The sequence below is a fragment of the Schistocerca gregaria genome, chromosome 10 (assembly GCF_023897955.1).
Source record: "Schistocerca gregaria isolate iqSchGreg1 chromosome 10, iqSchGreg1.2, whole genome shotgun sequence".
In the NCBI taxonomy this organism is placed as follows: Eukaryota; Metazoa; Arthropoda; class Insecta; order Orthoptera; family Acrididae; genus Schistocerca; species Schistocerca gregaria.
This window is the reverse complement of record NC_064929.1, coordinates 109439081-109511169: the sequence shown is the minus strand read 5'-3', so window position 1 is coordinate 109511169 and position 72089 is coordinate 109439081.

Here is a 72089-nt window from a genome sequence, read left to right as displayed (position 1 = left end):
CGTTTCCTGGAAGACCAGTGGCAGTTTTCATTGCACATCTGGAGGCATTCTGTAATCTGTGGACTATCAGAGTGTTGATTAAACACAGAATTTGCATCGGGATTGAATACAACAGTCACCATGCGCACTTACCTCCATGGCAGTAATGTCCCAAACAGGCTACGCTTTCATCGTTCCCTGGACAACCAGTAGTAATTTCCGATGCACATCTTTAGGCATTCTGTAATCTGTGGATTATCTGAGTGTTGATGAAACACAGAAATTGCATCGGGATTGAATACAATAGTCACCATGCGCACTTCCCTGCATGGGAGTAATGTCTCAAGGAGTTTACGCTTTGATCGTTCAATGGAAGACAAGTAGTAGTTTCCGATGCTTATCTGGAGGCATTCTGTAATCTGTGGACTATCAGAGTTTTGATGAAACACAGAAATTGCATCGGGATTGAATTCAACAGTCACCATGCGCAGTTACCTCCATGGAGTAATGTCTCAAACACTCTACGCTTTGATCGGTTCTTGGTAGACCAATGGTAGTTTCCGATGCACATCTGGAGGCATTCTGTAATCTGTGGACTATCAGAGTGTTGATGAAACACCGAAATTGCATCGGGATTGAATACAACAGTCACCATGCGCACTTCCCTGCATGGGAGTAATGTCTCAAAGAGTTTACGCATTGATCGTTCCCTGGAAGACCAGTAGTAGTTTCCGATGCACATCTACAAGCATTCTGTAATCTGTGGACTATCAGAGTAGAGATGAAACCAAAATTGCATTGGAATTGAATACAAAAGTCACCATGCGCACTTCCCTCCATGGGAGTACTGTCTCAAAGAGTTTACGCTTTGATCGTTCCCTGGAAGACAAGTAGTAGTTTCCAATGCACATCTGGAGGAATTCTGTAGTCTGTGGACTATCAGAGTGTTGATGAAACACAGAAATCGAATGGGGATTGAATACAACAGTCAACATGCCCACATTAATCCATGGGAGTAATGTCGCAAACAGTCTACGCTTTGATCGTACCCTGGAAGACCTGTAGTGGTTTCCGATTCACATCTGGAGGCAGTCTGTAATCTGTGTACTATCAGAGTGTTGATTAAACACAGAATTTGCATTGGGATTGACTACAACTGTCACCATGCGCACTTATCTCCATGGAAGTAATGTCTCAAACAGTCTACGCTTTGATTGGTCCCTGGAAAGCCAGTAGTTGTTTCCGATGCCCATCTGGAGGCATTCTGTAATCTGTGGATTATCAGAGTGTTGATGAAACACAGAAATTGGATCGGGATTGAATACAACAGTCACCATGCGCACATACCTCCATGGGAGTAATGTTTCAAACAGTCTACGCTTTGATCGTTTCCTGGAAGACCAGTGTCAGTTTCCATTGCACATCTGGAGGCATTCTGTAATCTGTGGACTATCAGAGTGTTGATTAAACACAGAATTTGCATCGGGATTGAATACAACAGTCACCATGCGCACTTACCTCCATGGGAGTAATGTCCCAAACAGTCTACGCTTTCATAGTTCCCTTCACAACCAGTAGTAATTTCCGATGCACATCTTTAGGCATTCTGTAATCTGTGGATTATCAGAGTGTTGATGAAACACAGAATTTGCATCGGGATTGAATACAACAGTCACCATGCGCACTTCCCTCCATGGGAGTACTGTCTCAAAGAGTTTACGCTTTGATCGTTCCCTGGAAGACAAGTAGTAGTTTCCGATGCACATCTGGAGGAATTCTGTAATCTGTGGACTTTCAGAGTGTTGATGAAACACAGAAATCGAATGGGGATTGAATACAAAAGTCAACATGCCCACATTCCTCCATGGGAGTAATGTTGCAAACAGTCTACGCTTTGATCGTACCCTGGAAGACCAGTAGTGGTTTCCGATTCACATCTGGAGGCAGTCTGTAATCTGTGTACTATCAGAGTGTTGATTAAACACAGAATTTGCATTGGGATTGACTACAACTGTCACCATGCGCACTTACCTCCATGGAAGTAATGTATCAAACAGTCTACGCTTTGATTGGTCCCTGGAAGCCAGTAGTTGTTTCCGATGCACATCTGGAGGCATTCTGTAATCTGTGGATTATCAGAGTGTTGATGAAACACAGAAATTGTATCGGGATTGAATACAACAGTCACCATGCGCACATACCTCCATGGGAGTAATGTTTCAAACAGTCTACGCTTTGATCGCTTCCTGGAAGACCAGTAGTAGTTTCCGATGCACATCTGAAGGCATTCTGTAATCTGTGGACTATCAGAGTGTTGATGAAACCAAAATTGCATCGGGATTGAATACAACAGTCACCATGCGCCCTTACCTACGTGGGAGTAATGTCTCAAAGAGTATACGCTTTCATCGTTCCCTGGAAGACCAGTAGTACTTTCCGATGCACATCTGGAGTCATTCTGTAGTCTGTGGACTATCAGAGTGTTGATGAAACACAGAAATTGCATCGCGATTGAATACAAACGTCACCATGCGCACATTATTCCGTGGGAGTAATGTCTCAAACAGTCTTTGCTTTGATAGTTTCCTGGAAGACCAGTAGTAGTTTCCGATACACATCTGGATTCATTCTGTAATCTGTGGACTATCAGAGTGTTGATTAAACACAGAATTTGCATTGGGATTGACTACAACTGTCACCATGCGCACTTTCCTCCATGGGAGTAATGTCTCAAACAGTCTACGCTTTGATCGTTCCCTGGAAGACCACTAGCAGTTTTCGATGCACATCTGGTAGCATTCGGTAATTTGTGGACTATCAAAGTGTTGATGAAACACAGAAATTGCAACGGGATTGAATACAACAGTCACCATGCCCACTTTCCTCCATGGGAGTAATGTCGCAAACAGTCTACGCTTTGATCGTACCCTGGAAGACCAGTAGTAGTTTCCGATTCACATCTGGAGGCATTCTGTAATCTGTGGACTATCAGAGTGTTGATTAAACACAGAATTAGCATTGGGATTGACTACAACTGTCACCATGCGCACTTACCTCCATGGGAGTAATGTCTCAAACCGTCTACGCTTTGATCGTTTCCTGGAAGACCAGTAGTAGTTTCCAATGCACATCTGGAGGCATTCTGTAATCTGTGGACTATCAGAATGTTGATGAAACACAGAAATCGAATGGGGACTGAATACAACAGTCACCATGCACACTTTCCTCCATGGGATTAATGTCGCAAACAGTCTACGCTTTGATCGGACCCTGGAGGACCAGTAGTAGTTTCCGATTCACATCTGGAGGCAGTCCGTAATCTGTGGACTATCAGAGTGTTCATTAAACACAGAAATTGCATCTGGATTGAATACAACAGTCACCATGCGCACTTAACTCCATGGGAGTAATGTCCCAAACAGTCTACGCTTTCATCGTTCCCTGGACAACCAGTAGTAATTTCCGATGCACATCTTTAGGCATTCTGTAATCTGTGGATTATCTGAGTGTTGATGAAACACAGAAATTGCATCGGGATTGAATACAATAGTCACTATGCGCACTTCCCTGCATGGGAGTAATGTCTCAAAGAGTTTACGCTTTGATCGTTCCCTGGAAGACAAGTATTAGTTTCCGATGAACATCTGGAGGCATTCTGTAATCTGTGGACTATCAGTGTTTTGATGAAACACCGAAATTGCATCGGGATTGAATACAACAGTCACCATGCGCACTTCTCTGCATGGGAGTAATGTCTCAAAGAATTTAGGCATTGATCGTTCCCTGGAAGACCAGTAGTAGTTTCCGATTCACATCTACAGGCATTCTGTAATCTGTGGACTATCAGAGTGTAGATGAAACCAAAATTGCATTGGAATTAAATACAAAATTCACCATGCGCACTTCCCTCCATGGGAGTACTGTCTCAAAGAGTTTACGCTTTGATCGTTCCCTGGAAGACAAGTAGTAGTTTCCGATGCACATCTGGAGGAATTCTGTAAACTGTGGACTATCAGAGTGTTGATGAAACACAGAAATCGAATGGGGATTGAATACAACAGTCAACATGCCCACATTCCTCCATGGGAGTAATGTCGCAAACAGTCTACGCTTTGATCGTACCCTGGAAGACCAGTAGTGGTTTCCGATTCACATCTGGAGGCAGTCTGTAATCTGTGGACTATCAGAGTGTTGATTAAACACAGAATTTGCATTGGGATTGACTACAACTGTCACCATGCGCACTTACCTCCATGGGAGTAATGTCTCAAACAGTCTACGCTTTGATTGGTCCCTGGAAGGCCAGTAGTTGTTTCCGATGCACATCTGGAGGCATTCTGTAATCTGTGGATTATCTGAGTGTTGATGAAACACAGAAATTGGATCGGGATTGAATACAACAGTCACCATGCGCCCTTACCTCCGTGGGAGTAATGTCTCAAAGAGTATACGCTTTCATCGTTCCCTGGAAGACCAGTAGTAGTTTCCGATGCACATCTGGAGTCATTCTGTAGTCTGTGGACTATCAGAGTGTTGATGAAACACAGAAATTGCATCGCGATTGAATACAACCGTCACCATGCGCACATTATTCCGTGGGAGTAATGTCTCAAACAGTCTTTGCTTTGATAGTTTCCTGGAAGACCAGTAGTAGTTTCCGATACACATCTGGATTAATTCTGTAATCTGTGGACTATCAGAGTGTTGATTAAACACAGAATTTGCATTGGGATTGACTACAACTGTCACCATGCGCACTTTCCTCCATGGGAGTAATGTCTCAAACAGTCTACGCTCTGATCGTTTCCTGGAAGACCAGTCGCAGTTTCCGATGCACATCTGGAGGCATTCTGTAATCTGTTGACTATCAGAGTGTTGATGAAACACAGAAATTGCATCGCGATTGAATACAACAGTCAGAATGCGCACTTCCCTCCATGGGAGTAATGTCTCAAAGAGTTTACGCTTTGATCGTTCCCTGGAAGACAAGTAGTAGTTTCCGATGCACATCTGGAGGAATTCTGTAATCTGTGGTCTATCAGAGTGTTGATGAAACACAGAAATTGCTTCGGGATTGAATACAACAGTCACCATACGCACTTTCCTTCATGGGAGTAGTGTCTCAAACAGTTTACGCTTTGGTCGTTCCCTGGAAGACCAGTAGTAGTTTCAGATGCATATCTGGAGGAATTCTGTAATCTGTGGACTATCAGAGTGTTGATGAAACACAGAAATCGAATCGGGATTGAATACAACAGTCACCATGCGCACTTTCCTCCATGGGAGTAATGTCTCAAACAGTTTACGCTTTGGTCGTTTCCTGGAAGACCAGTAGTAGTTTCCGATGCACATCTGGAGTCATTCTGTAATCTGTGGACTATCAGAGTGTTGATGAAACCAAAATTGCATCGGGATTGAATACAACAGTCACCATGCGCCCTTACCTCCATGGGAGTAATGTCTCAAACAGTATACGCTTTCATCGTTCCCTGGAAGACCAGTAGTAGTTTCCGATGCACATCTGGAGCATTCTGTAGTCTGTGGACTGTCAGAGTGTTGACGAAACACAGAAATTGCTTCGGGATTGAATACAACAGTCACCATGCGCACTTTCCTCCATGGGAGTAATGTCTCAAACAGTTTACGCTTTGATCGTTCCCTGGAAGACCAGTAGTAGTTTCCGATGCACATCTGGAAGAATTCTGTAATCTGCGGACTATCAGAGTGTTGATGAAACACAGAAATCGAATCGGGATTGTATACAACAGTCACCATGCGCATTTTCCAACATGGGAGTAATGTCTCAAACAGTCTATGCTTTGATCGTTCCCTGGGGGACCTGTAGTAGTTTCCGATGCACATCTGGAGGCATTCTGTAATCTGCGGACTATCGGAGTGTTGATGAAACACAGAAATTGCATCGGGATTGAACACAACAATCATGCGCACTTTCCTCCATGGGATTAATGTCTCAAACAGTTTACGCTTTGATCGTTCCCTGGAAGACCAGTAGTATTTTTCCGTTGCACATCTGGAGGCATTCTGTAATCTGTGGATTATCTGAGTGTTGATGAAACACAGAAATTGCATCGGGATTGAATACAACAGTCACCATGCGCACTTACCTACATGGGAGTAATGTCTCAAACAGTCTACGCTTTGATCGTTTCCTGGAAGACCAGTAGTTGTTTCCGATGCACATCTGGAGGCATTCTGTAATCTGTGGACTATCAGAGTGTTGATGAAACCAAAATTGCATCGGATTGAATACAACAGTCACCATGCGCACTTTCCTCCAAGGGAGTAATGTCTCAAACAGTCTACACTTTGATCGTTTCCTGGAAGACCAGTAGCAGTTTCCGATGCAAATCTGGAGGCATTCTGTAATTTGTGGACTATCAGAGTGTTGATGAAACACCGAAATTGCATCGGGATTGAATACAACAGTCACCATGCGCACTTCCCTGCATGGGAGTAATGTCTCTAAGAGTTTACGCTTTGATCGTTCCCTGGAAGACCAGTAGTAGTTTCCGATGCACATCTGGTGGCATTCTGTATTCTGTGGACTATCAGAGTGTTGATGAAACACCGAAATTGTATCGGGATTGAATACAACAGTCACCATGCGCACTTTCCTCCATGGGAGTAATGTCTCAAACAGTTTACGCTTCGGTCGTTTCCTGGAAGACCAGTAGTAGTTTCCGATGCACATCTGGAGGCATTCTGTAATCTGTGGACTATCAGAGTGTTGAAGAAACCAAAATTGCATCGGGATTGAATACAACAGTCACCATGCGCCCTTACCTCCATGGGATTAATGTCTCAAACAGTATACGCTTTCATCGTTCCCTGGAAGACCAGTAGTAGTTTCCGATGCACATCTGGAGTCATTCTGTAGTCTGTGGACTATCAGAGTGTTGATGAAACACAGAAATTGCATCGCGATTGAATACAACAGTCACCATGCGCACATTCCTCCGTGGGAGTAATGTCTCATACAGTCTACGCTTTGATCTTTTCCTGGAAGACCAGTAGTAGTTTCCGATGCACATCTGGAGGCATTTTGTAATCTGTCGACTACCAGAGTGTTGATGAAACACAGAAATTGCATCGGGATTGAATACAACAGTCACCATGCGCACTTTCCTCCAAGGGAGTAATGTCTCAAACAGTCTACGCTCTGAACGTTTCCTGGAAGTCCAGTAGCAGTTTCCGATGCACATCTGGAGGCATTCTGTAACCTGTTGACTATCAGAGTGTTGATGAAACACAGAAATTGCATCGCGATTGAATACAAGAGTCAGAATGCGCACTTCCCTCCATGGGAGTAATGTCTCAAAGAGTTTACGCTTTGATCGTTCCCTGGAAGACAAGTAGTAGTTTCCGATGCACATCTGGAGGCACTCTGTAATCTGTGGACTATCAGAGTGTTGATGAAACACAGAAATTGCTTTGGGATTGAATACAACAGTCACCATACGCACTTTCCTTCATGGGAGTAATGTCTCAAACAGTCTACGCTTTGATCGATTCCTAGAAGACCAGTGGTATTTTCCATTGCACATCTGGAGGCATTCTGTAATCTGTGGACTATCAGAGTGTTGATTAAACAGAGAATTTGCATCGGGTTTGAATACAACAGTCACCATGCGCACTTACCTCCGTGGGAGTAATGTCTCAAACAGTCTACACTTTGATCTTTCCCTGGAAGACCAGTAGTAGATTCCGATGCACATCTGGAGGCATTCTGTAATCTGTGGATTATCAGAGTGTTGATGAAACACAGAAATTGCATCGGGATTGAATACAACAGTCACCATGCGCACTTTTCTCCATGGGATTTATGTCTCAAACAGTCTACGCTTTGATCGTTTTCTGGAAGACCAGTAGTAGTTTCCGATGCACATCTGGAGGCATTCTGTAATCTGTGGACTATCAGAGTGTTGATGAAACCAAAATTGCATCCTGATTGAATACAACAGTCACCATGCGCACTTTCCTCCATGGGAGTAATGTCTCAAACAGTCTACGCTTTGATCGTTTCCTGGAAGACCAGTAGCAGTTTCCGACGCAAATCTGGAGGCATTCTGTAATCTGTGGACTATCAGAGTGTTGATGAAACACCGAAATTGCATCGGGATTGAATACAACAGTCACCATGCGCACTTCCCAGCATGGGAGTAATGTCTCAAGGAGTTTACGCTTTGATCGTTTCCTGGCAGACCAGTAGTGGTTTCCGATGCACATCTGGAGTCATTCTGTAATCTGTGGACTATCAGAGTGTTGATGAAACACCGAAATTGCATCGGGATTGAATACAACAGTCACTATGCGCACTTCCCTGCATGGGAGTAATGTCTCAAAGAGTTTACGCTTTGATCGTTCCCTGGAAGACCAGTAGTAGTTTCCGATGCACATCTGGTGGCATTCTGCAATCTGTGGACTATCAGAGTGTTGATGAAACACTGAAATTGCATCGGGATTGAATACAACAGTCACCATGCGCACTTTCCTCCATGGGAGTAATGTCTCAAACAGTTTACGCTTTGGTCGTTTCCTGGAAGACCAGTAGTAGTTTCCGATGCACATCTGGAGTCATTCTGTAATCTGTGGACTATCAGAGTGTTGATGAAACCAAAATTGCATCGGGATTGAATACAACAGTCACCATGCGCCCTTACCTCCATGGGAGTAATGTCTCAAACAGTATACGATTCCATCGTTCCCTGGAAGACCAGTAGTAGTTTCCGACGCACATCTTTGGAGTCATTCTGTAGTCTGTGGACTATCAGAGTGTTGATGAAACACAGAAATTGCATCGCGAATGAATACAACAGTCACCATGCGCACATTCCTCCGTGGGAGTAATGTCTCATACAGTCTACGCTTTGATCGTTTCCTGGAAGAACAGTAGTAGTTTCCGATGCACATCTGGAGGCATTCTGTAATCTGTCGACTACCAGAGTGTTGATGAAACACAGAAATTGCATCGGGATTGAATACAACAGTCACCATGCGCACTTTCCTCCATGGGAGTAATGTCTCAAACAGTTTACGCTTCGGTCGTTTCCTGGAAGACCAGTAGTAGTTTCCGATGCACATCTGGAGGCATTCTGTAATCTGTGGACTATCAGAGTGTTGAAGAAACCAAAATTGCATCGGGATTGAATACAACAGTCACCATGCGCCCTTACCTCCATGGGATTAATGTCTCAAACAGTATACGCTTTCATCGTTCCCTGGAAGACCAGTAGTAGTTTCCGATGCACATCTGGAGTCATTCTGTAGTCTGTGGACTATCAGAGTGTTGATGAAACACAGAAATTGCATCGCGATTGAATACAACAGTCACCATGCGCACATTCCTCCGTGGGAGTAATGTCTCATACAGTCTACGCTTTGATCTTTTCCTGGAAGACCAGTAGTAGTTTCCGATGCACATCTGGAGGCATTTTGTAATCTGTCGACTACCAGAGTGTTGATGAAACACAGAAATTGCATCGGGATTGAATACAACAGTCACCATGCGCACTTTCCTCCAAGGGAGTAATGTCTCAAACAGTCTACGCTCTGAACGTTTCCTGGAAGTCCAGTAGCAGTTTCCGATGCACATCTGGAGGCATTCTGTAACCTGTTGACTATCAGAGTGTTGATGAAACACAGAAATTGCATCGCGATTGAATACAAGAGTCAGAATGCGCACTTCCCTCCATGGGAGTAATGTCTCAAAGAGTTTACGCTTTGATCGTTCCCTGGAAGACAAGTAGTAGTTTCCGATGCACATCTGGAGGCACTCTGTAATCTGTGGACTATCAGAGTGTTGATGAAACACAGAAATTGCTTTGGGATTGAATACAACAGTCACCATACGCACTTTCCTTCATGGGAGTAATGTCTCAAACAGTCTACGCTTTGATCGATTCCTAGAAGACCAGTGGTATTTTCCATTGCACATCTGGAGGCATTCTGTAATCTGTGGACTATCAGAGTGTTGATTAAACAGAGAATTTGCATCGGGTTTGAATACAACAGTCACCATGCGCACTTACCTCCGTGGGAGTAATGTCTCAAACAGTCTACACTTTGATCTTTCCCTGTAAGACCAGTAGTAGATTCCGATGCACATCTGGAGGCATTCTGTAATCTGTGGATTATCAGAGTGTTGATGAAACACAGAAATTGCATCGGGATTGAATACAACAGTCACCATGCGCACTTTTCTCCATGGGATTTATGTCTCAAACAGTCTACGCTTTGATCGTTTTCTGGAAGACCAGTAGTAGTTTCCGATGCACATCTGGAGGCATTCTGTAATCTGTGGACTATCAGAGTGTTGATGAAACCAAAATTGCATCCTGATTGAATACAACAGTCACCATGCGCACTTTCCTCCATGGGAGTAATGTCTCAAACAGTCTACGCTTTGATCGTTTCCTGGAAGACCAGTAGCAGTTTCCGACGCAAATCTGGAGGCATTCTGTAATCTGTGGACTATCAGAGTGTTGATGAAACACCGAAATTGCATCGGGATTGAATACAACAGTCACCATGCGCACTTCCCAGCATGGGAGTAATGTCTCAAGGAGTTTACGCTTTGATCGTTTCCTGGCAGACCAGTAGTGGTTTCCGATGCACATCTGGAGTCATTCTGTAATCTGTGGACTATCAGAGTGTTGATGAAACACCGAAATTGCATCGGGATTGAATACAACAGTCACTATGCGCACTTCCCTGCATGGGAGTAATGTCTCAAAGAGTTTACGCTTTGATCGTTCCCTGGAAGACCAGTAGTAGTTTCCGATGCACATCTGGTGGCATTCTGCAATCTGTGGACTATCAGAGTGTTGATGAAACACTACAATTGCATCGGGATTGAATACAACAGTCACCATGCGCACTTTCCTCCATGGGAGTAATGTCTCAAACAGTTTACGCTTTGGTCGTTTCCTGGAAGACCAGTAGTAGTTTCCGATGCACATCTGGAGTCATTCTGTAATCTGTGGACTATCAGAGTGTTGATGAAACCAAAATTGCATCGGGATTGAATACAACAGTCACCATGCGCCCTTACCTCCATGGGAGTAATGTCTCAAACAGTATACGATTCCATCGTTCCCTGGAAGACCAGTAGTAGTTTCCGACGCACATCTTTGGAGTCATTCTGTAGTCTGTGGACTATCAGAGTGTTGATGAAACACAGAAATTGCATCGCGAATGAATACAACAGTCACCATGCGCACATTCCTCCGTGGGAGTAATGTCTCATACAGTCTACGCTTTGATCGTTTCCTGGAAGACCAGTAGCAGTTTCCGATGCACATCTGGGGGCCTTCTGTAATCTGTTGACTATCAGAGTGTTGATGAAACACAGAAATTGCATCGGGATTGAATACAAAAGTCACCATGCGCACTTCCCTAAATGGGAGTAATGTCTCAAAGAGTTTACGCTTTGATCGTTTCCTGGAAGACCAGTAGTAGTTTCCGATGCACATCTGGAGTCATTCTGTAATCTGTGGACTATCAGAGTGTTGATGAAACCAAAATTGCATCGGGATTGAATTCAACAGTCACCATGCGACCTTACCTCCATGGGAGTAATGTCTCAAACTGTAAACGCTTTCATCGTTCCCTGGAAGACCAGTAGTAGTTTCCGATGCACATCTGGAGTCATTCTGTAGTCTGTGGACTATCAGAGTGTTGAAGAAACACAGAAATTGCATCGCGATTGAATACAACAGTCACCATGCGCACATTCGTCCGTGGGAGTAATGTCTCATACAGTCTACGCTTTGATCGTTTCCTGGAAGAACAGTAGTAGTTTCCGATGCACATCTGGAGACATTCTGTAATCTGTCGACTACCAGAGTGTTGATGAAACACAGAAATTGCATCGGGATTGAATACAACAGTCACCATGCGCACTTTCCTCCATGGGAGTAATGTCTCAAACAGTCTACGCTTTGATCGTTTCCTGGAAGACCAGTAGCAATTTCCGATGCACATCTGGGGGCCTTCTGTAATCTGTTGACTATCAGAGTGTTGATGAAACACAGAAATTGCATCGGGATTGAATACAAAAGTCACCATGCGCACTTCCCTAAATGGGAGTAATGTCTCAAAGAGTTTATGCTTTGATCGTTCCCTGGAAGACAAGTAGTAGTTTCCGATGCACATCTGAAGCAATTGTGTAATCTGTGGACTATCAGAGTGTTGATGAAACACAGAAATCGAATCGGGATTGAATACAACAGTCACCATGCGCACTTTCCTCCATGGGAGTAATGTCTCAAACAGTCTACGCTTTGATCGTTTCCTGGAAGACCAGTGGTAGTTTCCATTGCACATCTGGAGCCATTCTGTAATCTGTGGACTATCAGAGTATTGTTCAAAAACAGAATTTGCATCGGGATTGAATACAACAGTCACCATGCGCACTTTCCTCCAAGGGAGTAATGTCTCAAACAGTCTACGCTCTGATCGTTCCCTGGAAGACCAGTAGTAGTTTCCGATGCACATCTGGAGCATTCTGTAGTCTGTGGACTGTCAGAGTGTTGACGAAACACAGAAATTGCTTCGGGATTGAATACAACAGTCACCATGCGCACTTTCCTCCATGGGAGTAATGTCTCAAACAGTTTACGCTTTGATCGTTCCCTGGAAGACCAGTAGTAGTTTCCGATGCACATCTGGAAGAATTCTGTAATCTGCGGACTATCAGAGTGTTGATGAAACACAGAAATCGAATCGGGATTGTATACAACAGTCACCATGCGCATTTTCCAACATGGGAGTAATGTCTCAAACAGTCTATGCTTTGATCGTTCCCTGGGGGACCAGTAGTAGTTTCCGATGCACATCTGGAGGCATTCTGTAATCTGCGGACTATCGGAGTGTTGATGAAACACAGAAATTGCATCGGGATTGAACACAACAACCATGCGCACTTTCCTCTATGGGATTAATGTCTCAAACAGTTTACGCTTTGATCGTTCCCTGGAAGACCAGTAGTAGTTTCCGTTGCACATCTGGAGGAATTCTGTAATCTGTGGACTATCATAGTGTTGATGAAACACAGAAATCGAATCGGGAATGAATACAACAGTCACCATGCGCACTTTCCTCCATGGGAGTAATGTCTTAAACAGTCAACGCTTTGATCGTTTTTATGGAACACCAGTGGCAGTTTCCATTGCACATCTGATGGCATTCTGTAATCTGTGGACTATCAGAGTGTTGATTAAACACAGAATTTGCATCGGGATTTAATACAACAGTCACCATGCGCACTTACCTCCATGGCAGTAATGTCTTAAACAGTCTACGCTTTGATCGTTCCCTGGAAGACCAGTAGTATTTTTCCGTTGCACATCTGGAGGCATTCTGTAATCTGTGGATTATCTGAGTGTTGATGAAACACAGAAATTGCATCGGGATTGAATACAACAGTCACCATGCGCACTTACCTACATGGGAGTAATGTCTCAAACAGTCTACGCTTTGATCGTTTCCTGGAAGACCAGTAGTTGTTTCCGATGCACATCTGGAGGCATTCTGTAATCTGTGGACTATCAGAGTGTTGATGAAACCAAAATTGCATCGGGATTGAATACAACAGTCGCCATGCGCACTTTCCTCCAAGGGAGTAATGTCTCAAACAGTCTACACTTTGATCGTTTCCTGGAAGACCAGTAGCAGTTTCCGATGCAAATCTGGAGGCATTCTGTAATTTGTGGACTATCAGAGTGTTGATGAAACACCGAAATTGCATCGGGATTGAATACAACAGTCACCATGCGCACTTCCCTGCATGGGAGTAATGTCTCTAAGAGTTTACGCTTTGATCGTTCCCTGGAAGACCAGTAGTAGTTTCCGATGCACATCTGGTGGCATTCTGTAATCTGTGGACTATCAGAGTGTTGATGAAACACCGAAATTGTATCGGGATTGAATACAACAGTCACCATGCGCACTTTCCTCCATGGGAGTAATGTCTCAAACAGTTTACGCTTTGGTCGTTTCCTGGAAGACCAGTAGTAGTTTCCGATGCACATCTGGAGGCATTCTGTAATCTGTGGACTATCAGAGTGTTGATGAAACCAAAATTGCATCGGGATTGAATACAACAGTCACCATGCGCCCTTACCTCCATGGGATTAATGTCTCAAACAGTATACGCTTTCATCGTTCCCTGGAAGACCAGTAGTAGTTTCCGATGCACATCTGGAGTCATTCTGTAGTCTGTGGACTATCAGAGTGTTGATGAAACACAGAAATTGCATCGCGATTGAATACAACAGTCACCATGCGCACATTCCTCCGTGGGAGTAATGTCTCATACAGTCTACGCTTTGATCGTTTCCTGGAAGACCAGTAGTAGTTTCCGATGCACATCTGGAGGCATTTTGTATTCTGTCGACTACCAGAGTGTTGATGAAACACAGAAATTGCATCGGGATTGAATACAACAGTCACCATGCGCACTTTCCTCCAAGGGAGTAATGTCTCAAACAGTCTACGCTCTGATCGTTTCCTGGAAGACCAGTAGCAGTTTCCGATGCACATCTGGAGGCATTCTGTAACCTGTCGACTATCAGAGTGTTGATTAAACACAGAAATTGCATCGCGATTGAATACAAGAGTCAGAATGCGCACTTCCCTCCATGGGAGTAATGTCTCAAAGAGTTTACGCTTTGATCGTTCCCTGGAAGACAAGTAGTAGTTTCCGATGCACATCTGGAGGCATTCTGCAATCTGTGGACTATCAGAGTGTTGATGAAACACAGAAATTGCTTCGGGATTGAATACAACATTCACCATACGCACTTTCCTTCATGGGAGTAATGTCTCAACAGTCTCCGCTTTGATCGATTCCTAGAAGACCAGTGGTATTTTCCATTGCACATCTGGAGGCATTCTGTAATCTGTGGACTATCAGAGTGTTGATTAAACAGAGAATTTGCATCGGGTTTGAATACAACAGTCACCATGCGCACTTACCTCCGTGGGAGTAATGTCTCAAACAGTCTACACTTTGATCTTTCCCTGGAAGACCAGTAGTAGATTCCGATGCACATCTGGAGGCATTCTGTAATCTGTGGATTATCAGAGTGTTGATGAAACACAGAAATTGCATCGGGATTGAATACAACAGTCACCATGCGCACTTTTCTCCATGGGATCTATGTCTCAAACAGTCTACGCTTTGATCGTTTTCTGGAAGACCAGTAGTAGTTTCCGATGCACATCTGGAGGCATTCTGTAATCTGTGGACTATCAGAGTGTTGATGAAACCAAAATTGCATCCTGATTGAATACAACAGTCACCATGCGCACTTTCCTCCATGGGAGTAATGTCTCAAACAGTCTACGCTTTGATCGTTTCCTGGAAGACCAGTAGCAGTTTCCGACGCAAATCTGGAGGCATTCTGTAATCTGTGGACTATCAGAGTGTTGATGAAACACCGAAATTGCATCGGGATTGAATACAACAGTCACCATGCGCACTTCCCAGCATGGGAGTAATGTCTCAAGGAGTTTACGCTTTGATCGTTTCCTGGTAGACCAGTAGTGGTTTCCGATGCACATCTGGAGTCATTCTGTAATCTGTGGACTATCAGAGTGTTGATGAAACACCGAAATTGCATCGGGATTGAATACAACAGTCACTATGCGCACTTCCCTGCATGGGAGTAATGTCTCAAAGAGTTTACGCTTTGATCGTTCCCTGGAAGACCAGTAGTAGTTTCCGATGCACATCTGGTGGCATTCTGCAATCTGTGGACTATCAGAGTGTTGATGAAACACCGAAATTGCATCGGGATTGAATACAACAGTCACCATGCGCACTTTCCTCCATGGGAGTAATGTCTCAAACAGTTTACGCTTTGGTCGTTTCCTGGAAGACCAGTAGTAGTTTCCGATGCACATCTGGAGTCATTCTGTAATCTGTGGACTATCAGAGTGTTGATGAAACCAAAATTGCATCGGGATTGAATACAACAGTCACCATGCGCCCTTACCTCCATGGGAGTAATGTCTCAAACAGTATACGATTCCATCGTTCCCTGGAAGACCAGTAGTAGTTTCCGACGCACATCTGGAGTCATTCTGTAGTCTGTGGACTATCAGAGTGTTGATGAAACACAGAAATTGCATCGCGAATGAATACAACAGTCACCATGCGCACTTTCCTCCATGGGAGTAATGTCTCAAACAGTTTACGCTTTGGTCGTTTCCTGGAAGACCAGTAGTAGTTTCCGATGCACATCTGGAGGCATTCTGTAATCTGTCGACTACCAGAGTGTTGATGAAACACAGAAATTGCATCGGGATTGAATACAACAGTCACCATGCGCACTTTCCTCCATGGAAGTAATGTCTCAAACAGTCTACGCTTTGATCGTTTCCTGGAAGACCAGTAGCAGTTTCCGATGCACATCTGGGGGCCTTCTGTAATCTGTTGACTATCAGAGTGTTGATGAAACACAGAAATTGCATCGGGATTGAATACAAAAGTCACCATGCGCACTTCCCTAAATGGGAGTAATGTCTCGAAGAGTTTACGCTTTGATCGTTCCCTGGAAGACAAGTAGTAGTTTCCGATGCACATCTGAAGGAATTGTGTAATCTGTGGACTATCAGAGTGTTGATGAAACACAGAAATCGAATCGGGATTAAATACAACAGTCTCCATGCGCACTTTCCTCCATGGGAGTAATGTCTCAAACAGTCTACGGTTTGATCGTTTCCTGGAAGACCAGTGGTAGTTTCCATTGCACATCTGGAGCCATTCTGTAATCTGTGGACTATCAGAGTGTTGTTCAAAAACAGAATTTGCATCGGGATTGAATACAACAGTCACCATGCGCACTTTCCTCCAAGGGAGTAATGTCTCTAACAGTCTACGCTCTGATCTTTCTTTGGAAGACCAGTAGTAGTTTCCGATGCACATCTGGAGCATTCTGTAATCTGTGGACTATCAGAGTGTTGACGAAACACAGAAATTGCTTCGGGATTGAATACAACAGTCACCATGCGCACTTTCCTCCATGGGAGTAATGTCTCAAACAGTTTACGCTTTGGTCGTTTCCTGGAAGACCAGTAGTAGTTTCCGATGCACATCTGGAGGCATTCTGTAATCTGTGGACTATCAGAGTGTTGATGAAACCAAAATTGCATCGGGATTGAATACAACAGTCACCATGCGCACTTACCTCCATGGGAGTAATGTCTCAAACAGTATACGCTTTCATCGTACCCTGGAAGACCAGTAGTAGTTTCCGATGCACATCTGGAGTCATTCTGTAGTCTGTGGACTATCAGAGTGTTGAAGAAACACAGAAATTGCATCGCGATTGAATACAACAGTCACCATGCGCACATTCCTCCGTGGGAGTAATGTCTCATACAGTCTACGCTTTGATCGTTTCCTGGAAGACCAGTAGCAGTTTCCGATGCACATCTGGAGGCATTCTGTAATCTGTTGACTATCAGAGTGTTGATGAAACACAGAAATTGCATCGCGATTGAATACAACAGTCAGAATGCGCACTTCCCTCCATGGGAGTAATGTCTCAAAGAGTTTACGCTTTGATCGTTCCCTGGAAGACAAGCAGTAGTTTCCGATGCACATCTGGAGCAATTCTGTAATCTGTGGACTATCAGAGTGTTGATGAAACACAGAAATTGCTTCGGGATTGAATACAACAGTCACCATACGCACTTTCCTTCATGGGAGTAATGTCTCAAACAGTTTACGCTTTGATCGTTCCCTGGAAGACCAGTAGTAGTTTCAGATGCATATCTGGAGGAATTCTGTAATCTGTGGACTATCAGAGTGTTGATGAAACACAGAAATCGAATCGGGATTTAATACAACAGTCACCATGCGCACTTTCCTCCATGGGAGTAATGTCTCAAACAGTCTACGCTTTGATCGTTCCCTGGAAGACCAGTAGTAGTTTCCGATGCACATCTGGAGGCATTCTGTAATCTGTGGACTATCAGAGTGTTGATGAAACACAGAAATTGCATCGCGATTAAATACAACAGTCACCATGCGCACTTTCCTCCATGGGAGTAATGTCTCAAACAGTTTACGCTTTGATCGTTCCCTGGAAGACCAGTAGTAGTTTCCGATGCACATCTGGAAGAATTCTGTAATCTGTGGACTATCAGAGTGTTGATGAAACACAGAAATCGAATCGGGATTGAATACAACAATCACCATGCGCACTTACCTACATGGGAGTAATGTCTCAAACAGTCTTCGTTTTGATCGTTTCCTGGAAGACCAGTAGTTGTTTTCGATGCACATCTGGAGGCATTCTGTAATCTGTGGACTATCAGAGTTTTGATGAAAATAAAATTGCATCGGGATTGAATACAACAGTCACTATGCGCACTTCCCTGCATGGGAGTAATGTCTCAAAGAGTTTACGCTTTGATCGTTTCCTGGTAGACCAGTAGTGGCTTCCGATGCACATCTGGAGTCATTCTGTAATCTGTGGACTATCAGAGTGTTGATGAAACACCGAAATTGCATCGGGATGAATACAACAGTCACTATGCGCACTTCCCTGCATGGGAGTAATGTCTCAAAGAGTTTACGCTTTGATCGTTCAGTGGAAGACCAGTAGTAGTTTCCGATGCACATCTGGAGTCATTCTGTAATCTGTGGACTATCAGAGTGTTGATGAAACCAAAATTGCATCGGGATTGAATACAACAGTCACCATGCGCCCTTACCTCCATGGGAGTAATGTCTCAAACAGTATACGCTTTCATCGTTCCCTGGAAGACCAGTAGTAGTTTCCGATGCACATCTGGAGTCATTCTGTAGTCTGTGGACTATCAGAGTGTTGAAGAAACACAGAAATTGCATCGCGATTGAATACAACAGTCACCATGCGCACATTCCTCCGTGGGAGTAATGTCTCATACAGTCTACGCTTTGATCGTTTCCTGGAAGAACAGTAGTAGTTTCCGATGCACATCTGGAGACATTCTGTAATCTGTCGACTACCAGAGTGTTGATGAAACACAGAAATTGCATCGGGATTGAATACAACAGTCACCATGCGCACTTTCCTCCATGGGAGTAATGTCTCAAACAGTCTACGCTTTGATCGTTTCCTGGAAGACGAGTAGCAATTTCCGATGCACATCTGGGGGCCTTCTGTAATCTGTTGACTATCAGAGTGTTGATGAAACACAGAAATTGCATCGGGATTGAATACAAAAGTCACCATGCGCACTTCCCTAAATGGGAGTAATGTCTCAAAGAGTTTATGCTTTGATCGTTCCCTGGAAGACAAGTAGTAGTTTCCGATGCACATCTGAAGCAATTGTGTAATCTGTGGACTATCAGAGTGTTGATGAAACACAGAAATCGAATCGGGATTGAATACAACAGTCACCATGCGCACTTTCCTCCATGGGAGTAATGTCTCAAACAGTCTACGCTTTGATCGTTTCCTGGAAGACCAGTGGTAGTTTCCATTGCACATCTGGAGCCATTCTGTAATCTGTGGACTATCAGAGTATTGTTCAAAAACAGAATTTGCATCGGGATTGAATACAACAGTCACCATGCGCACTTTCCTCCAAGGGAGTAATGTCTCAAACAGTCTACGCTCTGATCGTTCCCTGGAAGACCAGTAGTAGTTTCCGATGCACATCTGGAGCATTCTGTAGTCTGTGGACTGTCAGAGTGTTGATGAAACACAGAAATTGCTTCGGGATTGAATACAACAGTCACCATGCGCACTTTCCTCCATGGGAGTAATGTCTCAAACAGTTTACGCTTTGATCGTTCCCTGGAAGACCAGTAGTAGTTTCCGATGCACATCTGGAAGAATTCTGTAATCTGCGGACCATCAGAGTGTTGATGAAACACAGAAATCGAATCGGGATTGTATACAACAGTCACCATGCGCATTTTCCAACATGGGAGTAATGTCTCAAACAGTCTATGCTTTGATCCTTCCCTGGGGGACCAGTAGTAGTTTCCGATGCACATCTGGAGGCATTCTGTAATCTGCGGACTATCAGAGTGTTGATGAAACACAGAAATTGCATCGGGATTGAATACAACAGTCACCATGCGCACTTTCCTCCATGGGAGTAATGTCTCAAAGAGTTTACGCTTTGATCGTTCCCTGGAAGACAAGTAGTAGTTTCCGATGCACATCTGAAGGAATTGTGTAATCTGTGGACTATCAGAGTGTTGATGAAACACAGAAATCGAATCGGGATTGAATACAACAGTCACCATGCGCACTTTCCTCCATGGGAGTAATGTCTCAAACAGTCTACGCTTTGATCGTTTCCTGGAAGACCAGTGGTAGTTTCCATTGCACATCTGGAGCCATTCTGTAATCTGTGGACTATCAGAGTGTTGTTCAAAAACAGAATTTGCATCGGGATTGAATACAACAGTCACCATGCGCCCTTTCCTCCAAGGGAGTAATGTCTCAAACAGTCTACGCTCTGATCGTTCCCTGGAAGACCAGTAGTAGTTTCCGATGCACATCTGGAGCATTCTGTAATCTGTGGACTATCAGAGTGTTGATGAAACACAGAAATTGCATCGCGATTGAATACAACAGTCACCATGCGCACATTCCTCCGTGGGAGTAATGTCTCATACAGTCTACGCTTTGATCGTTTCCTGGAAGACCAGTAGTAGTTTCCGATGCACATCTGGAGGCATTTTGTAATCTGTCGACTACCAGAGTGTTGATGAAACACAGAAATTGCATCGGGATTGAATACAACAGTCACCATGCGCACTTTCCTCCAAGGGAGTAATGTCTCAAACAGTCTACGCTCTGATCGTTTCCTGGAAGACCAGTAGCAGTTTCCGATGCACATCTGGAGGCATTCTGTAACCTGTTGACTATCAGAGTGTTGATGAAACACAGAAATTGCATCGCGATTGAATACAAGAGTCAGAATGCGCACTTCCCTCCATGGGAGTAATGTCTCAAAGAGTTTACGCTTTATCGTTCCCTGGAAGACAAGTAGTAGTTTCCGATGCATATCTGGAGGCATTCTGCAATCTGTGGACTATCAGAGTGTTGATGAAACACAGAAATTGCTTCGGGATTGAATACAACAGTCACCATACGCACTTTCCTTCATGGGAGTAATGTCTCAACAGTCTACGCTTTGATCGATTCCTAGAAGACACCAGTGGTATTTTCCATTGCACATCTGGAGGCATTCTGTAATCTGTGGACTATCAGAGTGTTGATTAAACAGAGAATTTGCATCGGGTTTGAATACAACAGTCACCATGCGCACTTACCTCCGTGGGAGTAATGTCTCAAACAGTCTACACTTTGATCTTTCCCTGGAAGACCAGTAGTAGATTCCGATGCACATCTGGAGGCATTCTGTAATCTGTGGATTATCAGAGTGTTGATGAAACACAGAAATTGCATCGGGATTGAATACAACAGTCACCATGCGCACTTTTCTCCATGGGATTTATGTCTCAAACAGTCTACGCTTTGATCGTTTTCTGGAAGACCAGTAGTAGTTTCCGATGCACATCTGGAGGCATTCTGTAATCTGTGGACTATCAGAGTGTTGATGAAACCAAAATTGCATCCTGATTGAATACAACAGTCACCATGCGCACTTTCCTCCATGGGAGTAATGTCTCAAACAGTCTACGCTTTGATCGTTTCCTGGAAGACCAGTAGCAGTTTCCGACGCAAATCTGGAGGCATTCTGTAATCTGTGGACTATCAGAGTGTTGATGAAACACCAAAATTGCATCGGGATTGAATACAACAGTCACCATGCGCACTTCCCAGCATGGGGGTAATGTCTCAAGGAGTTTACGCTTTGATCGTTTCCTGGTAGACCAGTAGTGGTTTCCGATGCACATCTGGAGTCATTCTGTAATCTGTGGACTATCAGAGTGTTGATGAAACACCGAAATTGCATCGGGATTGAATACAACAGTCACTATGCGCACTTCCCTGCATGGGAGTAATGTCTCAAAGAGTTTACGCTTTGATCGTTCCCTGGAAGACCAGTAGTAGTTTCCGATGCACATCTGGTGGCATTCTGCAATCTGTGGACTATCAGAGTGTTGATGAAACACCGATATTGCATCGGGATTGAATACAACAGTCACCATGCGCACTTTCCTCCATGGGAGTAATGTCTCAAACAGTTTACGCTTTGGTCGTTTCCTGGAAGACCAGTAGTAGTTTCCGATGCACATCTGGAGTCATTCTGTAATCTGTGGACTATCAGAGTTTTGATGAAACCAAAATTGCATCGGGATTGAATACAACAGTCACCATGCGCCCTTACCTCCATGGGAGTAATGTCTCAAACAGTATACGATTCCATCGTTCCCTGGAAGACCAGTAGTAGTTTCCGACGCACATCTGGAGTCATTCTGTAGTCTGTGGACTATCAGAGTGTTGATGAAACACAGAAATTGCATCGCGAATGAATACAACAGTCACCATGCGCACATTCCTCCGTGGGAGTAATGTCTCATACAGTCTACGCTTTGATCGTTTCCTGGAAGAACAGTAGTAGTTTCCGATGCACATCTGGAGGCATTCTGTAATCTGTCGACTACCAGAGTGTTGATGAAACACAGAAATTGCATCGGGATTGAATACAACAGTCACCATGCGCACTTTCCTCCATGGAAGTAATGTCTCAAACAGTCTACGCTTTGATCGTTTCCTGGAACACCAGTAGCAGTTTCCGATGCACATCTGGGGGCCTTCTGTAATCTGTTGACTATCAGAGTGTTGATGAAACACAGAAATTGCATCGGGATTGAATACAAAAGTCACCATGCGCACTTCCCTAAATGGGAGTAATGTCTCAAAGAGTTTACGCTTTGATCGTTCCCTGGAAGACAAGTAGTAGTTTCCGATGCACATCTGAAGGAATTGTGTAATCTGTGGACTAACAGAGTGTTGATGAAACACAGAAATCGAATCGGGATTGAATACAACAGTCACCATGCGCACTTTCCTCCATGGGAGTAATGTCTCAAACAGTCTACGGTTTGATCGTTTCCTGGAAGACCAGTGGTAGTTTCCATTGCACATCTGGAGCCATTCTGTAATCTGTGGACTATCAGAGTGTTGTTCAAAAACAGAATTTGCATCGGGATTGAATACAACAGTCACCATGCGCACTTTCCTCCAAGGGAGTAATGTCTCTAACAGTCTACGCTCTGATCTTTCTTTGGAAGACCAGTAGTAGTTTCCGATACACATCTGGAGCATTCTGTAATCTGTGGACTATCAGAGTGTTGACGAAACACAGAAATTGCTTCGGGATTGAATACAACAGTCACCATGCGCACTTTCCTCCATGGGAGTAATGTCTCAAACAGTTTACGCTTTGGTCGTTTCCTGGAAGACCAGTAGTAGTTTCCGATGCACATCTGGAGGCATTCTGTAATCTGTGGACTATCAGAGTGTTGATGAAACCAAAATTGCATCGGGATTGAATACAACAGTCACCATGCGCACTTACCTCCATGGGAGTAATGTCTCAAACAGTATACGCTTTCATCGTTCCCTGGAAGACCAGTAGTAGTTTCCGATGCACATCTGGAGTCTTTCTGTAGTCTGTGGACTATCTGAGTGTTGATGAAACACATTAATTGCATCGCGATTGAATACAACAGTCACCATGCGCACATTCCTCCGTGGGAGTAATGTCTCATACAGTCTACGCTTTGATCGTTTCCTGGAAGACCAGTAGCAGTTTCCGATGCACATCTGGAGGCATTCTGTAATCTGTTGACTATCAGAGTGTTGATGAAACACAGAAATTGCATCGCGATTGAATACAACAGTCAGAATGCGCACTTCCCTCCATGGGAGTAATGTCTCAAAGAGTTTACGCTTTGATCGTTCCCTGGAAGACAAGCAGTAGTTTCCGATGCACATCTGGAGCAATTCTGTAATCTGTGGACTATCAGAGTGTTGATGAAACACAGAAATTGCTTCGGGATTGAATACAACAGTCACCATGCGCACTTTCCTCCATGGGAGTAATGTCTCAAACAGTTTACGCTTTGATCGTTCCCTGGAAGACCAGTAGTAGTTTCCGATGCACATCTGGAAGAATTCTGTAATCTGTGGACTATCAGAGTGTTGATGAAACACAGAAATCGAATCGGGATTGAATACAACAGTCACCATGCGCACTTACCTCCATGGGAGTAATGTCTCAAACAGTCTTCGTTTTGATCGTTTCCTGGAAGACCAGTAGTTGTTTTCGATGCCCATCTGGAGGCATTCTGTAATCTGTGGACTATCAGAGTTTTGATGAAAATAAAATTGCATCGGGATTGAATACAACAGTCACTATGCGCACTTCCCTGCATGGGAGTAATGTCTCAAAGAGTTTACGCTTTGATCGTTCCCTGGAAGACCAGTAGTAGTTTCCGATGCACATCTGGTGGCATTCTGTAATCTGTGGACTATCAGAGTGTTGATGAAACACCGATATTGCATCGGGATAGAATACAACAGTCACCATGCGCACTTTCCTCCATGGGAGTAATGTCTCAAACAGTTTACGCTTTGGTCGTTTCCTGGAAGACCAGTAGTAGTTTCCGATGCACATCTGGAGTCATTCTGTAATCTGTGGACTATCAGAGTGTTGATGAAACCAAAATTGCATCGGGATTGAATACAACTGTCACCATGCGCCCTTACCTCCATGGGAGTAATGTCTCAAACAGTATACGCTTTCATCGTTCCCTGGAAGACCAGTAGTAGTTTCCGATGCACATCTGGAGTCATTCTGTAGTCTGTGGACTATCAGAGTGTTGAAGAAACACAGAAATTGCATCGCGATTGAATACAACAGTCACCATGCGCACATTCCTCCGTGGGAGTAATGTCTCATACAGTCTACGCTTTGATCGTTTCCTGGAAGAACAGTAGTAGTTTCCGATGCACATCTGGAGACATTCTGTAATCTGTCGACTACCAGAGTGTTGACGAAACACAGAAATTGCATCGGGATTGAATACAACAGTCACCATGCGCACTTTCCTCCATGGGAGTAATGTCTCAAACAGTCTACGCTTTGATCGTTTCCTGGAAGACCAGTAGCAATTTCCGATGCACATCTGGGGGCCTTCTGTAATCTGTTGACTATCAGAGTGTTGATGAAACACAGAAATTGCATCGGGATTGAATACAAAAGTCACCATGCGCACTTCCCTAAATGGGAGTAATGTCTCAAAGAGTTTATGCTTTGATCGTTCCCTGGAAGACAAGTAGTAGTTTCCGATGCACATCTGAAGCAATTGTGTAATCTGTGGACTATCAGAGTGTTGATGAAACACAGAAATCGAATCGGGATTGAATACAACAGTCACCATGCGCACTTTCCTCCATGGGAGTAATGTCTCAAACAGTCTACGCTTTGATCGTTTCCTGGAAGACCAGTGGTAGTTTCCATTGCACATCAGGAGCCATTCTGTAATCTGTGGACTATCAGAGTATTGTTCAAAAACAGAATTTGCATTGGGATTGAATACAACAGTCACCATGCGCACTTTCCTCCAAGGGAGTAATGTCTCAAACAGTCTACGCTCTGATCGTTCCCTGGAAGACCAGTAGTAGTTTCCGATGCACATCTGGAGCATTCTGTAGTCTGTGGACTGTCAGAGTGTTGACGAAACACAGAAATTGCTTCGGGATTGAATACAACAGTCACCATGCGCACTTTCCTCCATGGGAGTAATGTCTCAAACAGTTTACGCTTTGATCGTTCCCTGGAAGACCAGTAGTAGTTTCCGATGCACATCTGGAAGAATTCTGTAATCTGCGGACTATCAGAGTGCTGATGAAACACAGAAATCGAATCGGGATTGTATACAACAGTCACCATGCGCATTTTCCAACATGGGAGTAATGTCTCAAACAGTCAATGCTTTGATCCTTCCCTGGGGGACCAGTAGTAGTTTCCGATGCACATCTGGAGGCATTCTGTAATCTGCGGACTATCAGAGTGTTGATGAAACACAGAAATTGCATCGGGATTGAATACAACAGTCACCATGCGCACTTTCCTCCATGGGAGTAATGTCTCAAAGAGTTTACGCTTTGATCGTTCCCTGGAAGACAAGTAGTAGTTTCCGATGCACATCTGAAGGAATTGTGTAATCTGTGGACTATCAGAGTGTTGATGAAACACAGAAATCGAATCTGGAGGCATTCTGTAATCTGTGGACTATCAGAGTGTTGATGAAACCAAAATTGCATCGGGATTGAATACAACAGTCACCATGCGCACTTACCTCCATGGGAGTAATGTCTCAAACAGTATACGCTTTCAACGTTCCCTGGAAGACCAGTAGTAGTTTCCGATGCACATCTGGAGTCATTCTGTAGTCTGTGGACTATCAGAGTGTTGATAACACACATTGATTGCATCGCGATTGAATACAACAGTCACCATGCGCACATTCCTTCGTGCGAGTAATGTCTCATACAGTCTACGCTTTGATCGTTTCTTGGAAGACCAGTAGCAGTTTCCGATGCACATCTGGAGGCATTCTGTAATCTGTTGACTATCAGAGTGTTGATGAAACACAGAAATTGCATCGCGATTGAATACAACTGTCAGAATGCGCACTTCCCTCCATGGGAGTAATGTCTCAAAGAGTTTACGCTTTGATCGTTCCCTGGAAGACAAGTAGTAGTTTCCGATGCACATCTGGAGCAATTCTGTAATCTGTGGACTATCAGAGTGTTGATGAAACACAGAAATTGCTTCGGGATTGAATACAACAGTCACCATACGCACTTTCCTTCATGGGAGTAATGTCTCAAACAGTTTACGCTTTGATCGTTCCCTGGAAGACCAGTAGTAGTTTCAGATGCATATCTGGAGGAATTCTGTAATCTGTGGACTATCAGAGTGTTGATGAAACACAGAAATCGAATCGGGATTGAATACAACAGTCACCATGCGCACTTTCCTCCATGGGAGTAATGTCTCAAACAGTCTACGCTTTGATCGTTCCCTGGAAGACCAGTAGTAGTTTCCGATGCACATCTGGAGGCATTCTGTAATCTGTGGACTATCAGAGTGTTGATGAAACACAGAAATTGCATCGCGATTGAATACAACAGTCACCATGCGCACTTTCCTCCATGGGAGTAATGTCTCAAACAGTTTACGCTTTGATCGTTCCCTGGAAGACCAGTAGTAGTTTCCGATGCACATCTGGAGCAATTCTGTAATCTGTGGACTATCAGAGTGTTGATGAAACACAGAAATTGCTTCGGGATTGAATACAACAGTCACCATACGCACTTTCCTTCATGGGAGTAATGTCTCAAACAGTTTACGCTTTGATCGTTCCCTGGAAGACCAGTAGTAGTTTCAGATGCATATCTGGAGGAATTCTGTAATCTGTGGACTATCAGAGTGTTGATGAAACACAGAAATCGAATCGGGATTGAATACAACAGTCACCATGCGCACTTTCCTCCATGGGAGTAATGTCTCAAACAGTCTACGCTTTGATCGTTCCCTGGAAGACCAGTAGTAGTTTCCGATGCACATCTGGAGGCATTCTGTAATCTGTGGACTATCAGAGTGTTGATGAAACACAGAAATTGCATCGCGATTGAATACAACAGTCACCATGCGCACTTTCCTCCATGGGAGTAATGTCTCAAACAGTTTACGCTTTGATCGTTCCCTGGAAGACCAGTAGTAGTTTCCGATGCACATCTGGAAGAATTCTGTTATCTGTGGACTATCAGAGTGTTGATGAAACACAGAAATCGAATCGGGATTGAATACAACAGTCACCATGCGCACTTTCCTCCATGGGATTTATGTCTCAAACAGTCTACGCTTTGATCGTTTTCTGGAAGACCAGTAGTAGTTTCCGATGCACATCTGGAGGCATTCTGTAATCTGTGGACTATCAGAGTGTTGATTAAACAGAGAATTTGCATCGGGTTTGAATACAACAGTCACCATGCGCACTTACCTCCGTGGGAGTAATGTCTCAAACAGTCTACACTTTGATCTTTCCCTGGAAGACCAGTAGTAGTTTCCGATGCACATCTGGAGACATTCTGTAATCTGTGGATTATCAGAGTGTTGATGAAACACAGAAATTGCATCGGGATTGAATACAACAGTCACCATGCGCACTTCCCAGCATGGGAGTAATGTCTCAAAGAGTTTACGCTTTGATCGTTTCCTGGTAGACCAGTAGTGGCATCCGATGCACATCTGGAGTCATTCTGTAATCTGTGGACTATCAGAGTGTTGATGAAACACCGAAATTGCATCGGGATGAATACAACAGTCACTATGCGCACTTCCCTGCATGGGAGTAATGTCTCAAAGAGTTTACGCTTTGATCGTTCAGTGGAAGACCAGTAGTAGTTTCCGATGCACATCTGGTGGCATTCTGTAATCTGTGGACTATCAGAGTGTTGATGAAACACCGAAATTGCATCGGGATTGAATACAACAATCACCATGCGCACTTTCCTCCATGGGAGTAATGTCTCAAACAGTTTACGCTTTGGTCGTTTCCTGGAAGACCAGTAGTAGTTTCCGATGCACATCTGGAGTCATTCTGTAATCTGTGGACTATCAGAGTGTTGATGAAACCAAAATTGCATCGGGATTGAATACAACAGTCACCATGCGCCCTTACCTCCATGGGAGTAATGTCTCAAACAGTATACGCTTTCATCGTTCCCTGGAAGACCAGTAGTAGTTTCCGATGCACATCTGGAGTCATTCTGTAGTCTGTAAACTATCAGAGTGTTGATGAAACACAGAAATTGCATCGCGAATGAATACAACAGTCACCATGCGCACATTCCTCCGTGGGAGTAATGTCTCATACAGTCTACCCTTTGATCGTTTCCTGGAAGAACAGTAGTAGTTTCCGATGCACATCTGGAGGCATTCTGTAATCTGTCGACTACCAGAGTGTTGATGAAACACAGAAATTGCATCGGGATTGAATACAACAGTCACCATGCGCACTTTCCTCCATGGGAGTAATGTCTCAAACAGTCTACGCTTTGATCGTTTCCTGGAAGACCAGTAGCAGTTTCCAATGCACATCTGGGGGCCTTCTGTAATCTGTTGACTATCAGAGTGTTGATGAAACACAGAAATTGCATCGGGATTGAATACAAAAGTCACCATGCGCACTTCCCTAAATGGGAGTAATGTCTCAAAGAGTTTACGCTTTGATCGTTCCCTGGAAGACAAGTAGTAGTTTCCGATGCACATCTGAAGGAATTGTGTAATCTGTGGACTATCAGAGTGTTGATGAAACACAGAAATCGAATCGGGATTGAATACAACAGTCACCATGCGCACTTTCCTCCATGGGTGTAATGTCTCAAACAGTCTACGCTTTTATCGTTTCCTGGAAGACCAGTGGTAGTTTCCATTGCACATCTGGAGCCATTCTGTAATCTGTGGACTATCAGAGTGTTGTTCAAAAACAGAATTTGCATCGGGATTGAATACAACAGTCACCATGCGCACTTTCCTCCAAGGGAGTAATGTCTCAAACAGTCTACGCTCTGATCGTTCCCTGGAAGACCAGTAGTAGTTTCCGATGCACATCTGGAGCATTCTGTAATCTGTGGACTATCAGAGTGTTGACGAAACACAGAAATTGCTTCGGGATTGAATACAACAGTCACCATGCGCACTTTCCTCCTTGGGAGTAATGTCTCGAACAGTTTACGCTTTGATCGTTCCCTGGAAGACCAGTAGTAGTTTCCGATGCACATCTGGAAGCATTCTGTAATCTGCGGACTATCAGAGTGTTGATGAAACACAGAAATCGAATCGGGATTGTATACAACAGTCACCATGCGCATTTTCCAACATGGGAGTAATGTCTCAAACAGTCTATGCTTTGATCGTTCCCTGGGGCACCAGTAGTAGTTTCCGATGCACATCTGGAGGCATTCTGTAATCTGCGGACTATCAGAGTGTTGATGAAACACAGAAATTGCATCGGGATTGAACACAACAGTCACCATGCGCACTTTCCTCCATGGGATTAATGTCTCAAACAGTTTACGCTTTGATCGTTCCCTGGAAGACCAGTAGTAGTTTCCGATGCACATCTGGAGGAATTCTGTAATTTGTGGACTATCATAGGGTTGATGAAACACAGAAATCGAATCGGGAATGAATACAACATTCACCATGCGCGCTTTCCTCCATAGGAGTAATGTCTTAACCAGTCAACGCTTTGATCGTTTCCTGGAAGACCAGTGGCAGTTTCCATTGCACATCTGAAGGCATTCTGTAATCTGTGGACTATCAGAGTGTTGATTAAACACAGAATTTGCATCGGGATTTAATACAACAGTCACCATGCGCACTTACCTCAATGGGAGTAATGTCTCAAACAGTCTACGCTTTGATCGTTCCTGTAAGTCCAGTAGTAATTTCCGTTGCACATCTGGAGGCATTCTGTAATCTGTGGATTATCTGAGTGTTGATGAAACACAGAAATTGCATCGGGATTGAATACAACAGTCACCATACGCACTTACCTCCATGGGAGTAATGTCTCAAACAGTCTACGCTTTGATCGTTTCCTGGAAGACCAGTAGTTGTTTCCGATGCACATCTGGAGGCATTCTGTAATCTGTGGACTATCAGAGTGTTGATGAAACCAAAATTACATCGGGATTGAATACAACAGTCACCATGCGCACTTTCCTCCAAGGGAGTAATGTCTCAAACAGTCTACGCTTTGATCGTTTCCTGGAAGACCAGTAGCAGTTTCCGATGCACATCTGGGGGCCTTCTGTAATCTGTTGACTATCAGAGTGTTGATGAAACACAGAAATTGCATCGGGATTGAATACAAAAGTCACCATGCGCACTTCCCTAAATGGGAGTAATGTCTCAATGAGTTTACGCTTTGATCGTTCCCTGGAAGACAAGTAGTAGTTTCCGATGCACATCTGAAGGAATTGTGTAATCTGTGGACTATCAGAGTGTTGATGAAACACAGAAATCGAATCGGGATTGAATACAACAGTCACCATGCGCACTTTCCTCCATGGGAGTAATGTCTGAAACAGTCTACGCTTTGATCGTTTCCTGGAAGACCAGTGGTAGTTTCCATTGCACATCTGGAGCCATTCTGTAATCTGTGGACTATCAGAGTGTTGTTCAAAAACAGAATTTGCATCGGGATTGAATACAACAGTCACCATGCGCACTTTCCTCCAAGGGAGTAATGTCTCAAACAGTCTACGCTCTGATCGTTCCCTGGAAGACCAGTCTTAGTTTCCGATGCACATCTGGAGCATTCTGTAATCTGTGGACTATCAGAGTGTTGACGAAACACAGAAATTGCTTCGGGATTGAATACAACAGTCACCATGCGCACTTTCCTCCATGGGAGTAATGTCTCAAACAGTTTACGCTTTGGTCGTTTCCTGGAAGACCAGTAGTAGTTTCCGATGCACATCTGGAGGCATTCTGTAATCTATGGACTATCAGAGTGTTGATGAAACCAAAATTGCATCGGGATTGAATACAACAGTCACTATGCGCACTTCTCTGCATGGGAGTAATGTCTCAAAGAGTTTACGCTTTCATCGTTCCCTGGAAGACCAGTAGTAGTTTCCGATGCACATCTGGAGTCATTCTGTAGTCTGTGGACTATCAGAGTGTTGATAAAACACAGTAATTGCATCGCGATTGAATACAACAGTCACCATGCGCACATTCCTCCGTGCGAGTAATGTCTCATACAGTCTACGCTTTGATCGTTTCTTGGAAGACCAGTAGCAGTTTCCGATGCACATCTGGAGGCATTCTGTAATCTGTTGACTATCAGAGTGTTGATGAAACACAGAAATTGCATCGCGATTGAATACAACAGTCAGAATGCGCACTTCCCTCCATGGGAGTAATGTCTCAAAGAGTTTACGCTTTGATCGTTCCCTGGAAGACAAGTAGTAGTTTCCGATGCACATCTGGAGCAATTCTGTAATCTGTGGACTATCAGAGTGTTGATGAAACACAGAAATTGCTTCGGGATTGAATACAACAGTCACCATACGCACTTTCCTTCATGGGAGTAATGTCTCAAACAGTTTACGCTTTGATCGTTCCCTGGAAGACCAGTAGTAGTTTCAGATGCATATCTGGAGGAATTCTGTAATCTGTGGACTATCAGAGTGTTGATGAAACACAGAAATCGAATCGGGATTGAATACAACAGTCACCATGCGCACTTTCCTCCATGGGAGTAATGTCTCAAACAGTCTACGCTTTGATCGTTCCCTGGAAGACCAGTAGTAGTTTCCGATGCACATCTGGAGGCATTCTGTAATCTGTGGACTATCAGAGTGTTGATGAAACACAGAAATTGCATCGCGATTGAATACAACAGTCACCATGCGCACTTTCCTCCATGGGAGTAATGTCTCAAACAGTTTACGCTTAGATCGTTCCCTGGAAGACCAGTAGTAGTTTCCGATGTACATCTGGAAGAATTCTGTAATCTGTGGACTATCAGAGTGATGATGAAACACAGAAATCGAATCGGGATTGAATACAACAGTCACCATGCGCACTTTCCTCCATGGGATTTATGTCTCAAACAGTCTACGCTTTGATCGTTTTCTGGAAGACCAGTAGTAGTTTCCGATGCACATCTGGAGGCATTCTGTAATCTGTGGACTATCAGAGTGTAGGTGAAACCAAAATTGCATCCTGATTGAATACAACAGTCACCATGCGCACTTTCTTCCATGGGAGAAATGTCTCAAACAGTCTACGCTTTGATCGATTCCTGGAAGACCAGTGGTATTTTCCATTGCACATCTGGAGGCATTCTGTAATCTGTGGACTATCAGAGTGTTGATTAAACAGAGAATTTGCATCGGGTGTGAATACAACAATCACCATGCGCACTTACCTCCGTGGGAGTAATGTCTCAAACAGTCTACACTTTGATCTTTCCCTGGAAGACCAGTAGTAGTTTCCGATGCACATCTGGAGGCATTCTGTAATCTGTGGACTATCAGAGTGTTGATGAAACACCGAAATTGCATCGGGATTGAATACAACAGTCACTATGCGCACTTCTCTGCATGGGAGTAATGTCTCAAAGAGTTTACGCTTTGATCGTTCACTGGAAGACCAGTAGTAGTTTCCGATGCACATCTGGTGGCATTCTGTAATCTGTGGACTATCAGAGTGTTGATGAAACACCGAAATTGCATCGGGATTGAATACAACAGTCACCATGCGCACTTTCCTCCATTGGAGTAATGTCTCAAACAGTTTACGCTTTGGTCGTTTCCTGGAAGACCAGTAGTAGTTTCCGATGCACATCTGGAGTCATTCTGTAATCTGTGGACTATCAGAGTGTTGATGAAACCAAAATTGCATCGGGATTGAATACAACAGTCACCATGCGCCCTTACCTCCATGGGAGTAATGTCTCAAACAGTATACGCTTTCATCGTTCCCTGGAAGACCAGTAGTAGTTTCCGATGCACATCTGGAGTCATTCTGTAGTCTGTAAACTATCAGAGTGTTGATGAAACACAGAAATTGCATCGCGAATGAATACAACAGTCACCATGCGCACATTCCTCCGTGGGAGTAATGTCTCATACAGTCTACCCTTTGATCGTTTCCTGGAAGAACAGTAGTAGTTTCCGATGCTCATCTGGAGGCATTCTGTAATGTGTCGACTACCAGAGTGTTGATGAAACACAGAAATTGCATCGGGATTGAATACAACAGTCACCATGCGCACTTTCCTCCATGGGAGTAATGTCTCAAACAGTCTACGCTTTGATCGTTTCCTGGAAGACCAGTAGCAGTTTCCGATGCACATCTGGGGGCCTTCTGTAATCTGTTGACTATCAGAGTGTTGATGAAACACAGAAATTGCATCGGGATTGAATACAAAAGTCACCATGCGCACTTCCCTAAATGGGAGTAATGTCTCAAAGAGTTTACGCTTTGACCGTTCCCTCGAAGACAAGTAGTAGTTTCCGATGCACATCTGAAGGAATTGTGTAATCTGTGGACTATCAGAGTGTTGATGAAACACAGAAATCGAATCGGGATTGAATACAACAGTCACCATGCGCACTTTCCTCCATGGGAGTAATGTCTCAAACAGTCTACGCTTTTATCGTTTCCTGGAAGACCAGTGGTAGTTTCCATTGCACATCTGGAGCCATTCTGTAATCTGTGGACTATCAGAGTGTTGTTCAAAAACAGAATTTGCATCGGGATTGAATACAACAGTCACCATGCGCACTTTCCTCCAAGGGAGTAATGTCTCAAACAGTCTACGCTCTGATCGTTCCCTGGAAGACCAGTAGTAGTTTCCGATGCACATCTGGAGCATTCTGTAATCTGTGGACTATCAGAGTGTTGACGAAACACAGAAATTGCTTCGGGATTGAATACAACAGTCACAATGCGCACTTTCCTCCATGGGAGTAATGTCTCAAACAGTATACGCTTTGATCGTTCCCTGGAAGACCAGTAGTAGTTTCCGATGCACATCTGGAAGAATTCTGTAATCTGCGGACTATCAGAGTGTTGATGAAACACAGAAATCGAATCGGGATTGTATACAACAGTCACCATGCACATTTTCCAACATGGGAGTAATGTCTCAAACAGTCTATGCTTTGATCGTTCCCTGGGGGACCAGTAGTAGTTTCCGATGCACATCTGGAGGCATTCTGTAATCTGCGGACTATCAGAGTGTTGATGAAACACAGAAATTGCATCGGGATTGAGCACAACAGTCACCATGCGCACTTTCCTCCATGGGATTAATGTCTCAAACAGTTTACGCTTTGATCGTTCCCTGGAAGACCAGTAGTAGTTTCCGATGCACATCTGGAGGAATTCTGTAATTTGTGGACTATCATAGTGTTGATGAAACACAGAAATCGAATCGGGAATGAATACAACAGTCACCATGCGCGCTTTCCTCCATGAGAGTAATGTCTTAAACAGTCAACGCTTTGATCGTTTCCTGGAAGACCAGTGGCAGTTTCCATTGCACATCTGAAGGCATTCTGTAATCTGTGGACTATCAGAGTGTTGATTAATCACAGAATTTGCATCGGGATTTAATACAACAGTCACCATGCGCACTTACCTCAATGGGAGTAATGTCTCAAACAGTCTACGCTTTGATCGTTCCCTGGAAGACCAGTAGTAATTTCCGTTGCACATCTGGAGGCATTCTGTAATCTGTGGATTATCTGAGTGTTGATGAAACACAGAAATTGCACCGGGATTGAATACAACAGTCACCATGCGCACTTACCTCCATGGGAGTAATGTCTCAAACAGTCTACGCTTTGATCGTTTCCTGGAAGACCAGTAGTTGTTTCCGATGCACATCTGGAGGCATTCTGTAATCTGTGGACTATCAGAGTGTTGATGAAACCAAAAATGCATCGGGATTGAATACAACAGTCACCATGCGCACTTTCCTCCAAGGGAGTAATGTCTCAAACAGTCTACGCTTTGATCGTTTCCTGGAAGACCAGTAGCAGTTTCCGATGCAAATCTGGATGCATTCTGTAATCTGTGGACTATCAGAGTGTTGATGAAACACCGAAATTGCATCGGGATTGTATACAACAGTCACCATGCGCACTTCCCTGCATGGGAGTAATGTCTCAAAGAGTTTACGGTTTGATCGTTCCCTGGAGGACCAGTAGTAGTTTCCGATGCGCATCTGGTGGCATTCTGTAATCTGTGGACTATCAGAGTGTTGATGAAACACCGAAATTGCATCGGGATTGAATACAACAGTCACCATGCGCACTTTCCTCCATGGGAGTAATGTCTCAAACAGTTTACGCTTTGGTCGTTTCCTGGAAGACCAGTAGTAGTTTCCGATGCACATCTGGAGGCATTCTGTAATCTGTGGACTATCAGAGTGTTGATGAAACCAAAATTGCATCGGGATTGAATACAACAGTCACCATGCGCCCTTACCTCCATGGGAGTAATGTCTCAAACAGTATACGCTTTCATCGTTCCCTGGAAGACCAGTAGTAGTAGTTTCCGATGCACATCTGGAGTCATTCTGTAGTCTGTGGACTATCAGAGTGTTGATGAAACACAGAAATTGCATCGCGATTGAATACAACAGTCACCATGCGCAAATTCCTCCGTGGGAGTAATGTCTCATACAGTCTACGCTTTGATCGTTTCCTGGAAGACCAGTAGTAGTTTCCGATGCACATCTGGAGGCATTTTGTAATCTGTCGACTACCAGAGTGTTGATGAAACACAGAAATTGCATCGGGATTGAATACAACAGTCACCATGCGCACTTTCCTCCATGGGAGTAATGTCTCAAAGAGTTTACGCTTTGATCGTTCCCGGGAAGACAAGTAGTAGTTTCCGATGCACATCTGAAGGAATTGTGTAATCTGTGGACTATCAGAGTGTTGATGAAACACAGAAAACGAATCGGGATTGAATGCAACAGTCACCATGCGCACTTTCCTCCATGGGAGTAATGTCTCAAACAGTCTACGCTTTGACCTTTTCCTGGAAGACCAGTGGTAGTTTCCATTGCACATCTGGAGCCATTCAGTAATCTGTGGACTATCAGAGTGTTGTTCAAAAACAGAATTTGCATCGGGATTGAATAGAACAGTCACCATGCGCACTTTCCTCCATGGGAGTAATGTCTCAAACAGTCAACGCTTTGATCGTTCCCTGGAAGACCAGTAGTAGTTTCCGATGCACATCTGGAGCATTCTGTAATCTGTGGACTATCAGAGTGTTGACGAAACACAGAAATTGCTTCGGGATTGAATACAACAGTCACCATGCGCACTTTCCTCCATGGGAGTAATGTCTCAAACAGTTTACGCTTTGATCGTTCCCTGGAAGACCAGTAGTAGTTTCCGATGCACATCTGGAAGAATTCTGTAATCTGCGAACTATCCGAGTGTTGATGAAACACAGAAATCGAATCGGGATTGAATACAACAGTCACCATGCGCACTTTCCTCCATGGGAGTAATGTCTCAAACAGTATACGCTTTCATCGTTCCCTGGAAGATCAGTAGTAGTTTCCGATGCACATCTGGAGTCATTCTGTAGTCAGTGGACTATCAGAGTGTTGATGAAACACAGAAATTGCATCGCGAATGAATACAACAGTCACCATGCGCACATTCCTCCGTGGGAGTAATGTCTCATACAGTCTACCCTTTGATCGTTTCCTGGAAGAACAGTAGTAGTTTCCGATGCACATCTGGAGGCATTCTGTAATCTGCGGACTATCAGAGTGTTGATGAAACACAGAAATTGCATCGGGATTGAACACAACAGTCCCCATGCGCACTTTCCTCCATGGGATTAATGTCTCAAACAGTTTACGATTTGATCGTTCCCTGGAAGACCAGTAGTAGTTTCCGATGCACATCTGGAGGAATTCTGTAATTTGTGGACTATCATAGTGTTGATGAAACACAGAAATTGCATCGCGAATGAATACAACAGTCACCATGCGCACATTCCTCCGTGGGAGTAATGTCTCATACAGTCTACCCTTTGATCGTTTCCTGGAAGAACAGTAGTAGTTTCCGATGCACATCTGGGGGCATTCTGTAATCTGCGGACTATCAGAGTGTTGATGAAACACAGAAATTGCTTCGGGATTGAATACAACAGTCACCATGCGCACTTTCCTCCATGGGAGTAATGTCTCAAACAGTTTACGCTTTGATCGTTCCCTGGAAGACCAGTAGTAGTTTCCGATGCACATCTGGAAGAATTCTGTAATCTGCGGACTATCCGAGTGTTGATGAAACACAGAAATCGAATCGGGAATGAATACAACAGTCACCATGCGCGCTTTCCTCCATGGGAGTAATGTCTTAAACAGTCAACGCTTTGATCGTTTCCTGGAAGACCAGTGGCAGTTTCCATTTCACATCTGAAGGCATTCTGTAATCTGTGGACTATCAGAGTGATGATTAAACACAGAATTTGCATCGGGATTTAATACAACAGTCACCATGCGCACTTACCTCAATGGGAGTAATGTCTCAAACAGTCTACGCATTGATCGTTCCCTGGAAGACCAGTAGTAATTTCCGTTGCACATCTGGAGGCATTCTGTAATCTGTGGATTATCTGAGTGTTGATGAAACACAGAAATTGCATCGCGATTGAATACAACAGTCACCATGCGCACTTTCCTCCATGGGATTTATGTCTCAAACAGTCTACGATTTGATCGTTTTCTGGAAGACCAGTAGTAGTTTCCGATGCACATCTGGAGGCATTCTGTAATCTGTGGACTATCAGAGTGTTGATGAAACCAAAATTGCATCCTGATTGAATACAACAGTCACCATGCGCACTTTCCTCCTTGGGAGTAATGTCTCAAACAGTCTACGCTTTGATCGTTTCCTGGAAGACCAGTAGCAGTTTCCGATGCAAATCTGGAGGCATTCTGAAATCTGTGGACTATCAGAGAGTTGATGAAACACCGAAATTGCATCGGGATTGAATACAACAGTCACCATGCGCACTTCCCAGCATGGGAGTAATGTCTCAAAGGGTTTACGCTTTGATCGTTTCCTGGTAGACCAGTAGTGGTTTCCGATGCACATCTGGAGTCATTCTGTAATGTGTGGACTATCAGAGTGTTGATGAAACACCGAAATTGCATCGGGATTTAATACAACAGTCACTATGCGCACTTCCCTGCATGGGAGTAATGTCTCAAAGAGTTTACGCTTTGATCGTTCCCTGGAAGACCAGTAGTAGTTTAAGATGCACATCTGGTGGCATTCTGTAATCTGTGGACTATCAGAGTGTTCATGAAACACCGAAATTGCATCGGGAATGAATACAACAGTCACCATGCGCACTTTCCTCCATGGGAGTAATGTCTCAAACAGTTTACGCTTTGGTCGTTTCCTGGAAGACCAGTAGTAGTTTCTGATGCACATCTGGAGTCATTCTGTAATCTGTGGACTATCAGAGTGTTGTGAAACCAAAATTGCATCGGGATTGAATACAACAGTCACCATGCGCCCTTACCTCCATGGGAGTAATGTCTCAAACAGTATACGCATTCATCGTTCCCTGGAAGACCAGTAGTAGTTTCCGATGCACATCAGGAGTCATTCTGTAGTCTGTGGACTATCAGAGTGTTGATGAAACACAGAAATTGCATCGCGAATGAATACAACAGTCACCATGCGCACATTCCTCCGTGGGAGTTATGTCTCATACAGTCTACCCTTTGATCGTTTCCTGGAAGAACAGTAGTAGTTTGCGATGCACATCTGGAGGCATTCTGTAATCTGTCGACTACCAGAGTGTTGATGAAACACAGAAATTGCATCGGGATTGAATACAACAGTCACCATGCGCACTTTCCTCCATGGGAGTAATGTCTCAAACAGTCTACGCTTTGATCGTTTCCTGGAAGACCAGTAGCAGTTTCCGATGCACATCTGGGGGCCTTCTGTAATCTGTTGACTATCAGAGTGTTGATGAAACACAGAAATTGCATCGGGATTTAATACAAAAGTCACCATGCGCACTTCCCTAAATGGGAGTAATGTCTCAAAGAGTTTACGCTTTGATCGTTCCCTGGAAGACAAGTAGTAGTTTCCGATGCACATCTGGAAGAATTCTGAAATCTGCGGACTATCAGAGTGGTGTTCAAAAACAGAATTTGCATCGGGATTGAATACAACAGTCACCATGCGCACTTTCCTCCAAGGGAGTAATGTCTCAAACAGTCTACGCTCTGATCGTTCCCTGGAAGACCAGTAGTAGTTTCCGATGCACATCTGGAGCATTCTGTAATCTGTGGACTATCAGAGTGTTGACGAAACACAGAAATTGCTTCGGGATTGAATACAACAGTCACCATGCGTACTTTACTCCATGGGAGTAATGTCTCAAACAGTTTACGCTTTGATCGTTCCCTGGAAGATCAGTAGTAGTTTCCGATGCACATCTGGAAGAATTCTGTAATCTGCGGACTATCAGAGTGTTGATGAAACACAGAAATCGAATCGGGATTGTATACAACAGTCACCATGCGCATTTTCCAACATGGGAGTAATGTCTCAAACAGTCTATGCTTTGATCGTTCCCTGGGGGACCAGTAGTAGTTTCCGATGCACATCTGGAGGCATTCTGTAATCTGCGGACTATCAGAGTGTTGATGAAACACAGAAATTGCATCGGGATTGAACACAACAGTCACCATGCGCACTTTCCTCCATGGGATTAATGTCTCAAACAGTTTACGCTTTGATCGTTCCCTGGAAGACCAGTAGTAGTTTCCGATGCACATCTGGAGGAATTCTGTAATTTGTGGACTATCATAGTGTTGATGAAACACAGAAATCGAATCGGGAATGAATACAACAGTCACCATGCGCGCTTTCCTCCATGGGAGTAATGTCTTAAACAGTCTACGCTTTGATCGTTTCCTGGAAGACCAGTAGCAGTTTCCGATGCAAATCTGGATGCATTCTGCAATCTGTGGACTATGACATTGTTGATGAAACACCGAAATTGCATCGGGATTGAATACAACAGTCACCATGCGCACTTCCCTGCATGGGAGTAATGTCTCAAAGAGTTTACGCTTTGATCGTTCCCTGGAAGACCAGTAGTAGTTTCCGATGCACATCTGGTGGCATTCTGTATTCTGTGGACTATCAGAGTGTTGATGAAACACCGAAATTGCATCGGGATTGAATACAACAGTCACCATGCGCACTTTCCTCCATGGGAGTAATGTCTCAAACAGTTTACGCTTTGGTCGTTTCCTGGAAGACCAGTAGTAGTTTCCGATGCACATCTGGAGGCATTCTGTAATCTGTGGACTATCAGAGTGTTGATGAAACCAAAATTGCATCGGGATTGAATACAACAGTCACCATGCGCCCTTACCTCCATGGGAGTAATGTCTCAAACAGTATACGCTTTCATCGTTCCCTGGAAGACCAGTAGATGTTTCCGATGCACATCTGGAGTCATTCTGTAGTCTGTGGACTATCAGAGTGTTGATGAAACACAGAAATTGCATCGCGATTGAATACAACAGTCACCATGCGCACATTCCTCCGTGGGCTCCGTGGGAGTAATGTCTCATACAGTCTACGCTTTGATCGTTTCCTGGAAGACCAGTAGTAGTTTCCGATGCACATCTGGAGGCATTCTGTAATCTGTCGACCACCTGAGTGTTGATGAAACACAGAAATTGCATCGGGATTGAATACAACAGTCACCATGCGCACTTTCCTCCATGGGAGTAATGTCTCAAACAGTCTACGCTTTGATCGTTTCCTGGAAGACCAGTAGCAGTTTCCGATGCACATCTGGTGGCATTCTGTAATCTGTTGACTATCAGAGTGTTGATGAAACACAGAAATTGCATCAAGATTGAATACAAAAGTCACCATGCGCACTGCCCTCCATGGGAGTAATGTCTCAAAGAGTTTACGCTTTGATCGTTCCCTGGAAGACAAGTAGTAGTTTCCGATGCACATCTGAAGGAATTGTGTAATCTGTGGACTATCAGAGTGTTGATGAAACACAGATATCGAATCGGGATTGAATACAACAGTCACCATGCGCACTTTCCTCCATGGGAGTAATGTCTCAAACAGTCTACGCTTTGATCTTTTCCTGGAAGACCAGTGGTAGTTTCCATAGCACATCTGGAGCCATTCAGTAATCTGTGGACTATCAGAGTGTTGTTCAAAAACAGAATTTGCATCGGGATAGATAAGAACAGTAACCATGCGCACTTTCCCCCATGGGAGTAATGTCTCAAACAGTCAACGCTTTGATCGTTCCCTGGAAGACCAGTAGTAGTTTCCGATGCACATCTGGAGCATTCTGTAATCTGTGGACTATCAGAGTGTTGACGAAACACAGAAATTGCTTCGGGATTGAATACAACAGTCACCATGCGCACTTTCCTCCATGGGAGTAATGTCTCAAACAGTTTACGCTTTGATCGTTCCCTGGAAGACCAGTACTAGTTTCCGATGCACATCTGGAAGAATTCTGTAATCTGCGGACTATCCGAGTGTTGATGAAACACAGAAATCGAATCGGGATTGAATACAACAGTCACCATGCGCACTTTCCTCCATGGGAGTAATGTCTCAAACAGTATACGCTTTCATCGTTCCCTGGAAGACCAGTAGTAGATTCCGATGCACATCTGGAGTCATTCTGTAGTCTGTGGACTATCATAGTGTTGATGAAACACAGAAATCGAATCGGGAATGAATACAACTGTCACCATGCGCGCTTTCCTCCATGGGAGTAATGTCTCAAACAGTTTACGCTTTGATCGTTCCCTGGAAGACCAGTAGTAATTTCCGTTGCACATCTGGAGGCATTCTGTAATCTGTGGATTATCTGAGTGTTGATGAAATACAGAAATTGCATCGCGATTGAATACAACAGCCACCATGCGCACTTTCCTCCATGGGATTTATGTCTCAAACAGTCTACGCTTTGATCGTTCCCTGGAAGACCAGTAGTAGTTTCCGATGCACATCTGGAGCATTCTGTAATCTGTGGACTATCAGAGTGTTGACGAAACACAGAAATTGCTTCGGGATTGAATACAACAGTCACCATGCGCACTTTCCTCCATGGGAGTAATGTCTCAAACAGTTTACGCTTTGATCGTTCCCTGGAAGACCAGTACTAGTTTCCGATGCACATCTGGAAGAATTCTGTAATCTGCGGACTATCCGAGTGTTGATGAAACACAGAAATCGAATCGGGATTGAATACAACAGTCACCATGCGCACTTTCCTCCATGGGAGTAATGTCTCAAACAGTATACGCTTTCATCGTTCCCTGGAAGACCAGTAGTAGTTTCCGATGCACATCTGGAGGAATTCTGTAATTTGTGGACTATCATAGTGTTGATGAAACACAGAAATCGAATCGGGAATGAATACAACTGTCACCATGCGCGCTTTCCTCCATGGGAGTAATGTCTTAAACAGTCAACGCTTTGATCGTTTCCTGGAAGACCAGTGGCAGTTTCCATTGCACATCTGAAGGCATTCTGTAATCTGTGGACTATCAGAGTGATGATTAAACACAGAATTTGCATCGGGATTTAATACAAAAGTCACCATGCGCACTTACCTCAATGGGAGTAATGTCTCAAAGAGTCTACGCTTTGATCGTTCCCTGGAAGACCAGTAGTAATTTCCGTTGCACATCTGGAGGCATTCTGTAATCTGTGGATTATCTGAGTGTTGATGAAATACAGAAATTGCATCGCGATTGAATACAACAGCCACCATGCGCACTTTCCTCCATGGGATTTACGTCTCAAACAGTCTACGCTTTGATCGTTTTCTGGAAGACCAGTAGTAGTTTCCGATGCACATCTGGAGGCATTCTGTAATCTGTGGACTATCAGAGTGTTGATGAAATCAAAATTGCATCCTGATTGAATACAACAGTCACCATGCGCACTTTCCTCCTTGGGAGTAATGTCTCAAACAGTCTACGCTTTGATCGTTTCCTGGAAGACCAGTAGCAGTTTCCGATGCAAATCTGGAGGCATTCTGTAATCTGTGGACTATCAGAGAGTTGATGAAACACCGAAATTGCATCGGGATTGAATACAACAGTCACCATGCGCACTTCCCAGCATGGGAGTAATGTCTCAAAGGGTTTACGCTTTGATCGTTTCCTGGTAGACCAGTAGTGGTTTCCGATGCACATCTGGAGTCATTCTGTAATCTGTGGACTATCAGAGTGTTGATGAAACACCGAAATTTGCATCGTGATTGAATACAACAGTCACCATGCGCACTTTCCTCCATGGGAGTAATGTCTCAAACAGTTTACGCTTTGGTCGTTTCCTGGAAGACCAGTAGTAGTTTCTGATGCACATCTGGAGTCATTCTGTAATCTGTGGACTATCAGAGTGTTGTGAAACCAAAATTGCATCGGGATTGAATACAACAGTCACCATGCGCCCTTACCTCCATGGGAGTAATGTCTCAAACAGTATACGCATTCATCGTTCCCTGGAAGACCAGTAGTAGTTTCCGATGCACATCTGGAGTCATTCTGTAGTCTGTGGACTATCAGAGTGTTGATGAAACACAGAAATTGCATCGCGAATGAATACAACAGTCACCATGCGCACATTCCTCCGTGGGAGTAATGTCTCATACAGTCTACCCTTTGATCGTTTCCTGGAAGAACAGTAGTAGTTTCCGATGCACATCTGGAGGCATTCTGTAATCTGTCGACTACCAGAGTGTTGATGAAACACAGAAATTGCATCGGGATTGAATACAACAGTCACCATGCGCACTTTCCTCCATGGGAGTAATGTCTCAAACAGTCTACGCTTTGATCGTTTCCTGGAAGACCAGTAGCAGTTTCCGATGCACATCTGGGGGCCTTCTGTAATCTGTTGACTATCAGAGTGTTGATGAAACACAGAAATTGCATCGGGATTTAATACAAAAGTCACCATGCGCACTTCCCTAAATGGGAGTAATGTCTCAAAGAGTTTACGCTTTGATCGTTCCCTGGAAGACAAGTAGTAGTTTCCGATGCACATCTGGAAGAATTCTGAAATCTGCGGACTATCAGAGTGTTGTTCAAAAACAGAAATTGCTTCGGGATTGAATACAACAGTCACCATGCGCACTTTACTCCATGGGAGTAATGTCTCAAACAGTTTACGCTTTGATCGTTCCCTGGAAGACCAGTAGTAGTTTCCGATGCACATCTGGAAGAATTCTGTAATCTGCGGACTATCAGAGTGTTGATGAAACACAGAAATCGAATCGGGATTGTATACAACAGTCACCATGCGCATTTTCCAACATGGGAGTAATGTCTCAAACAGTCTATGCTTTGATCGTTCCCTGGGGGACCAGTAGTAGTTTCCGATGCACATCTGGAGGCATTCTGTAATCTGCGGACTATCAGAGTGTTGATGAAACACAGAAATTGCATCGGGATTGAACACAACAGTCACCATGCGCACTTTCCTCCATGGGATTAATGTCTCAAACAGTTTACGCTTTGATCGTTCCCTGGAAGACCAGTAGTAGTTTCCGATGCACATCTGGAGGAATTCTGTAATTTGTGGACTATCATAGTGTTGATGAAACACAGAAATCGAATCGGGAATGAATACAACAGTCACCATGCGCGCTTTCCTCCATGGGAGTAATGTCTTAAACAGTCAACGCTTTGATCGTTTCCTGGAAGACCAGTGGCAGTTTCCATTGCACATCTGAAGGCATTCTGTAATCTGTGGACTATCAGGGTGTTGATTAAACACAGAATTTGCATCGGGATTTAATACAGCAGTCACCATGCGCACTTACCTCAATGGGAGTAATGTCTCAAACAGTCTACGCTTTGATCGTTCCCTGGAAGACCAGTAGTAATTTCCGTTGCACATCTGGAGGCATTCTGTAATTTGTGGATTATCTGACTGTTGATGAAACACAGAAATTGCATCGGGATTGAATACAACAGTCACCATGCGCACTTACCTCCATGGGAGTAATGTCTCAAACAGTCTACGCTTTGATCGTTTCCTGGAAGACCAGTAGTTGTTTCCGATGCACATCTGGAAGCATTCTGTAATCTGTTTACTATCAGAGTGTTGATGAAACCAAAATTGCATCGGGATTGAATACAACAGTCACCATGCGCACTTTCCTCCAAGGGAGTAATGTCTCAAACAGTCTACGCTTTGATCGTTTCCTGGAAGACCAGTAGCAGTTTCCGATGCAAATCTGGATGCATTCTGTAATCTGTGGACTATGCCATTGTTGATGAAACACCGAAATTGCATCGGGATTGAATACAACAGTCACCATGCGCACTTCCCTGCATGGGAGTAATGTCTCAAAGAGTTTACGCTTTGATCGTTTTCTGGAAGACCAGTAGTAGTTTCCGATGCACATCTGGTGGCATTCTGTAATCTGTGGACTATCAGAGTGTTGATGAAACACCGAAATTGCATCGGGATTGAATACAACAGTCACCATGTGCACTTTCCTCCATGGGAGTAATGTCTCAAACAGTTTACGCTTTGGTCGTTTCCTGGAAGACCAGTAGTAGTTTCCGATGCACATCTGGAGGCATTCTGTAATCTGTGGACTATCGGAGTGTTGATGAAACTAAAATTGCATCGGGATTGAATACAACAGTCACCATGCGCCCTTACCTCCATGGGAGTAATGTCTCAAACAGTATACGCTTTCATCGTTCCCTGGAAGACCAGTAGATGTTTCCGATGCACATCTGGAGTCATTCTGTAGTCTGTGGACTATCAGAGTGTTGATGAAACACAGAAATTGCATCGCGATTGAATACAACAGTCACCATGCTCACATTCCTCCGTGGGAGTAATGTCTCATACAGTCTACGCTTTGATCGTTTCCTGGAAGACCAGTAGTAGTTTCCGATGCACATTTGGAGGCATTCTGTAATCTGTCGACTACCAGAGTGTTGATGAAACACAGAAATTGCATCGGGATTGAATACAACAGTCACCATGCGCACTTTCCTCCATGGGAGTAATGTCTCAAACAGTCTACGCTTTGATCGTTTCCTGGAAGACCAGTAGCAGTTTCCGATGCACATCTGGTGGCATTCTGTAATCTGTTGACTATCAGAGTGTTGATGAAACACAGAAATTGCATCAAGATTGAATACAAAAGTCACCATGCGCACTTCCCTCCATGGGAGTAATGTCTCAAAGAGTTTACGCTTTGATCGTTCCCTGGAAGACAAGTAGTAGTTTCCGATGCACATCTGAAGGAATTGTGTAATCTGTGGACTATCAGAGTGTTGATGAAACACAGAAATCGAATCGGGATTGAATACAACAGTTACCATGCGCACTTTCCTCCATGGGAGTAATGTCTCAAACAGTCTACGCTTTGATCTTTTCCTGGAAGACCAGTGGTAGTTTCCATAGCACATCTGGAGCCATTCAGTAATCTGTGGACTATCAGAGTGTTGTTCAAAAACAGAATTTGCATCGGGATAGATAAGAACAGTAACCATGCGCACTTTCCTCCATGGGAGTAATGTCTCAAACAGTCAACGCTTTGATCGTTCACTGGAAGACCAGTAGTAGTTTCCGATGCACATCTGGAGCATTCTGTAATCTGTGGACTATCAGAGTGTTGACGAAACACAGAAATTGCTTCGGGATTGAATACAACAGTCACCATGCGCACTTTCCTCCATGGGAGTAATGTCTCAAACAGTTTACGCTTTGATCGTTCCCTGGAAGACCAGTACTAGTTTCCGATGCACATCTGGAAGAATTCTGTAATCTGCGGACTATCCGAGTGTTGATGAAACACAGAAATCGAATCGGGATTGAATACAACAGTCACCATGCGCACTTTCCTCCATGGGAGTAATGTCTCAAACAGTATACGCTTTCATCGTTCCCTGGAAGACCAGTAGTAGTTTCCGATGCACATCTGGAGTCATTCTGTAGTCTGTGGACTATCAGAGTGGTGATGAAACACAGAAATTGCATCGCGAATGAATACAACAGTCACCATGCGCACATTCCTCCGTGGGAGTAATGTCTCATACAGTCTACCCTTTGATCGTTTCCTGGAAGAACAGTAGTAGTTTCCGATGCACATCTGGAGGCATTCTGTAATCTGTCGACTACCAGAGTGTTGATGAAACACAGAAATTGCATCGGGATTGAATACAACAGTCACCATGCGCACTTTCCTCCATGGGAGTAATGTCTCAAACAGTCTACGCTTTGATCGTTTCCTGGAAGACCAGTAGCAGTTTCCGATGCACATCTGGGGGCCTTCTGTAATCTGTTGACTATCAGAGTGTTGATGAAACACAGAAATTGAATTGGGATTTAATACAAAAGTCACCATGCGCACTTCCCTAAATGGGAGTAATGTCTCAAAGAGTTTACGCTTTGATCGTTCCCTGGAAGACAAATAGTAGTTTCCGATGCACATCTGAAGGAATTGTGTAATCTGTGGACTATCAGAGTGTTGATGAAACACAGAAATCGAATCGGGATTGAATACAACAGTCACCATGCGCACTTTCCTCCAAGGGAGTAATGTCTCAAACAGTCTACGCTTTGATCGTTTCCTGGAAGACCAGTGGTAGTTTCCATTGCACATCTGGAGCCATTCTGTAATCTGTGGACTATCAGAATGTTGTTCAGAAACAGAATTTGCATCGGGATTGAATACAACAGTCAGCATGCGCACTTTCCTCCAAGGGAGTAATGTCTCAAACAGTCTACGCTCTGATCGTTCCCTGGAAGACCAGTACTAGTTTCCGATGCACATCTGGAGCATTCTGTAATCTGTGGACTATCAGAGTGTTGACGAAACACAGAAATTGCTTCAGGATTGAATACAACAGTCACCATGCGCACTTTCCTCCATGGGAGTAATGTCTCAAACAGATTACGCTTTGATCGTTCCCTGGAAGACAAGTAGTAGTTTCCGATGCACATCTGGAAGAATTCTGTAATCTGCGGACTATCAGAGTGTTGATGAAACACAGAAATCGAATCGAGATTGTATACAACAGTCACCATGCGCATTTTCCAACATGGGAGTAATGTCTCAAACAGTCTATGCTTTGATCGTTCCCTGGGGGACCAGTAGTAGTTTCCGATGCACATCTGGAGGCATTCTGTAATCTGCGGACTATCAGAGTGTTGATGAAACACAGAAATTGCATCGGGATTGAACACAACAGTCACCATGCGCACTTTCCTCCAAGGGTTTAATGTCTCAAACAGTTTACGCTTTGATCGCTCCCTGGAAGACCAGTAGTAGTTTCCGATGCACATCTGGAGGAATTCTGTAATTTGTGGACTATCATAGTGTTGATGAAACACAGAAATCGAATCGGGAATGAATACAACAGTCACCATGCGCGCTTTCCTCCATGGGAGTAATGTCTTAAACAGTCAACGCTTTGATCGTTTCCTGGAAGACAAGTGGCAGTTTCCATTGCACATCTGAAGGCATTCTGTAATCTGTGGACTATCAGAGTGTTGATTAAACACAGAATTTGCATCGGGATTTAATACAACAGTCACCATGCGCACTTACCTCCATGGGAGTAATGTCTCAAACAGTCTACGCTTTGATCGTTCCCTGGAAGACCAGTAGTAATTTCCGTTGCACATCTCAAGGCATTCTGTAATCTGTGGATTATCTGAGTGTTGATGAAACACAGAAATTGCTTCGGGATTGAATACAACAGTCACCATGCGCACTTACCTCCATGGGAGTAATGTCTCAAACAGTCTACGCTTTGATCGTTTCCTGGAAGACCAGTAGTTGTTTCCGATGCACATCTGGAGGCATTCTGTAATCTGTGGACTATCAGAGTGTTGATGAAACCAAAATTGCATCGGGATTGAATACAACAGTCACCATGCGCACATTCCTTCGTGGGAGTAATGTCTCATACAGTCTACGCTTTGATCGTTTCCTGGAAGACCAGTAGTAGTTTCCGATGCACATCTGGAGGCATTCTGTAATCTGTCGACTACCAGAGTGTTGATGAAACACAGAAATTGCATCGGGATTGAATACAACAGTCACCATGCGCACTTTCCTCCATGGGAGTAATGTCTCAAACAGTCTACGCTTTGATCGTTTCCTGGAAGACCAGTAGCAGTTTCCGATGCACATCTGGTGGCATTCTGTAATCTGTTGACTATCAGAGTGTTGATGAAACACAGAAATTGCATCAAGATTGAATACAAAAGTCACCATGCGCACTTCCCTCCATGGGAGTAATGTCTCAAAGAGTTTACGCTTTGATCGTACCCTGGAAGACAAGTAGTAGTTTCCGATGCACATCTGAAGGAATTGTGTAATCTGTGGACTATCAGAGTGTTGATGAAACACAGAAATCGAATCGGGATTGAATACAACAGTCACCATGCGCACTTTCCTCCATGGGAGTAATGTCTCAAACAGTCTACGCTTTGATCTTTTCCTGGAAGACCAGTGGTAGTTTCCATTGCACATCTGGAGCCATTCAGTAATCTGTGGACTATAAGAGTGTTGTTCAAAAACAGAATTTGCATCGGGATTGAATAGAAAAGTCACCATGCGCACTTTCCTCCATGGGAGTAAGGTCTCAAACAGTCAACGCTTTGATCGTTCCCTGGAAGACCAGTAGTAGTTTCCGATGCACATCTGGAGCATTCTGTAATCTGCGGACTATCAGAGTGTTGACGAAACACAGAAATTGCTTCGGGATTGAATACAACAGTCACCATGCGCACTTTCCTCCATGGGAGTAATGTCTCAAACAGTTTACGCTTTGATCGTTCCCTGGAAGACCAGTAGTAGTTTCCGATGCACATCTGGAAGAATTCTGTAATCTGCGGACTATCCGAGTGTTGATGAAACACAGAAATCGAATCGGGATTGAATACAACAGTCACCATGCGCACTTTCCTCCATGGGAGTAATGTCTCAAACAGTCTACGCTTTGATCGTTTCCTGGAAGACCAGTAGCAGATTCCGATGCACATCTGGGGGCATTCTGTAATCTGTTGACTATCAGAGTGTTGATGAAACACAGAAATTGCATCAAGATTGAATACAACAGTCACTATGCGCACTTCCCTGCATGGGAGTAATGTCTCAAAGAGTTTACGCTTTGATCGTTCCCTGGATGACCAGTAGTTGTTTCCGATGCACATCTGGTGGCATTCTGTAATCTGTGGACTATCAGAGTGTTGATGAAACACCGAAATTGCATCGGGATTGAATACAACAGTCACCATGCGCACTTCCCTAAATGGGAGTAATGTCTCAAAGAGTTTACGCTTTGATCGTTCCCTGGGAGACAAGTAGTAGTTTCCGATGCACATCTGAAGGAATTGTGTAATCTGTGGACTATCAGAGTGTTGATGAAACACAGAAATCGAATCGGGATTGAATACAACAGTCACCATACGCTTTTTCCTCCATGGGAGTAATGTCTCAAACAGTCTACGCTTTGATCGTTTCCTGGAAGACCAGTGGTAGTTTCCATTGCACATCTGGAGCCATTCTGTAATCTGTGGACTATCAGAGTGTTGTTCAAAAACAGAATTTGCATCGGGATTGAATACAACAGTCACCATGCGCACTTTCCTCCAAGGGAGTAATGTCTCAAACAGTTTACGCTTTGATCGTTCCCTGGAAGACCAGTAGTAGTTTCCGATGCACATCTGGAAGAATTCTGTAATCTGCGGACTATCAGAGTGTTGATGAAACACAGAAATCGAATCGGGATTGAATACAACAGTCACCATGCGCATTTTCCTACATGGGAGTAACGTCTCAAACAGTCTATGCTTTGATCGTTCCCTGGGGGACCAGTAGTAGTTTCCGATGCACATCTGGAGGCATTCTGTAATCTGCGGACTGTCAGAGTGTTGATGAAACACAGAAATTGCATCAGGATTGAACACAACAGTCACCATGCGCACTTTCCTCCATGGGATTAATATCTCAAACACTTTACGCTTTGATCGTTCCCTGGAAGACCAGTAGTAGTTTCCGATGCACATCTGGAGGAATTCTCTAATCTGTGGACTATCATAGTGTTGATGAAACACAGAAATCGAATCGGGATTGAATACTACAGTCACCATGCGCACTTTCCTCCATGGGAGTAATGTCTCAAACAGTCTACGCTTTGATCGTTTCCTGGAAGACCAGTGGCAGTTTCCATTGCACATCTGAAAACATTCTGTAATCTGTGGACTATCAGAGTGTTGATTAAACACAGAATTTGCATCGGGATTTAATACAACTGTCACCATTCGCACTTAGCTCCATGGCAGTAATGTCTCAAACAGTCTACGCTTTGATCGTTCCCTGGAAGGCCAGTAGTAATTTCCGATGCACATCTGGAGGCATTCTGTAATCTGTGGATTATCTGAGTGTTGATGAAACACAGAAATTGCATCGGGATTGAATACAACAGTCACCATGTGCACTTACCTCCATGGGAGTAATGTCTCAAACAGTCTACGCTTTGATCGTTTCCTGGAAGACCAATAGTAGTTTCCGATGTACATCTGGAGGCATTCTGTAATCTGTGGACTATCAGAGTGTTGATGAAACCAAAATTGCATCGGGATTGAATACAACAGTCACCATGCGCCCTTACCTCCATGGGAGTAATGTCTCAAACAGTATACGCTTTCATCGTTCCCTGGAAGACCAGTAGTAGTTTCCGATGCACATCTGGAGTCATTCTGTAGTCTGTGGACTATCAGAGTGTTGATGAAACACAGAAATTGCATCGCGATTGAATACAACAGTCACCATGCGCACATTCCTCCGTGGGAGTAATGTCTCATACAGTCTACGCTTTGATCGTTTCCTGGAAGACCAGTAGTAGTCTCCGATGCACATCTGGAGGCATTCTGTAATCTGTCGACTACCAGAGTGTTGATGAAACACAGAAATTGCATCGGGATTGAACACAACAGTCACCATGCGCACTTTCCTCCATGGGAGTAATGTCTCAAACAGTCTACGCTTTGATCGTTTCCTGGAAGACCAGTAGCAGTTTCCGATGCACATCTGGGGGCATTCTGTAATCTGTTGACTATCAGAGTGTTGATGAAACACAGAGATTGCATCAAGATTGAATACAAAAGTCACCATGCGCACTTCCCTCCATGGGAGTAATGTCTCAAAGAGTTTACGCTTTGATCGTTCCCTGGAAGACAAGTAGTAGTTTCCGATGCACATCTGAAGGAATTGTGTAATCTGTGGACTATCAGAGTGTTGATGAAACACAGAAATCGAATCGGGATTGAATACAACAGTCACCATGCGCACTTTCCTCCATGGGAGTAATGTCTCAAACAGTCTACGCTTCGATCGTTTCCTGGAAGACCAGTGGTAGTTTCCATTGCACATCTGGAGCCATTCTGTAATCTGTGGACTATCAGAGTGTTGTTCAAGAACAGAATTTGCATCGGGATTGAATACAACAGTCACCATGCGCACTTTCCTCCAAGGGAGTAATGTCTCAAACAGTCTACGCTTTGATCGTTCCCTGGAAGACCAGTAGTAGTTTCCGATGCACATCTGGAGCATTCTTTAATCTGTGGACTATCAGAGTGTTGACGAAACACAGAAATTGCTTCGGGATTGAATACAACAGTCACCATGCGCACTTTCCTCCATGGGAGTAATGTCTCAAACAGTTTACGCTTTGATCGTTCCCTGGAAGACCAGTAGTAGTTTCCGATGCACATCTGGAAGAATTCTGTAATCTGCGGACTATCAGAGTGTTGATGAAACACAGAAATCTAATCGGGATTGAATACAACAGTCACCATGCGCATTTTCCAACATGGGAGTAATGTCTCAAACAGTCTATGCTTTGTCGTTCCCTGGGGGACCAGTAGTAGTTTCCGATGCACATCTGGAGGCATTCTGTAATCTTCGGACTATCAGAGTGTTGATGAAACACAGAAATTGCTTCGGGATTGAATACAACAGTCACCATGCGCACTTTCCTCCATGGGATTAATGTCTCAAATTGTCCACGCTTTGATCGTTCCCTGTAAGACCAGTAGTAGTTTCCGATGCACATCTGGAGGCATTATATAATCTGTGGACTATCAGAGTGTTGATGAAACACAGAAATTGCTTCGGGAATGAACACAACAGTCATTATGCGCACTTTCCTCCATTGGAGTAATGTCTCAAACACTTTACTCTTCGATCGTTCCCTGGAAGACCAGTAGTAGTTTCCGATGCACATCTGGAGGCATTCTGTAATCTGTGGACTATCAGAGTGTTGATGAAACACAGAAATCGAATCGGGATTGAATACAACAGTCACCATGCGCACTTTCCTCCATGGGAGAAATGTCTCAAACAGTCTACGCTTTGATCGTTTCCTGGAAGACCAGTGGTATTTTCCATTGCACATCTGGAGGCATTCTGTAATCTGTGGACTATCTGAGTGTTGATGAAACACAGAAATTGCATCGGGATTGAATACAACAGTCACCATGCGCACTTTCCTCCATAGGATTAATGTCTCAAACAGTTTACGCTTTGATCGTTCCCTGGAAGACCAGTAGTACTTTCCGATGCACATCTGGAGGAATTCTGCAATCTGTGGACTATCGTAGTGTTGATGAAACACAGAAATCTAATCGGGATTGAACACAACAGTCACCATGCGCACTTTCCTCCATGGGAGTAATGTCTCAAACAGTCTACGCTTTGATCGTTTCCTGGAAGACCAGTGGCAGTTTCCATTGCACATCTTGAGGCATTCTGTAATCTGTGGATTATCAGAGTGTTGATTAAACACAGAATTTGCATCGGGATTGAATACAACAGTCACCATGCGCACTTACCTCCATGGGAGTAATGTCTCAAACAGTCTACGCTTTGATCGTTATCTGGAAGACCAGTAGTAATTTCCGATGCACATCAGGAGGCATTCTGTAATCTGTGGATTATCTGAGTGTTGATGAAACACAGAAATTGCATCGGGATTGAATAAAACAGTCACCATGCGCACTTACCTCCATGGGAGTAATGTCTCAAACAGTCTACGCTTTGATCGTTTCCTGGAAGACCAGTAGTTGTTTCCGATGCACATCTGGAGGCATTCTGTAATCTGTGGACTATCAGAGTGTTGATGAAACCAAAATTGCATCGGGATTCAATACAACAGTCACCATGCGCACTTTCCTCCATGGGAGTAATGTCTCAAACAGTCTACGCTTTGATCGTGTCCTGAAAGAGCAGTAGCAGTTTCCGATGCACATCTGGAGGCATTCTGTAAACTGTGGACTATCAGAGTGTTGATGAAACACAGAAATTGCATCGGGATTGAATACAACAGTCACCATGCACACTTTCCTCCATGGGAGTAATGTCACAAAGAGTTTACGCTTTGATCGTTCCCTGGAAGACCAGTAGTACTTTCCGATGCCCATCTGGAGGCATTCTGTAATCTGTGGACTATCGGGGTCTTGAAGAAACACAGAAATTGCGTTGGGATTGAATACAACAGTCACCATGTGCAGTTACCTCCATGGGAGTATTGTCTCAAACAGTCTACGCTTTGATGGTTCCCTGGAAGACCAGTAGTAGTATCCGATTCACATTTGGAGCATTCTGTAATCTGTGGACTATCAGAGTGTTGATGAAACACAGAAATTGCATCGGGATTGAATACAACCGTCAACATGCGCACTTTCCTCCATGGGAGTAATGTATCAAACAGTCTACGCTTTGATCGTTCCCTGGAAGACCAGTAGTAGTTTCCGATGCACATCTGGAGGCATTCTGTAATCTGTGGACTATCAGAGTGTTGATGAAACACAGAAATTGCTTCGGGATTGAATACAACAGTCACCATTCGCACTTTCCTCCCTGGGAGTAATGTCTCAAACAGTCTACGCTCTGATGGTTCCCAAGAATACCAGTAGTAGTTTCCGATGCACATCTGGAGGCATTCTGTAATCTGTGGACTATCAGAGTGTTGATGAAACACAGAAATTGCATCGGGGTTGAATACAACAGTCATCATGCCCACTTTCCTCCATGGGAGTAATGTCGCAAACAGTCTACGCTTTGATCGCTTCCTGGAAGGCCAGTAGGAGTTTCCGATGCACATCTGGAGGCATTCTGTAATCTGTGGACTATCTGAGTGTTGATGAAACACAAAAATTGCATCGGGATTGAATACAAGAGTTACCATGTGCAGTTACCTCCATGGGAGTATTGTCTCAAAAAGTCTACGCTTTGATGGTTCCCTGGAAGACCAGTAGTAGGATCCGATTCACATTTGGAGCATTCTGTAATCTGTGGACTATCAGAGTGTTGATGAAACACAGAAATTGCATCGGGATTGAATACAACCGTCAACATGCGCACTTTCCTCCATGGGAGTAATGTATCAAACAGTCTACGCTTTGATCGTTCCCTGGTAGACCAGTAGTAGTTTCCGATGCACATCTGGAGGCATTCTGTAATCTGTCTACTATCAGAGTGTTGATGAAACACAGAAATTGCATCGGGGTTGAATACAACAGTCAACATGCCCACTTTCCTCCATGGGAGTAATGTCGCAAACAGTCTACGCTTTGATCGCTCACTGGAAGACCAGTAGTAGTTTCCGATGCACATCTGGAGGCATTCTGTAATCTGTGGACTATCTGAGTGTTGATGAAACACCGAAATTGCATCGGGATTGAATACAACAGTCACTATGCGCAATTCCCTTCATGGGAGTAATGTCTCAAAGAGTTTACGTTTTGATCGTTCCCTGGAAGACCAGTAGTAGTTTCCCATGCACATCTGGTGGCATTCTGTAATCTGTGGACTATCAGAGTGTTGATGAAACACCGAAATTGCATCGGGATTGAATACAACAGTCACCATGCGCACTTTCCTCCATGGGAGTAATGTCTCAAACAGTTTACGCTTTGGTCGTTTCCTGGAAGACCAGTAGTAGTTCCCGATGCACATCTGGAGGCATTCTGTAATCTGTGGACTATCAGAGTGTTGATGAAAACAAAATTGCATCGGGATTGAATACAACAGTCACCATGCGCTCTTACCTCCATGGGAGTAATGTCTCAAACAGTATACGCTTTCATAGTTCCCTGGAAGACCAGTAGTAGTTTCCGATGCACATCTGGAGTCATTCTGTAGTCTGTGGATTATCTGAGTGTTGATGAAACACAGAAATTGCATCGGGATTGAATAAAACAGTCATTATGCGCACATTCCTCCGTGGGAGTAATGTCTCATACAGTCTACGCTTTGATCGTTTCCTGGAAGACCAGTAGTAGTCTCCGATGCACATCTGGAGGCATTCTGTAGTCTGTGGATTATCAGAGTGTTGATTAAACACAGAATTTGCATCGGGATTTAATACAACAGTCACCATGCGCACTTACCTCCATGGGAGTAATGTCTCAAACAGTCTACGCTTTGATCGTTCCCTGGAAGACCAGTAGTAATTTCCGATGCACATCAGGAGGCATTCTGTAATCTGTGGATTATCTGAGTGTTGATGAAACATAGAAATTGCATCGGGATTGAATAAAACAGTCACCATGCGCACTTACCTCCATGGGAGTAATGTCTCAAACAGTCTACGCTTTGATCGTTTCCTGGAAGACCAGTAGTTGTTTCCGATGCACATCTGGAGGCATTCTGTAATCTGTGGACTATCAGAGTGTTGATGAAACCAAAATTGCATCGGGATTCAATACAACAGTCACCATGCGCACTTTCCTCCATGGGAGTAATGTCTCAAACAGTCTACGCTTTGATCGTGTCCTGAAAGAGCAGTAGCAGTTTCCGATGCACATCTGGAGGCATTCTGTAAACTGTGGACTATCAGAGTGTTGATGAAACACAGAAATTGCATCGGGATTGAATACAACAGTCACCATGCACACTTTCCTCCATGGGAGTAATGTCACAAAGAGTTTACGCTTTGATCGTTCCCTGGAAGACCAGTAGTACTTTCCGATGCCCATCTGGAGGCATTCTGTAATCTGTGGACTATCGGGGTCTTGAAGAAACACAGAAATTGCGTTGGGATTGAATACAACAGTCACCATGTGCAGTTACCTCCATGGGAGTATTGTCTCAAACAGTCTACGCTTTGATGGTTCCCTGGAAGACCAGTAGTAGTATCCGATTCACATTTGGAGCATTCTGTAATCTGTGGACTATCAGAGTGTTGATGAAACACAGAAATTGCATCGGGATTGAATACAACAGTCACCATGTGCACTTTCCTCCATGGGAGTAATGTCACAAAGAGTTTACTCTTTGATCGTTCCCTGGAAGACCAGTAGTACTTTCCGATGCCCATCTGGAGGCATTCTGTAATCTGTGGACTATCGGAGTCTTGAAGAAACACAGAAATTGCGTTGGGATTGAATACAACAGTCACCATGCTCACTTTCCTCCATGGGAGTAATGTCTCAAACAGTCTACGCTCTGATGGTTCCCAAGAAGACCAGTAGTAGTTTCCGATGCACATCTGGAGTCATTCTGTAATCTGTGGACTATCAGAGTGTTGATGAAACACCGAAATTGCATCGGGATTGAATACAACAGTCACTATGCGCACTTCCCTGCATGGGAGTAATGTCTCAAAGAGTTTACGCTTTGATCGTTCCCTGGAAGACCAGTAGTAGTTTCCGATGCACATCTGGTGGCATTCTGTAATCTGTGGACTATCAGAGTGTTGATGAAACACCGAAATTGCATCGGGATTGAATACAACAGTCACCATGCGCACTTTCCTCCATGGGAGTAATGTCTCAAACAGTTTACGCTTTGGTCGTTTCCTGGAAGACCAGTAGTAGTTTCCGATGCACATCTGGGTACATTCTGTAATCTGTGGACTATCAGAGTGTTGATGAAAGCAAAATTGCATCGGGATTGAATACAACAGTCACCATGCGCCCTTACCTCCATGGGAGTAATGTCTCAAACAGTATACGCTTTCATCGTTCCCTGGAAGACCAGTAGTAGTTTCCGATGCACATCTGGAGTCATTCTGTAGTCTGTGGACTATCAGAGTGTTGATGAAACACAGAAATTGCATCGCGATTGAATACAACAGTCACCATGCGCACATTCCTCCGTGGGAGTAATGTCTCATACAGTCTACGCTTTGATCGTTTCCTGGAAGACCAGTAGTAGTCTCCGATGCACATCTGGAGGCATTCTGTAGTCTGTCGACTACCAGAGTGTTGATGAAACACAGAAATTGCATCGGGATTGAATACAACAGTCACCATGCGCACTTTCCTCCATGGGAGTAATGTCTCAAACAGTCTACGCTTTGATCGTTTCCTGGAAGACCAGTAGCAGTTTCCGATGCACATCTGGGGGCATTCTGTAATCTGTTGACTATCAGAGTGTTGATGAAACACAGAAATTGCATCAAGATTGAATACAAAAGTCACCATGCGCACTTCCCTCCATGGGAGTAATGTCTCAAAGAGTTTACGCTTTGATCGTTCCCTGGAAGACAAGTAGTAGTTTCCGATGCACATCTGAAGGAATTGTGTAATCTGTGGACTATCAGAGTGTTGATGAAACACAGAAATCGAATCGGGATTGAATACAACAGTCACCATGCGCACTTTCCTCCATGGGAGTAATGTCTCAAACAGTCTACGCTTTGATCGTTTCCTGGAAGACCAGTGGTAGTTTCCATTGCACATCTGGAGCCATTCTGTAATCTGTGGACTATCTGAGTGTTGTTCAAGAACAGAATTTGCATCGGGATTGAATACAACAGTCACCATGCGCACTTTCCTCCAAGGGAGTAATGTCTCATACAGTCTACGCTTTGATCGTTCCCTGGAAGACCAGTAGTAGTTTCCGATGCACATCTGGAGCTTTCTTTAATCTGTGGACTATCAGAGTGTTGACGAAACACAGAAATTGCTTCGGGATTGAATACAACAGTCACCATGCGCACTTTCCTCCATGGGAGTAATGTCTCAAACAGTTTACGCTTTGATCGTTCCCTGGAAGACCAGTAGTAGTTTCCGATGCACATCTGGAAGAGTTCTGTAATCTGCGGACTATCAGAGTGTTGATGAAACACAGAAATCTAATCGGGATTGAATACAACAGTCTCCATGCGCATTTTCCAACATGGGAGTAATTTCTCAAACAGTCTATGCTTTGATCGTTCCCTGGGGGACCAGTAGTAGTTTCCGATGCACATCTGGAGGCATTCTGTAATCTTCGGACTATCAGAGTGTTGATGAAACACAGTAATTGCTTCGGGATTGAATACAACAGTCACCATGCGCACTTTCCTCCATGGGATTAATGTCTCAAATTGTCCACGCTTTGATCGTTCCCTGTAAGACCAGTAGTAGTTTCCGATGCACATCTGGAGGCATTATATAATCTGTGGACTATCAGAGTGTTGATGAAACACAGAAATTGCTTCGGGATTGAACACAACAGTCATTATGCGCACTTTCCTCCATGGGAGTAATATCTCAAACACTTTACTCTTTGATCGTTCCCTGGAAGACCAGTAGTAGTTTCCGATGCACATCTGGAGGCATTCTGTAATCTGTGGACTATCAGAGTGTTGATGAAACACAGAAATCGAATCGGGATTGAATACAACAGTCACCATGCGCACTTTCCTCCATGGGAGAAATGTCTCAAACAGTCTACGCTTTGATCGTTTCCTGGAAGACCAGTGGTATTTTCCATTGCACATCTGGAGGCATTCTGTAATCTGTGGACTATCTGAGTGTTGATGAAACACAGAAATTGCATCGGGATTGAATACAACAGTCACCATGCGCACTTTCCTCCATAGGATTAATGTCTCAAACAGTTTACGCTTTGATCGTTCCCTGGAAGACTAGTAGTACTTTCCGATGCACATCTGGAGGAATTCTGCAATCTGTGGACTATCGTAGTGTTGATGAAACACAGAAATCTAATCGGGATTGAATACAACAGTCACCATGCGCACTTTCCTCCATGGGAGTAATGTCTCAAACAGTCTACGCTTTGATCGTTTCCAGGAAGACCAGTGGCAGTTTCCATTGCACATCTTGAGGCATTCTGTAATCTGTGGATTATCAGAGTGTTGATTAAACACAGAATTTGCATCGGGATTTAATACAACAGTCACCATGCGCACTTACCTCCATGGGAGTAATGTCTCAAACAGTCTACGCTTTGATCGTTCCCTGGAAGACCAGTAGTAATTTCCGATGCACATCAGGAGGCATTCTGTAATCTGTGGATTATCTGAGTGTTGATGAAACACAGAAATTGCATCGGGATTGAATAAAACAGTCACCATGCGCACTTACCTCCATGGGAGTAATGTCTCAAACAGTCTACGCTTTGATCGTTTCCTGGAAGACCAGTAGTTGTTTCTGATGCACATCTGGAGGCATTCTGTAATCTGTGGACTATCAGAGTGTTGATGAAACCAAAATTGCATCGGGATTCAATACAACAGTCACCATGCGCACTTTCCTCCATGGGAGTAATGTCTCAAACAGTCTACGCTTTGATCGTGTCCTGAAAGAGCAGTAGCAGTTTCCGATGCACACCTGGAGGCATTCTGTAAACTGTGGACTATCAGAGTGTTGATGAAACACAGAAATTGCATCGGGATTGAATACAACAGTCACCATGCACACTTTCCTCCATGGGAGTAATGTCACAAAGAGTTTACGCTTTGATCGATCCCTGGAAGACCAGTAGTACTTTCCGATGCCCATCTGGAGGCATTCTGTAATCTGTGGACTATCGGGGTCTTGAAGAAACACAGAAATTGCGTTGGGATTGAATACAACAGTCACCATGTGCAGTTACCTCCATGGGAGTATTGTCTCAAACAGTCTACGCTTTGATGGTTCCCTGGAAGACCAGTAGTAGTATCCGATTCACATTTGGAGAATTCTGTGATCTGTGGACTATCAGAGTGTTGATGAAACACAGAAATTGCATCGGGATTGAATACAACCGTCAACATGCGCACTTTCCTCCATGGGAGTAATGTATCAAACAGTCTACGCTTTGATCGTTCCCTGGAAGACCAGTAGTAGTTTCCGATGCACATCTGGAGGCATTCTGTAATCTGTGCACTATCAGAGTGTTGATGAAACACAGAAATTGCTTCGGGATTGAATACAACAGTCACCATGCGCACCTTCCTCCATGGGAGTAATGTCTCAAACAGTCTACGCTCTGATGGTTCCCAAGAATACCAGTAGTAGTTTCCGATGCACATCTGGAGGCATTCTGTAATCTGTGGACTATCAGAGTGTTGATGAAACACAGAAATTGCATCGGGGTTGAATACAACAGTCATCATGCCCACTTTCCTCCATGGGAGTAATGTCGCAAACAGTCTACGCTTTGATCGCTTCCTGGAAGGCCAGTAGTAGTTTCCGATGCACATCTGGAGGCATTCTGTAATCTGTGGACTATCTGAGTGTTGATGAAACACAAAAATTGCATCGGGATTGAATACAAGAGTCACCATGTGCAGTTACCTCCATGGGAGTATTGTCTCAAAAAGTCTACGCTTTGATGGTTCCCTGGAAGACCAGTAGTAGGATCCGATTCACATTTGGAGCATTCTGTAATCTGTGGACTATCAGAGTGTTGATGAAACACAGAAATTGCATCGGGATTGAATACAACCGTCAACATGGGCACTTTCCTCCATGGGAGTAATGTATCAAACAGTCTACGCTTTGATCGTTCCCTGGTAGACCAGTAGTAGTTTCCGATGCACATCTGGAGGCATTCTGTAATCTGTCTACTATCAGAGTGTTGATGAAACACAGAAATTGCATCGGGGTTGAATACAACAGTCAACATGCCCACTTTCCTCCATGGGAGTAATGTCGCAAACAGTCTACGCTTTGATCGCTCCCTGGAAGACCAGTAGTAGTTTCCGATGCACATCTGGAGGCATTCTGTAATCTGTGGACTATCTGAGTGTTGATGAAACACAGAAATTGCATCGGGATTGAATACAACAGTCACCATGCGCACTTTCCTCCATGGGAGTAATGTCTCAAACAGTCTACGCTTTTATCGTGTCCTGAAAGTCCAGTAGCAGTTTCCGATGCACATCTTGAGGCATTCTGTAATCTGTGGACTATCAGAGTGTTGATGAAACACAGAAATTGCATCGGGATGGAATACAACAGTCACCATGTGCACTTTCCTCCATGGGAGTAATGTCACAAAGAGTTTACGCTTTGATCGTTCCCTGGAAGACCAGTAGTACTTTCCGATGCCCATCTGGAGGCATTCTGTAATCTGTGGACTATCGGAGTCTTGAAGAAACACAGAAATTGCGTTGGGATTGAATACAACAGTCACCTTGCTCACTTTCCTCCATGGGAGTAATGTCTCAAACAGTCTCCGCTCTGATGGTTCCCAAGAAGACCAGTAGTAGTTTCCGATGCACATCTGGAGGCATTCTGTAATCTGTGGGCTATCAGAGTGTTGATGAAACACAGAAATTGCATCGGGATTGAATACAACAGTCACCATGCGCACTTTCCTCCATGGGTGTAATGTCTCAAACAGTTTACGCTTTGATCGTTCCCTGGTAGACCACCAGTAGTTTCCGATGCACATCTGGAGGCATTCTGTAATCTGTGGACTATCAGAGTGTTGATGAAACACAGAAATTGCATCGGGGTTGTATACAACAGTCACCATGCCCACTTTCCTCCATGGGAGTAATGTCGCAAACAGTCTACGCTTTGATTGCTCCCTGGAAGGCCAGTAGTAGTTTCCGATGCACATCTGGAGGCATTCTGTAATCTGTGGACTATCTGAGTGTTGATGAAACACAGAAATTGCATCGGGATTGAATACAACAGTCGCCATGTGCAGTTACCTCCATGGGAGTATTGTCTCAAACAGTCTACGCTTTGATGGTTCCCTGGAAGACCAGTAGTAGTATCCGATTCACATTTGGAGGCATTCTGTAATCTGTGGTCTATCAGAGTGTTAATGAAACACAGAAATTGCATCGGGATTGAATGCAACCGTCAACATGCGCACTTTCCTCCATGGGAGTAATGTCTCAAATAGTCTACGCTTTGATCGTTCCCTGGAAGACCAGTAGTAGTTTCCGATGCACATCTGGAGGCATTCTGTAATCTGTGGACTATCAGAGTGTTGATGAAACACAGAAATTGCTTCGGGATTGAATACAACAGTCACAATGCGCACTTTCCTCCATGGGAGTAATGTCTCAAACAGTTTACGCTTTGATCGTTACCTGGAAGACCAGTAGTTGTTTCCGATGCACATCTGGAGGAATTCTGTAATCCGTGGACTATCAGAGTGTTGATGAAACATAGAAATCGAATCGGGATTGAATACAACAGTCACCATGCGCACTTTCCTCCATGGGAGTAATGTCTCAAACAGTCTACGCTTTGATCGTTTCCTGGAAGACCACTGGTAGTTTCCATTGCACATCTGGAGGCATTCTGTAATCTGTGGACTATCGGACTCTTGAAGAAACACAGAAATTGCATCGGGGTTGAATACAACAGTCACCATGCCCACTTTCATCCATGGGAGTAATGTCGCAAACAGTCTACGCTTTGATCGCTCCCTGGAAGACCAGTAGTAGTTTCCGATGGACATCTGGAGGCATTCTGTAATCTGTGGACTATCTAAGTGTTGATGAAACACAGAAATTGCATCGGGATTGAATACAATAGTCACCATGCGCACTTTCCGCCATGGGAGTAATGTCTCAAACAGTGTAAGTTTTAACGTGTCCTGAAAGACCAGTAGCAGTTTCCGATGCACATCTTGAGGCATTCTGTAATCTGTGGACTATCAGAGTGTTGATGAAACACAGAAATTGCATCGGGGTTGACTACAACAGTCACCATGCGCACTTTCCTCCATGAGAGTAATATCGCAAACAGTCTACGCTTTGATCGCTCCCTGGAAGACCAGTAGTAGTTTCCATTGCACATCTTGAGGCATTCTGTAATCTGTGGACTATCAGAGTGTTGATTAAACACAGAATTTGCATCGGGATTTAATACAACAGTCACCATGCGCACTTACCTCCATGGGAGTAATGTCTCAAACAGTCTACGCTTTGATCGTTCCCTGGAAGACAAGTAGTAATTTCCGATGCACATCAAGAGGCATTCTGTAATCTGTGGATTATCTGAGTGTTGATGAAACACAGAAATTGCATCGGGATTGAATAAAACAGTCACCATGCGAACTTACCTCCATGGGAGTAATGTCTCAAACAGTCTACGATTTGATCGTTTCCTGGAAGACCAGTTGTTGTTTCCGATGCACATCTGGAGGCATTCTGTAATCTGTGGACTATCAGAGTGTTGATGAAACACAGAAATTGCATCGGGATTGAATACAACCGTCAACATGCGCACTTTCCTCCATGGGAGTAATGTATCAAACAGTCTACGCTTTGATCGTTCCCTGGAAGACCAGTAGTAGTTTCCGATGCACATCTGGAGGCATTCTGTAATCTGTCTACTATCAGAGTGTTGATGAAACACAGAAATTGCATCGGGGTTGAATACAACAGTCAACATGCCCACTTTCCTCGATGGGAGTAATGTCGCAAACAGTCTACGCTTTGATCGCTCCCTGGAAGACCAGTAGTAGTTTCCGATGCACATCTGGAGGCATTCTGTAATCTGTCGACTACCAGAGTGTTGATGAAACACAGAAATTGCATCGGGATTGAATACAACAGTCACCATGCGCACTTTCCTCCATGGGTGTAATGTCTCAAACAGTTTACGCTTTGATCGTTCCCTGGTAGACCACTAGTAGTTTCCGATGCACATCTGGAGGCATTCTGTAGTCTGTGGACTATGAGAGTGTTGATGAAACACAGAAATTGCATCGGGGTTGTATACAACAGTCACCATGCCCACTTTCCTCCATGGGAGTAATGTCGCAAACAGTCTACGCTTTGATTGCTCCCTGGAAGGCCAGTAGTAGTTTCCGATGCACATCTGGAGGCATTCTGTAATCTGTGGACTATCTGAGTGTTGATGAAACACAGAAATTGCATCGGGATTGAATACAACAGTCGCCATGTGCAGTTACCTCCATGGGAGTATTGTCTCAAACAGTCTACGCTTTGATGGTTCCCAGGAAGACCAGTAGTAGTATCCGATTCACATTTGGAGGCATTCTGTAATCTGTGGTCTATCAGAGAGTTGATGAAACACAGAAATTGCATCGGGATTGAATGCAACCGTCAACATGCGCACTTTCCTCCATGGGAGTAATGTCTCAAATAGTCTACGCTTTGATCGTTCCCTGGAAGACCAGTAGTAGTTTCCGATGCACATCTGGAGGCATTCTGTAATCTGTGGACTATCAGAGTGTTGATGAAACACAGAAATCGAATCGGGATTGAATACAACAGTCAAAATGCGCACTTTCCTCCATGGGAGTAATGTCTCAAACAGTCTACGCTTTCATCGTTTCCTGGAAGACCACTAGTAGTTTCCATTGCACTTCTGGAGGCATTCTGTAATCTGTGGACTATCAGAGTGTTGATGAAACACAGAAATTGCATCGGGATTGAATACAACAGTCACCATGCGCACTTTCCTCAATGGGTGTAATATCTCAAACAGTTTACGCTTTGATCGTTCCCTGGTAGACCAGTAGTATTTTCCGATGCACATCTGGAGGCATTCTGTAATCTGTGGACTATCTGAGTGTTGATGAAACACAGAAATTGCATCGGGATTGAATACAACCGTCAACATGCGCGCTTTCCTCCGTGGGAGTAATGTCTCAAACAGTCTACGCTTTGATCGTTCCCTGGAAGACCACTAGTAGTTTCCGATGCACATCTGGAGGCATTCTGTAATCTGTGGACTATCGGACTCTTCAAGAAACACAGAAATTGCATCGGGGTTGAATACAACAGTCACCATGCCCACTTTCATCCATGGGAGTAATGTCGCAAACAGTCTACTCTTTGATCGCTCCCTGGAGGACCAGTAGTAGTTTCCGATGGACATCTGGAGGCATTCTGTAATCTGTGGACTATCTAAGTGTTGATGAAACACAGAAATTGCATCGGGATTGAATACAATAGTCACCATGCGCACTTTCCGCCATGGGAGTAATGTCTCAAACAGTCTAAGTTTTATCGTGTCCTGAAAGACCAGTAGCAGTTTCCGATGCACATCTTGAGGCATTCTGTAATCTGTGGACTTTCAGAGTGTTGATGAAACACAGAAATTGCATCGGGGTTGACTACAGCAGTCACCATGCGCACTTTCCTCCATGAGAGTAATATCGCAAACAGTCTACGCTTTGATCGCTCCCTGGAAGACCAGTAGTAGTTTCCATTGCACATCTTGAGGCATTCTGTAATCTGTGGACTATCAGAGTGTTGATTAAACACAGAATTTGCATCGGGATTTAATACAACAGTCACCATGCGCACTTACCTCCATGGGAGTAATGTCTGAAACAGTCTACGCTTTGATCGTTCCCTGGAAGACCAGTAGTAATTTCCGATGCACATCAAGAGGCATTCTGTAATCTGTGGATTATCTGAGTGTTGATGAAACACAGAAATTGCATCGGGATTGAATAAAACAGTCACCATGCGCACTTACCTCCATGGGAGTAATGTCTCAAACAGTCTACGCTTTGATCGTTTCCTGGAAGACCAGTTGTTGTTTCCGATGCACATCTGGAGGCATTCTGTAATCTGTGGACTATCAGAGTGTTGATGAAACCAAAATTGCATCGGGATTCAATACAACAGTCACCATGCGCACTTTCCTCCATGGGAGTAATGTCTCAAACAGTCTACGCTTTGATCGCTCCCTGGAAGACCAGTAGTAGTTTCCGATGCACATCTGGAGGCATTCTGTAATCTGTGGACTATCGGGGTCTTGAAGAAACACAGAAATTGCGTTGGGATTGAATACAACAGTCACCATGCGCACTTTCCTCCATGGGAGTAATGTCTCAAACAGTCTACGCTTTGTTCGCTCCCTGGAAGACCAGTAGTAGTTTCCGATGCACATCTGGAGGCATTCTGTAATCTGTGGACTATCTGAGTGTTGATGAAACACAGCAATTGCATCGGGATTGAATACAACAGTCACCATGTGCAGTTACCTCCATGGGAGTATTGTCTCAAACAGTCTACGCTTTGATGGTTCCCTGGAAGACCAGTAGTAGTATCCGATTCACATTTGGAGCATTCTGTAATCTGTGGACTATCAGAGTGTTGATGAAACACAGAAATTGCATCGGGATTGAATACAACCGTCAACATGCGCACTTTCCTCCATGGGAGTAATGTATCAAACAGTCTACGCTTTGATCGTTCCCTGGAAGACCAGTAATAGTTTCCGATGCACATCTGGAGGCATTCTGTAATCATTGGACTATCAGAGTGTTGATGAAACACAGAAATTGCTTCGGGATTGAATACAACAGTCACCATGCGCACTTTCCTCCATGGGAGTAATGTCTCAAACAGTCAACGCTCTGATGGTTCCCAAGAAGACCAGTAGTAGTTTCCGATGCACATCTGGAGGCATTCTGTAATCTGTGGACTATCAGAGTGTTGATGAAACACAGAAATTGCATGGGGATTGAATACAACAGTCACCATGCGCACTTTCCTCCGTGGGTGTAATGTCTCAAACAGTTAACGCTTTGATCGTTCCATGGTAGACCAGTGGTAGTTTCCGATGCACATCTGGAGGCATTCTGTAATCTGTGGACTATCAGAGTGTTGATGAAACACAGAAATTGCATCGGGGTTGAATACAACAGTCACCATGCCCACTTTCCTCCATGGGAGTAATGTCGCAAACAGTCTACGCTTTGATCGCTCCCTGGAAGGCCAGTAGTAGTTTCCGATGCACATCTGGAGGCATTCTGTAATCTGTGGACTATCTGAGTGTTGATGAAACACAAAAATTGCATCGGGATTGAATACAACAGTCACCATGTGCAGTTACCTCCATGGGAGTATTGTTTCAAACAGTCTACGCTTTGATGGTTCCCTGGAAGACCAGTAGTAGTATCCGATTCACATTTGGAGCATTCTGTAATCTGTGGACTATCAGAGTGTTGATGAAACACAGAAATTGCATCGGGATTGAATACAACCGTCAACATGCGCACTTTCCTCCATGGGAGTAATGTATCAAACAGTCTACGCTTTGATCGTTCCCTGGAAGACCAGTAGTAGTTTCCGATGCACATCTGGAGGCATTCTGTAATCTGTCTACTATCAGAGTGTTGATGAAACACAGAAATTGCATCGGGGTTGAATACAACAGTCAACATGCCCACTTTCCTCGATGGGAGTAATGTCGCAAACAGTCTACGCTTTGATCGCTCCCTGGAAGACCAGTAGTAGTTTCCGATGCACATCTGGAGGCATTCTGTAATCTGTGGACTATCTGAGTGTTGATGAAACACAGAAATTGCATCGGGATTGAATACAACAGTCACCATGCGCACTTTCCTCCATGGGAGTAATGTCTCAAACAGTCTACGCTTTTATCGTGTCCTGAAAGTCCAGTAGCAGTTTCCGATGCACATCTTGAGGCATTCTGTAATCTGTGGACTATCAGAGTGTTGATGAAACACAGAAATTGCATCGGGATGGAATACAACAGTCACCATGTGCACTTTCCTCCATGGGAGTAATGTCACACAGAGTTTACGCTTTGATCGTTCCCTGGAAGACCAGTAGTACTTTCCGATGCCCATCTGGAGGCATTCTGTAATCTGTGGACTATCGGAGTCTTGAAGAAACACAGAAATTGCGTTGGGATTGAATACAACAGTCACCATGCTCACTTTCCTCCATGGGAGTAATGTCTCAAAAAGTCTACGCTCTGATGGTTCCCAAGAAGACCAGTAGTAGTTTCCGATGCACATCTGGAGGCATTCTGTAACCTGTGGGCTATCAGAGTGTTGATGAAACACAGAAATTGCATCGGGATTGAATACAACAGTCACCATGCGCACTTTCCTCCATGGGTGTAATGTCTCAAACAGTTTACGCTTTGATCGTTCCCTGGTAGACCACTAGTAGTTTCCGATGCACATCTGGAGGCATTCTGTAATCTGTGGACTATGAGAGTGTTGATGAAACACAGAAATTGCATCGGGGTTGTATACAACAGTCACCATGCCCACTTTCCTCCATGGGAGTAATGTCGCAAACAGTCTACGCTTTGATTGCTCCCTGGAAGGCCAGTAGTAGTTTCCGATGCACATCTGGAGGCATTCTGTAATCTGTGGACTATCTGAGTGTTGATGAAACACAGAAATTGCATCGGGATTGAATACAACAGTCGCCATGTGCAGTTACCTCCATGGGAGTATTGTCTCAAACAGTCTACGCTTTGATGGTTCCCAGGAAGACCAGTAGTAGTATCCGATTCACATTTGGAGGCATTCTGTAATCTGTGGTCTATCAGAGAGTTGATGAAACACAGAAATTGCATCGGGATTGAATGCAACCGTCAACATGCGCACTTTCCTCCATGGGAGTAATGTCTCAAATAGTCTACGCTTTGATCGTTCCCTGGAAGACCAGTAGTAGTTTCCGATGCACATCTGGAGGCATTCTGTAATCTGTGGACTATCAGAGTGTTGATGAAACACAGAAATCGAATCGGGATTGAATACAACAGTCAAAATGCGCACTTTCCTCCATGGGAGTAATGTCTCAAACAGTCTACGCTTTCATCGTTTCCTGGAAGACCACTAGTAGTTTCCATTGCACTTCTGGAGGCATTCTGTAATCTGTGGACTATCAGAGTGTTGATGAAACACAGAAATTGCATCGGGATTGAATACAACAGTCACCATGCGCACTTTCCTCAATGGGTGTAATATCTCAAACAGTTTACGCTTTGATCGTTCCCTGGTAGACCAGTAGTATTTTCCGATGCACATCTGGAGGCATTCTGTAATCTGTGGACTATCTGAGTGTTGATGAAACACAGAAATTGCATCGGGATTGAATACAACCGTCAACATGCGCGCTTTCCTCCGTGGGAGTAATGTCTCAAACAGTCTACGCTTTGATCGTTCCCTGGAAGACCACTAGTAGTTTCCGATGCACATCTGGAGGCATTCTGTAATCTGTGGACTATCGGACTCTTCAAGAAACACAGAAATTGCATCGGGGTTGAATACAACAGTCACCATGCCCACTTTCATCCATGGGAGTAATGTCGCAAACAGTCTACTCTTTGATCGCTCCCTGGAGGACCAGTAGTAGTTTCCGATGGACATCTGGAGGCATTCTGTAATCTGTGGACTATCTAAGTGTTGATGAAACACAGAAATTGCATCGGGATTGAATACAATAGTCACCATGCGCACTTTCCGCCATGGGAGTAATGTCTCAAACAGTCTAAGTTTTATCGTGTCCTGAAAGACCAGTAGCAGTTTCCGATGCACATCTTGAGGCATTCTGTAATCTGTGGACTTTCAGAGTGTTGATGAAACACAGAAATTGCATCGGGGTTGACTACAGCAGTCACCATGCGCACTTTCCTCCATGAGAGTAATATCGCAAACAGTCTACGCTTTGATCGCTCCCTGGAAGACCAGTAGTAGTTTCCATTGCACATCTTGAGGCATTCTGTAATCTGTGGACTATCAGAGTGTTGATTAAACACAGAATTTGCATCGGGATTTAATACAACAGTCACCATGCGCACTTACCTCCATGGGAGTAATGTCTGAAACAGTCTACGCTTTGATCGTTCCCTGGAAGACCAGTAGTAATTTCCGATGCACATCAAGAGGCATTCTGTAATCTGTGGATTATCTGAGTGTTGATGAAACACAGAAATTGCATCGGGATTGAATAAAACAGTCACCATGCGCACTTACCTCCATGGGAGTAATGTCTCAAACAGTCTACGCTTTGATCGTTTCCTGGAAGACCAGTTGTTGTTTCCGATGCACATCTGGAGGCATTCTGTAATCTGTGGACTATCAGAGTGTTGATGAAACCAAAATTGCATCCTGATTCAATACAACAGTCACCATGCGCACTTTCCTCCATGGGAGTAATGTCTCAAACAGTCTACGCTTTGATCGTGTCCTGAAAGAGCAGTAGCAGTTTCCGATGCACATCTGGAGGCATTCTGTAAGCTGTGGACTATCAGAGTGTTGATGAAACACAGAAATTGCATCGGGATTGAATACAAAAGTCACCATGCACACTTTCCTCCATGGGAGTATTGTCACAAAGAGTTTACGCTTTGATCGTTCCCTGGAAGACCAGTAGTACTTTCCGATGCCCACTTGAAGGCATTCTGTAATCTGTGGACTATCGGGGTCTTGAAGAAACACAGAAATTGCGTTGGGATTGAATACAACAGTCACCATGCGCACTTTCCTCCATGGGAGTAATGTCTCAAACAGTC